Source organism: Odocoileus virginianus, chromosome 14 (assembly GCF_023699985.2).
Source record: "Odocoileus virginianus isolate 20LAN1187 ecotype Illinois chromosome 14, Ovbor_1.2, whole genome shotgun sequence".
Taxonomy (NCBI): domain Eukaryota; kingdom Metazoa; phylum Chordata; class Mammalia; order Artiodactyla; family Cervidae; genus Odocoileus; species Odocoileus virginianus.
Genome location: NC_069687.1, coordinates 8,449,494 through 8,505,926, shown reverse-complemented (window position 1 = coordinate 8,505,926; position 56,433 = coordinate 8,449,494). Strand labels below are relative to the sequence as shown.

Sequence of the window (56,433 nt, the reverse complement as noted above, 5' to 3'; positions counted from 1 at the left end):
AAGGGGACGACAGAGGATGAGATGGTTGGATGGTATCACCGACTCAATGGACATGAGTTTGAGTAAGCTCCGGGAGTTCGTGATGGACAGGGAGGCCTGGCGTGCTGTAGTCCATGGGGTTGCAAAGAGGCGGACACGACTGAACGACTGAACGGTAAAGAGAGTGATGAAGTCTCCCCCAGACACCATTAAACGGACCAGGAGCGGCTCAGGGCCTTCCTGATGTCAGGATGTGGTACGTGCCTGCTGCTCTGGGCCCCCTCTCCTCCAGGTCTCGTGGGGAGGAAGGGAAATCCTGTCAATTTCTGTTAGGAGGGAGCTCTCCCAGAACCCAGGCCCTCCTCCCCTCGGCTGTCTTCCCGCGAAGGAGGCTGAGTGAGCCTGAGTTGAGGGGGCCTGTGGTCAGGACTGATTGGCCCCTGGCGCACCCCAGGGCCGGGCCGGTGAAGGAGGCCTCCTGGTGGGTGGGCAGCAGAGGAGCCCCGCGTGGATGGCCGTGCCCCACGTGGGCAGAGGCGAGTGTGGAGCAGGATGAGAGTGAGGTGGGCGGGGAGGGGTCGCAGTGTCCAGGCCCCTGGCTGTCAAGCTCCCGTGTGGCTCTGGGACACTTGCTCGAATGCTCTGACCTCTGGTGGTGGTGGTATAGTTGCTCAGTCGTCTGACTCTCTGTGACTCCATGGACTGTAGCCCGCGAGGCTCCTCCATCCATGGGATTTCCCAGGCGAGACTACTGGAGTGGGTTGCCATTTCCTCCTCTCGGGGATCTTCCCAACCCAGGGATCAAACTCATGTCTGTCACATCTCCAGCACTGGCAGGCGGATTCTTGCCCACCCACACCCTCTAGTTTTTCTCAATGGAAATCTACAAAATGAAGAGAATGACCTTATTTTGCAGAATAAGCCCAGTCTCATGTGGGCGTGTCATCAGGCTGAGCTGTGGTTGCTCCTGACTGTGCGTCAGCCTGCCTTCAGGGGTGCTGCAAAGGAGAGGGGCGGCGGAGCCCGGGCTCAGGACCCAGAGGGGTTTGCTCTGTTCTGCTGTGTGAGGTGAAACAGTGACAGAGTTTATTTTTTGGGCACCATCTCCAGATAGTGACTGCAGCCATGAAATTAAAAGACACTTGCTCCTTGGAAGGAAAGCTATGACCAACCTAGACAGCATATTAAAAAGCAAAGACAATACTTTGCTAACAAAAGTCCACCTAGTCAAAGATGTTTTTTTCAGTAGTCATGTATGGATGTGAGAGTTGGACTATAAAGAAAGCTGAGTGCCAAAGAATTGATGCTTTTGAATTGTGGTGCTGAAGAAGAGTTCCTTGGACTGCAAGGAGATCCAACCAGTCCATCCTAAAGGAGATCAGTCCTGAATATTCATTGGAAGGAGTGATGCTGAGGCTGAAACTCCAATACTTTGGCCACCTGATGCGAAGAGCTGACTGATCTGAAAAAATCCTGAAGCTGGGAAAGATTGAAGGTGGGAGGAGAAGGGGGCGACAGAGGATGAGACGGTTGGATGGCATCACTGACTCCATGGACATGATTGACTAAACTCCAGGAGTTGGTGACAGACGGAAGCCTTGTGTGCTGCAGACCATGGGGTCAACAAGGAGTCGGACACGACTGAGCGACTGGACTGAAGGGGGCAGGTGAGGATGCAAAGCGGTTCTACCCCTGCCCTCGGGAGCTCGCTGCTGCTGCACCCGTGGCTGCTGGCAGGAACTCCTGTCACTGTTACCTCCAGGGGCCAGGCTGGAGGCCACCCCGGAGCAAGGCCCTGGCTGAGCCCAGAGGAAAGGGCCCCAGAAGGCCCTGCATGGCGACTCAGTGCTTTGACCTGGAAATGATGCTTCTTTCTGCTCATGGGCCCGAGCTGCTTACAAGGCCCTACCGGCCACAAGAGTCCAGAAGTGTGATCCTGACGGGCGCCCACAAGGTGCTGGCGTGACAGACGAGCACACTCTGTGGCTTCAGGACAAATGTGCGACCCCACGGTTCTGTGGAAGCCCAGGCTGGCTCAGCTGCTTTCTCCACTCGGGGTCTCATGAGGTCCAAGTGCAGGTGCTGGCTGGCCAGGCTCCGGGAAGGATCTGCTTCCAGATACAGCTGACTCTTGAACATCAGGCTTGAACTGCTTGGGTCCTCTTGCAGGTTTCTCAACAGTAAACCCAACAGTACCACGTTTGATGTTGGCTGAATGCTCAGATGCAGAACCAAGCCCATGGAGGACTGGCTGTAATTTTTTCTTGCATTTTCAACGGCATACATGGTCAGTGCCCCACCTGTGCTGTCCAAGGGCCAGCTGAACATCCCAGTGTCTGGAGAGTTGTTCCTTGCGGCTTAGGACCAAGCTCTCGTTTCCTTCCTCAGGGCTTGTACGTGGCCCCCGCATCTCAGGGCCAGCAGGTGGGCATCCAGTCCTTCACCCCTGCCCCTCCCTTCTGCTGTGGTTGCATGGGGCCCACCCACATCAGCTTTCTAAGGTCTGCCAGCTAGAGTTTCTCTCCACCTGCAGAGTCCCTTCATAGCAGCATCTGGATCAGTGTCTGATGGCACCACCAGGCTGAACCCGGGTGCAGAATCCTGCCTACCACACAGAGGGGGGTGGGCAGGTGAGACTCAAGGTGGGAGCATGGAAGCTGGAAGTTCTCACGGTCAGCTTTGATGGTCTTCAAAACAGGGGTCAAGATTATAGTGCAAATATTGATAAGGCTCTTCAGTGCTTATCTTCAAAACACGTGCTGTATGAACTGGAGTTTATTTCCAGTCGGTGCAAATTATGCAGCATCTCCTGGATTTGTCGATGACCAGGACTCCTCATGAAGATTAGAGGCACTAACAGAGCAGTTCTCAAACATTTTGATTTCAAGATCCCTGAATACTCGTCAAGACCTGCAAAATGCCCTACCTCCCGCTGCTTGTTTATGCCAGTCTACACTGACCGGCATTCGATGTGTTAATGTAATTTTATATTTTCCAAAATGAAGAGTGAGGAGTAGCATTACTTTCCACTTTTGCAAACCTCAATGTCTCTCTTCACAGAGGACAGACAGCAGCTCTCACATTGGCTTCTGACATGTGCTCAGTCCCTAGTCATGTCCAGTCACCCCTGGACTGGAGCCCCTCAGTCCACGGATTCTCCAGGCAAGACCACTGGAGTGGGAGGCCATTCCCTTCTCCAGGGGATCTTCCCGACCCAGGGATCAAAATCATGTCTTTGGCATTTGCAGGCCGTTTCTTTGCCACTGAGTCACCTGGGAAGCTCTATTTCTGTGTGATTGCTTGTAATTAAAGATCAAGCCATTTAACAAACATCAAATAGGGACTTCCTTGGTGGTCCAGTGGTTAGAACTCTGCTTTCACTGCCAGGGGCCCAGGTTCCATCCCTGGCCAGGGAACTAAGATCCCAGAAGCTGAGTGGCATGGCCAGAAAACAGAATAAAGAACTCACCTCCAACCCCTGAAACACTGAATGAAGCTGGAAGTGCAGGAACTGGGAACCAACAGGACAGTGTTGGGTCCTGTGTGGGGATGTGGCCTCGGGTCAAGGGCTTCACTGGCATGAGATGCTGCTGTTGCTAAGTCGCTTCAGTTGTATCCGACTCTATGCGACCCCATAGACTGCAGCCCACTAGGCTCCTCTGTCCCTGGGATTCTCCAGGCAAGACCACTGGAGTGGGTTGCCACTTCCTTCTCCTATGCATGCATGCATGCCAAGTCGTTTCAGTCATGTCTGACTCTGTGCGACTCCATGGACAACAGCCCACAAGGCTCCTCTGTCCACAGAATTCTCCAGGCAAGAATACTGGAGTGGGTTGCCACCTCCTTCTCCAAGCATGAGATGGGGGTCAGCCAAAGCACAAAGGATGTAAACAAGCCATTTAGAACTGGAAGATAAAAGGTAACGTGGTACCTAGAAGAGGTGCTTTTCCTGGAAAGAATCAAAAGCATGTGAAGAACACATCTACGTTTGTTTATCAACCACATAGTTTCTTTCAACCAAAACCCTCCAGGAATATCCATGGTTCCCTTTTGAGGAGTGGTTTAGTCTTCATTCAACCACAAACCACTTCACATGGGAGACTCTGGTTCAAAGCAAGATGTTGGATGTTCTTCACAGGCTGAAATCCACCCTTGTAAATCAACTCATCCAGGCGACTAGGTCAAGACAGTTATTTGAGTGGGTCTGTGTCTGCACTGAAACCAAACTTGAAATCGATGCATTCTGATGCTGCACCCAATAGGTAGTAAATTATAACTGAGCCACTTCAGAATCCATTTCACGATGAGATTCGTACTAGGTTTTATGTTCATCAGGAAGAACTATGTTAGTGCTCACTGCCAAGTTTCCTAGTGAAACCACCAACGCATTAACATGGAGCAAACACAACGACCTAACAGTTAAGACTGGCCAGCATCCAGGTTCCCAGGAGAAACTGATGGCTCCAAACCCTCTCCCCTGGTGGCACAAGAGTGCCCTTCTTCATCATATCCTCTAAGAAGCATGCTTTTAGAAAAGCAAACACAAGCCAGCAGGGGGCAGAATGGCACGGGGAGATGGGACCCCAGGGAAGTCGGCCAGGGTCTGACCCTATTCCACTGAATGCAGGCTGGAAGATGCTGGACAATGAGGCCATTTGTAAGATGTGAACAGTAAGAAGCCTTTCTCCATCACAGGGTGGTAACAGGTGAAGCACTTGGAACACAGCCTGGCCTCTGCCAAGGGCTATGCCCCTGTGAGCCAGTACTTTTTAGTTGCCAAGTCACGTCGATTTGCTTCTTGACTCCATGGACTGTGGCCTGCCAGGCTCCTCTGTCCATGGGGATTCTCCAGGCAAGAAGATTGGAGTGGGTTGCCATTTCCTCTTCCGGGGATCTCCCAGACCGAGGGATCAAACCCGCAATAAGTAGAACTAATTCAATACCAACCTATCTACACATGGTAACTGCAAGGTGCTTCCTTCCACTCAACCCATTTTTTCTGTTTCACTCTAACCTTCACTTGTTTTGCTCCTCTGAGAAAACCCCAACTGGCTTCTGAATGACCTTCTAAGCACCTGAGGGTGGTGCCAGTCTGTGCCCACCCTGGCCTTCTCTGCACGACGTTGGCCAGGGCTCTGGGTGGAGCCAGGCCAGGATAACACCAGGGGACTGTGTGAAGACCACACGGTTAAGGCTGGTCTACTCAGCACTGTGGGGCCACCCCAGTCAGCACAACCTAACAGCACAGAGACAGCCCAACGTGTGCTGGATACTCATCTCTGAGGGTCTCCACAATCAAAGACTCACCCATTTAGACAGATGCAGCACTTAAATAAATTTAATAGGACCAAGCCCATATTCCTCAATGTTAAAGTAAATCTTGAGAACAAACCGAACGTTTAAAACTGTTAAAAACAGGTCCTACATTTAAAAAAAAAAAATTCAACTAAAACCCTTTCAATTAAGGCATTTGATGAATGTTATAGTGAGTGTTTAACTTGAAGAGCAGAATATAAAGGCTGTTTAGAGTTCCCTTTAATATAACAAATACAAAACCTTGTGAGAGCATACCTCTACACTTTCATGTCTCTGAACAAGTGAAACTATGGTTACCAAACAGCTACTGTTGTCACAGCATCTACTACAGTGTCTGATACGGGACATAACAATAAATAGCTGTAGATGCAGCACAAGACACCCATTTATTTAGTCACAGTAGTGGATCTTACTCCTCATTTTACTCTAAATTCTCTCTTTACTCTTCAGATTCTCCAGGCTTACGGATGTCGTCAATCTTCAAAATCATTCTAACCATTTGTGTTGCAAGAGAGATCTGTTGCTTTTTGCCGATCAAGGTTTCTATGACATGTTGATGTTTCATATCTGAAAAACACAAATTCATTATTCTAAAACAGTACACAAACTTATCATTTTAAAATAGCATACTCCTAGCATTAATGAAAAGTGAAAGTCGCTCAGCTGTGTCTGACTCTTTGGGAACCCATGGACACGTAGCCCGCCAGGCTCCTCTGTCCCTGGTGATTCTTCAGGCAAGAATACTGGAGTGGGCAGCCATACCCTCCTCCAGGGACTCTCCCCAACCCAGGAATTGAACCCAGGTCTTCTGAATTGCAGGCCAATTCTCTTGTTTGAGCCACCAGGAAAACCTGTTATCATTAATACTTTGTCCCTATTTATCAACCAGAGTAAAACTTAAAAGACACAGAACTTTGAAAGCCACTAGTCCCAGTTATGTTTTCAGAAGAATACAATTTCATTAGTTCCCAGGACATTCTGGAATGCGGGCCTGGTCACTGGAGCACTTGGAGGACAGGGAGCCCTCGTCCATGACGGTGAGTTTCTCAGTGATGTGCCAGAGGGAACCACTTCAGTGATGTCTCACCCCACAACGTTCCCTACGCCGTCGGTCAGTAAGACCGAAGTGAGTGAGGTGAGACGGTGCCTGACAAGGGAAGTTGCTTCAGCAAAAACCCAGACGTTCAAGTTAAGGAATGTTAACTGTTTGACAAGGAGTTGCTGCTGTTACTAAATCCTCGGGTTGTTAACCTAAAATCCAGAACACACCTGCAGCTCTGAGTAAAAAAAAATAAGCCATCAAATTCTGTGGTCAGGACTGAGACAGAACCCCCGAGACAGCCCAATTAGTACAGAATCTGGGGATTCACCAGGACCACCATCCCTACATGCTAGGGCTGTGCTACCTTTTCAGCGATGAACGATGGAAGTGCTACAGAAGTCACAGCACACACTCTGTTTATAAAACACCCTATGATTTACGGGACACGCCCACAGAATCAGCAGTAAACTGAAAGTCAATTTCAGAGCTATTTTATATGACACACAGAACCAACACTGACATTCATGTAAAAGAAATGAGATGGGAATGATTTTCTACAATGGAAATCACCTTTGGAATAAATACTGCACTGCAGTTTTTTGTTGTAGCTTGTTAAGACCAGTATCCTAACAATTCCCCAGATAATTATATCAAACACTAGAATTCAGGACCTGGGTACCTGAAGTGTGTTCAAGAATTTAAAAAGCCAGGATGAGTTCACGGTACACATTAAGTACCAAGTAATCCCCCAGTTTAGGTCAGACCGCGGCCCAGCGCCTCACCATTGGTCCCCTTGTGCAGACAGTCGATCCCAAGGGCAGGGTTCACCTCCTTCACTTGTCTGGCCCGGACCTCAGTCATGGTCTGGATGGGGTTCATGCCGCTGTTCTCGGCAAGCGCCATGGGGATGACCTCCAGTGCATCGGCGAAGGCGCGCATGGCGTACTGCTCCAGGGTCGGACACTGCAAGGGCACAGGGTTACGTCAGCTTTCTTGACAGAACCCCCAGCAGCTATTTGGGGACATTACAGACCGATACCCTTGGAAAAGCTAACTCAGGACGAGTCTTCAGAACACGCCGTAACATGACTGCCGCTATTCATGAGGGCAAGGATGCAGAAGGTACACATCAGAAGTCAAGAAAGCCAGTCTTCCCACTGCACCTTTAGTTACAACGTCCAAGCAATTCTCAATTCCAGGTAACACTAAGAGTGCAGAGATCTGTGTCAAGGCTGCAGTCTGAAAAAGGCTGACACACACTGGCCTGTGGTAACCTGCGTCCACCTCCATAGGATCAGCTCAGATTAAAGGCCGGGTGTCCAGCCCCCGCCGCACACCATGCGGTTGGTCCCAGACCGCGGTCAGAGGCCCTCACCTTGTCGGCCTCCTGGCTGACCGCCAGGGCGCAGGAGATCTCCGCAGCGCCCCCGCCGTACACCACGCGGTTGTCCCGGATGAGGTTGCGGATGACACAGAGAGCGTCGTGAAGGGAACGCTTGGCCTCCTCGATGATCTGGGGAAGCAACGCTGCCTAAGTTAACGGTTCCTATCTTCATTCTACTTTTCCCCCCTATCATGTACTTAGGGGAAAAACTCCCAAAATACTGGGCAGCCTAGGCCTCACTCCAGGACGTATGACCAAGTGGTGAAGGGGGTCAAACAAAAATGACAAAGCAACACCCTTACGACGAGTCTTACTCACTGTGATCCACTAGGAACCCGTCCCTGGAGCGTGGAGAGCGCACCCACACTCTCCCAGGTCCCCATTTCTACCTGAGACCGAGGAAAGGCAAGCCCCGTAGTCCCAACAGTGGAACATGGTCTTCAGGGTTTTACACTGTGACCCCACTTTATTTTGGGGGGGGGGCGGGTAAGTGAGGGGCCCACACTGCATGGCTTGAGGGATCTTAGTTCCCTAACTAGGGATCGAGCCCAGGACCCAGCAGTCAAGAGCAGAGTCCTAATACTGGACTGCTAAGGAATTCCCGAGGTGTCCCTGCTTTTCCAAGAAAGATGACCCTGTCCTCTTCAAAGTGTCCCAGCTAAATACATTATGCGAAAAACCCAACCACATTCCAGATCAGAAAAAATGCAGGACAAGGAAGTGAGTCCTCACCATCTTATTTCCTCCTCTGATGAAAATGGTGACGGCTCTGGAGTTCTTACACTGCTCGATGACCAGCATCTTGTCTTTGGTGGTCCCAAACGAGATCTCTTTCACAAGACCTGCAAAGCCCAGCTTCTCAGCTGTGAGCTCTGAGAACCGAGGGACGATGCGGCCGCCGGTGGCGATGGCGATCAACTGCCGGAAGGCAAAGACCAGCATGGTGAGTGCGGCACTCTTAACACCAGACCACAGATGGGCCGAACATGACCCAAGACCAGCCGTGCTCCCTAGAACCACTGCCCAATCCAGCCCAAGTATCAAGGTCCAGCCCAATGCCTTGTTCAGGGAACAAGGTTCGGAAGGGCGGGCGACCTGCCACTATGACCCTGCACACTCTCTCTCAGCTCTCCCCCTTCCCCTCTCGCCCCCATGAGGACCAACTAGGCTGTGTCTGTGGAGTCACAGACCATGTCTGGGCAGCTCTGAATGTTTATGACCCTGCCACAGAAGTGAACAACCAGTCAGTCTCCCACCTCAGCGGGCCAACCAGACAGCAGTGAGAAAGGAAAGCACGTGAAAATGCCACACCAGAAACTCATGTACAAACAGGAAGAAACATTCTAGCATTTTCCCCTCTCGCAGCTCAGCCTTTGGTCTGTGGAGCCTCAGCACAGCGTGGGAACCACAGCAGGGTGTGGTCACAGTGGCTTCGAGCAGAGATGCTCCACGAGCTCAAGCCCTGCATGCAGTGTCCTTGCAGGGGGCTTCCTACCTCAATTTCAGGTCCTCCGACCCAGCGAACTGCTGGCAGGTCATTCTGGAGAAGTAAATGATTCGCTTCATCGTCAAAGCCCCACTGGCAAATAGCTAGGTTAGCACCAGTTTCTTTAATCTGGGAAAGAAATGCCACAATCATGTTAACAAAAGTATTCTTTGTGCTCTTCTATTGGAAAAAAGGTTGAAACCAAGGCGAGAAACACAGCTGGGTGTATAGGTGGGAACATTAGAGTACAGAAAAGAGAAAGAACCATACAAGTGGCTATGTCCTGTCAGCTCTCGTGAGTTTAAATCTCACTGGGAGCTGTGGTAAGGCGCACCTGCCGGATCATCTCTTCAAACTTCTCCTTTTCGTACTTCTGAAGGGCTTTAAAATCTTCCACAGATGTCACATCCAGCTTATGCTTCGTCTTTGGTTTTGGGGGCTCAAATGGACACGTGAGGATTGCAATCTTAGCATCTTCCACTTGCTGCAGGAAGAGACAGAAACATATGAACTACCTGGAGGGCTCAAGAGGGAAAAGCCTGATGCTACGGAGGCATGGCTCACCTTGGGCATCTGCGGGTGACTGAAGTCCTTGTCCACGATCACGCCCTTGATCAGCTTGGTGTCCTCCAGCCGCCCGCCCACCTTGCCTTCTACCTTGATGAGCTCGAAGTCAACATCCCTGCGCTGCATGTCAGCCACGGTGAGGACGGCGTTCACAGCAATCTCAGCCATTTGCCGGTGACAGCTGTTAACCCTGCGGGGACACACAACACTAACCTTTCATGTCCACTCAACCGCGACTGCAGCCAGAAAGAACACGTGCTGGGAAACTCAGATGACATGACATACTGAGACCCACAGGTATCATACAGAGCTAACTATGTTCAGGGTCCCCAGGGAAGAATGTCACCATGACCTGTACTTTCAACAGTCTGGGCAGGGACCCCAAAAGGAATCATAAACTGGGATAGGGAAAAAACTGTTAATAATAACTGAAATGTACTATTTTCTTCCATTATAAATGTACACTAAGAGACCACGAACATATGTCAAGAACCAAAAATTTACCAAGATCGCTGTTTTGTAATACGACTAACACTTTCAAGCCAAAACAGAACAGGAAAGAGATGAAACCACCAAGGAGAAGCCAATTTTATCTATGGGAAGTGCACCACTTAACATCTGAAGAGACTGCTTGATAATTTCACATCTGATTCTGAAAAAAAACCACAAGGCAACTGTAGTCCTCCAAATACAGTGCCTGGAATCCTAAGTCACCTGGAAAAGACAGCCAAGAAACTAAAAATACTAAGTAACTGACATACAATGTTAACAACCTTATGTTGAGTGTATCTGGCCCTTGTTGGTCCATCTGAACGTTTTCTATAGTAAAGATCTACAGTTACTGGAGTTTTCTAAAGACTTGCAAATAAAGCTGAGTCAACTTAGAAAGCAGTAACACAGAATGTGTGCATTTCAAGAAAGGGTAATGCCTTCCTTCCAGGAGAACCAGAGTGCTCTTCTTGAGATAGAGGCCACCCCGGACAGTCACCCCTGCCCAGAAGTGGTCTCCGCTCAGACTTGTGACAAGAGGACAGCTGGCACCATGAAGGACAGAAGGAAGTAGCCGTCTCTGCTGCACTTGCCCTGCCCTCTAAGTTGAGCCCATGTCATCCTTTAGGGCACAAATTTAAAACGTCCCGAACTGATGTGGATTAAGACAAACGGTGCAATAAGGTACCTTACATTAGGTTTTTACACTACATTTTAACAAGAGCCCCCAAGTCTCCACTGTTGTTCAAGTTGAGTGTGCCCTGTGGCTGAGTCTCTGGGGGCAAGAGCTGTCTTGTGTCCCCAAGGCTCAGCAGTAGGCCTGGCAAGTAATGAGTACCATGTAAATGTTAACAACAGCCAGTGGAAGACAATTTCAAGACTGCCCCTTCATACTAAGTAAAATTCTGGATCATTAAATTCCTTGTTGAATGAATAAAGAAGAACCTCTCCACTAAAGTGCTTCCTAGCAAAGAAATGGTAGAAAGTGTTACAAAAAATGAATACTTCCCACTAGTAGGACCCTGTCCTACCCTAGCCTATCCTGAGAAATAAAGAACTATATAGCTTACACAAACATCAAGAGGACTGAACCAAACCTGGAAATCCAGCCTCCAACAAAAACACAAAATGCCAATGTTTATATCGGCAGTAAAGAGAAAGTAAACCCAAATAACAAAAGCAGAAAGGCAGCTCATAAATCAGTATGAAGCCACCGTGGATAATCCTGAGCTGTCTGTAAGACACAGCACACGAGCACTGCCTCCTCCATGAACGCGCCCTGCAACCCCACACTGCACACGCACACTTTGGAGCCCAGCGTGGTCTTCGCTGTCTGGATCAGGGGCTCAGTGTTCCTCATGTCGACAAGGACACTGTCGCTGATCTTGTCCAGGTGCTCGATAGCGATGCGGGCGGCCTGCTCGTAGCCGTCGGCAATCCTGATGGGGTGAATGCCACGGTCCAGCAGCTGCTCGGCCTCTTCCAACAGGGCGCCAGCCAGGACTGCGGGCGAGACAGCACACCTGGTTCAGGAAACCGCTAGAACTCAAAACACATGAGATGCTGTCCTGGAAATACGAAGGTTCCAGATTTAAGCTCAAAGTGTCTCAGAGGTGAAGGCCATCCCTAAAAATGGAGCCTCGTGTTTTGGTTCTAACACAGTTCTAACAGGTACCCCTCATAGATGGATGCTCAACTCTCAGTGACATACAGGATGCAAAGAACGTAATATACAAACCATTTTTATAAGGGAAAAAACCTTCCTGTTTCCTAGGCCAAGGATTTCTATTCAGTGAAATTCATGCTGGCATCCTACAGTAATAAAATTTGTTTATTATCCTTCCCCGACCTGTTGCCTTCTCCTCTAATTTAGCATCACAAAAGTAAGTTTGAATATTGCTGCACTCCAAGTACATCCAGAACAGTGCTTGCTTCCCAACGAATGTATAAAATACTTGCTGAATAAATTCAAATTTCAAATGCAGAAAAAGTAACACTGAGGATATTCATCTCATCAATCCTTCCAAACTTAAAATTTCAAACATTCAAAAATATGTCGAGTAGTATCATGAATACAATTTACTTATTAATAATACTTTGCTGCATTTGTTTTCTTTTCATACGCATGCTTTTTCTGTTCAGTGATTTGAAAATTAGTTGCAGAAATCAGACATGTCACTCCTGAATATTTTAACATTCAGCTCCTAAGGACAGGCACAGTCTCCTGCATCGTTGTAACATAACTGTCACACTCAGGAAATCTTGACGTTGGTTAAGATACTAATACATGACCCACAAATGACCCCATGTGTCCCAAACATCCTTCAGAGCTTGGAAAAAGAAATCTGGCACCCAACCAGGTTTCACACGTTAGAGCTGCTGTCACTTCTCTTGAGCTCCCTGAATCTAGACGAGCTGCCTTACTCTACTCCCCACTCCCTTCCTGTTCTTTTACATTGACACTTTTGAAGAGCCTGGGCCATTTGTCTCATATCGTGTCCTTCCACATGGACTTGTCGGACTGTCTCCCTATGATGTGATTCAGGATAAACACTCAGCAAGCATGATAGGCCTGTAACACTCTTTGCGACCCCACAGACTGTAGCCCATCAGGCTCCTCTGCCCATGGAATTCTCCAGGCACGAATACTGGAGTGGGTAGCCATTCCCTTTCTCAGGGGATCTTCCTGATCCAAGGATCAAAGCTGGGTCTCCTGGACTGCAGGTGGATTCTTTAATGTCTGAGCCACCAGGAAAGCCCTTAATATTAAATAACTCTTCTCAAATGAGACAGGATATTTTGCCTTTTCTTACCAACCACTCCTGTGGTTCCATCTCCAATCTCATCATCCTGTGATTTGGACAGTTCAACCATCAGCTTGGCGATCTGGTGGTCAACATCCATCATGCTTAAGATGGTGGCGCCATCATTGGTCACAGTCACGTCACCATCTTTATCCACCATCATCTTATCAAGCCCTAAGAGACAATCGTGTTTAAAATGACTGAGGGGAAAAGAAAGAACCTACACTAAACCTATAAAACAGTTACCTTTACTTCTTGACCCAGTACCTTTCGAGCAGCTTATCACAAATAATTCAACATACATGAAGGAATATCTCCATGAAGACCTTTTTAGACTGGCTAATTTAAGCAAGACATTGGAACAATTTAATGATGGCTAAAACCAGAGAAATTGCAAAAAAAATAAAAAAATTATGGAGCATCACTAAATGTAATATCACAAAATATAATGTTGCAAAAGACAACAGCTATGATTTGGAAAATGCTAATGAAATGTCAAGTGGAAAAAACATACGACCTAAATTTGGATGTAGCATTATGACTTTAACTGTGTTGAAGGTCTGGGATACATCCTAAACATCTGACCATATTAGGGGGAGGATGCCCCCCCTCTGTCTCCTAACTTTCTGTAAACAGATTGAATTGACTACTTTATGTTATACAACTTTCATTAAAAAACACAGAATGTTAAGTCTCTTACCATTTGGTCCAAGTGACGTTTTCATTGTATTTGCTACAGCCTTTGCTGCCATTATATGAGACTAAATGAAACAAAAAAAGCCAATATTCAAGTTAGACGTAATTTTAAGAACATATCACTGTAAAACTCACTTATGACACAGCTTCTATTCTCTAGAAAAAGCAGCAAACAGGGCCACATCTACCTGTGAAAACTGCACAACTCCTAGTGTCAGAGAAGACAATTCTTGTGTAAAAGAACAGAACCAAGTGCTCTGTGTTCTCTCTATAACCCTCAACACATCTAACGAGGCAGGTTCTCCGGGCCCCTTTTACAGCCAAGAGCAGGGACAAGTTTGACCCGAGAGGCCGTACAGGACCACTGTGTACAAAGCTAACTCCATGGGAGGAGTCCAGCTGTCTACACACAACACCCTGAACTGTCACGCCATGGATCAATACACTCCTCTCCCCAAAGGTCCAGTCAGTACACAACCCACAACCAAGAACTGCCCACCAAGGGGGTCAATGCTGAAAATAACAGAAGCCCGAAGGCATCCTTTTTCCTTTCCATAAATTACGCACATATTCCCTCCAAATACCTTGTTTCCTGTCTTTCTGCTCCTGCCCTCACCAACCTAACTCTGACCCACCACACAATGCAGATTTCCAGGGTCTCTCATCACTGACCCTTCAGGTTCACCCCCCACCCAGCGGTCATCCATTTTCCCAAACCTGCTTTCCTCAGTCCCCACCCTTAAACGAGTCACCAGGACTCCGACAGGGCCAGAACTCCAACTCTCAAGTCTGTAAGCTCCAGGTGTTCTTCAAAGTCAGACCTCGCTCTGTTCCAGTGAGGGTGGCTAAGGCCTGCTCCCCAACATGCCCTCTGACCCCCGAAGTCTTGATGCACTGAAGGCCTCTGCTCATTAAATCCTGACCAGTTTACAAAGCAGTTTATTTTTATTTTCTTCCATTTATTTTTATTTGTTGGAGGCTAATTACTTTACAACATTGCAGTGGTTTTTGTCATACATTGAAATGAATTAGCCATGGATTTACATGTATTCCCCATCCCGGTCCCCCCTCCCACCTCCCTCTCCACCCCATCCCTCTGTACAAAGCAGTTTAATGCAATGTTCTGTGAGGCCTTCCCTTGCGACCCGAGCTCACAGGTTAACAAGACACAAAGTTCACTAGTTTGTAAAAATACTGGTTATTCTTAAAATACATCTTTGACTGATAGGTCTGCACAATGAAATATTTAAAGAATAATGACCACAGGCATGTGGTTCTTAACCAGGGGCGAATGTGCCCCCAGGAGATGTTTGGCAATGCCTAGAGACACACCTGAGTTGTCACAATCAGGGAGGGGACCATAGAGGGTGGAGGCCAGGGTGCTATTAAGCACCCCGTACAGGACAGACCCCACAACAAAGCAGGATCAGCCCCAAGGCCGCGGAGCAGGCTCTAGACTACTGGCTGCACTGTCAGACAGAGGTGGGTTTGAACCCTGGTCCTGTTCTTTACTAGCTCTGGGGCCACATTTCTCTCTAAGACCTGTCTCAAGAGACGGAGGATTACAAAGATGTGGCAGAGGCAAAATCACCTGTGGCTTCTGTTATCCTGGTATTTTGGGTGCATGTACTGGGTGTTACTTTCTCTGCTGGTTGCTTTCCATGAAACTCAAAACTGAACATAACGCAAGTGGTTTGAGTACCGACCATTGGTCAAAGGCTGGGTGGCCACTTCTCATGTTACCCCATTTAATTCTTGTCCCCCGACAGGGGTGTATTGGCCCCACTGGGAAAGGAGGTTGGGAAAGGATGTGTAACCTGCCCTAAGTGAAACAGCCTGGGGCAGAAATGTAGTGCTTAATTTAAGTAAAACCTCAAGACAAGGGACACCTCAGACCTGATGACACAGTCATACACACCAACTTCATGGATTCCATCCCAAACACCACCTCCTCAGGTACAGTTCTACTTAAATTGTGATTCTGTTCAAATACCTGTCAACGGCTCCCTCCCATCCCTGAGGATAATAACATGGTCATGTCAAGGCGCTCAAGAACTTCCACCTTTTCCACCCTGCAGCTTAGACGATGCTAAAACCAGATTACTGTCTCCTCCAAGGTGCCAGGCGTTCTCCTGCTCTTGCTTTCCCTCTTCCTGGCAGTTAGCTCTCCCCCATCCAGAACACTACTCCATCCCCGACCAAAAGCCAAAGCTCTACCCAAAGTACTAATGACCGCCTCTGACTTTTTACCTGCACACACGCCCTCCCATAGCTGGTGATTCCGGTCACACACTGCCTTGTACTACGGTTACTGGTGACCACTTTTCACTCTTGCAGCTGAATTTTCTTCCTTAAAAGTGTACGTTTTTAACTTTTAAGTGACCACACCCAGGAATACACCATGTATAAAGGGACTCAAAAATGAAATGGCTAAACCTTTAGGATGCCACGACGAAAATGACCCTCATTTCCTTTGAGGCCGTGGCAGGGACACCGACTGAAGGTTAAGAGCCAGCGTCCTAACCGCCCAGGTGACCTGAGAACACCTCTCCTGCATCCTACTGACGAAAACACTGTTCGGAATGCCTGCAGGTTGGAGAAACCAGCGAGGACGCGCCTTCACCGCCTGAGAATTCAAGCAGCCCCACCCAACTCTGAAGAGCACCCGCGGGCCACCCTAATCCACAAATGAGACTAAAGACTTATACGTAGATTTTTCCCAGGCGCGGGGTGGCGGACTGGAGACCAAAGGGGGCTCTCTCAAGCTTCCCCCGGAGCACATGGCAGAACCCCTCAGACATTGCGCAGGCGCAGAACCACCGGCTTCAGCCGCCTCCCCTCATCCCACCGCCAGTGCGTCCCGGGCCCGTTACCTTGAGGGCCTCAAGTCCCATAAGACGAGACTTGCGGTCCTGATCCTTGATGATGAGGAACGGACGGCCATATTCGTCGAAGGCGAGGGTCCCAACGGACGCCATGATGCAGCAGCAACAGTTACTCTCCCTCAACCGGCGGAGACCACGCCGGAACCCAGAGCCCGCCTTCCTCTCGCGGGAAGGCTCAAGAGCTCGCGCAGACGCAGTGCAGGCCGCCCGAGACCTATTTTTCACTTGAGACTAGTTTAACGCCAGACAGTACCTTCTGGAAGAAACGGCCTTCGGAAACTTCTATCATCCAGGAAGCTGTGGGGGGGGGGGTGTGGAAGTTGGAAGACACGGACGGGAACTTTAGAATCCAAAAGCCAGGAACAGATGTAAATTAGACATTCATTAAAGTTTTAAAATTGACTGTTTCTTGATAGTGTTTCCCAACGAGATGCTCATTTACTTAGAACATTATTTTCTCCCTCGTTCCTCTCCCGGTTCTGGGAAGGTGGTAGAGCTCACTTCCTGTTTTCTAACTGCTGGAAATCTCGCGATGGAGGGAAGAGGTGAGAGCAGCCGTGCGCGGCGGGCTCTTTGGGGTGCGGGCCCGTTGTGGGGCTTGCGTGGTCAGTCCCCGGAGCAGCCTGGCAGAGTTGGGCGCGGCGGGTCGAGGACCCGTGGGGCCGGTTCATGGGCTCGCAGCCTGGCGTTCAGTGCTCAGTGCTTGCGCTTGCGGTGTACTTGGCCCTGGTTTCTGACCGCCCGGAGCTGTTCTCAAGCGCTTTATGGCGTATAACTCATTCAGTCCGGCACGATATTCCGAGATGTGGGTACTGGAGGCCCGCCGTCCCGACTGGGGAATCGCAGCTCCGCTGCTTTTTCTAGCTGCGTCTTTGGGGAAGTGACCTGTCTGCAGCAATGGCGGTAGTGACACTAGCATCTCTCTTTACGGGTTCAGGGAGAACCGTGCCTGACCGTTGGCAAGCTATGTTTAAGAGATCACTTGTTTTGCACAAATACTTCGGTAACTAGTTCAGAGTTACTCAGCTCCTGAGAAGAAAATTGACCTGGCCTTACGCTGAATTTCCACACCTGAAGCCCGGGGTTGTGCTGCTTCTGAAAGGTTTTTCGTGGCAACCCTAGCGAAGTATCAGGTCCTCTTAATCCCTCCAGCTGCTTTTTCTTCTGAACGCTGATTACGAGCTAATCATTTGTAGGCCTAAATTGATTTGTTGTGGGTTTCCAGCTTCAGCTGGTAAAGAATTAGCCTGCAATGCGGGAGGCCTGGGTTCGATCCCTGGGTTGGGAGGATATCCTGGAGAAGGCAAAGGCTACCCACTCCAGTATTCTGGCTTGGAGAATTCCGTGTGCTGTATAGACCATGGGGTGGCAGAGTCGGACACGACTGAGCGACTTTCACTCTCCAGCCTCCCATCATTCCGGCTGCCACAGAACAGGGGCTTACCCTGTTGTATTATTCCTAGCCTTTTATTGTTTTGCTCAAATGTTGAAATGAATGCGTGGGGCTGTAACATGTAACCGTGGCGTGACAGTTAGGAACGGGTTTTGAAACCGGGGCCAGTGGTGATCATTTAACCTCTTGACCCACTTCAGTGATGCTCCAAGGACGTTTTGACTTGGAGTCAGGTCTCAGTTCACTTTAGCTTGGCCAGTTCATTGTCCTCGTTCACAATGCTGAATCCTGCATTCCATTTGGCTCCTTAGATTGTCGTGTAATGCAGGGAATGTCTACTGAGGTCTGCTATGTAGTTTATTTTCTGTCAAGACGTGGGGAAAAGGTTTTTCCCCCCCTAATATCAGTACATTCTGTATTTCAAAAAGATACAAGAGATATTAGAGCAGGACAGGAGAGACTTCTTCAGTGGACAAAATAATGCACGTTAAAGGGACATAAAATATATGGTGTAGTTTTTAAGCCTGTATGTAAATGAATGTACACAGTGGATAGCCCTAAAATACTGTGATGTGCAAATACAAACCCCACAAATGGCAGGTCATAATCCTAGAAGGGCCTCTCCTTTCTTCCTGGCCGTTTTCCTTTGACTTGGACTTGAATAAGAACCCTGTACCTTTTTGTGTCTCTGTCACTGCCTCTAGCTCTAGGTGACCCAAACCTGTCCCTGGAAATTGAAGTCTTCAACTATTATCAGAAGTCAGTATTTAAGCAAGCCTGGAGACAAAGGAAGTTCACTTTTTTGGGCCTTTACTCTCAAGGACTGGCTCCCTCCAACCTTGCAACAGAAGTAGCCAGTTGTCCTCCACAGCTCCCATCTAAAGGAATGTTCAAAAGAGCACATGTGACAGAAATCTTGCATGATTTATTTATATGACAGTGAATAGAGTGAATCTTAACACTGCATCAAAAAGATTTAGAGATTTGTAGAGGCCGTCTTTTTTTTTTTTTTTTAAATAGGTAAGAAGTGGATTTATTTAGAGAGAAACACTCCACAGAGAAGAATGTTGACTGTCTTAGCAGGCGAGAGTGGCCTTGAAATATGGCGGGGTTAGTTTTGGCTTTTTCTTTTTAGTTTTAAAACGATAACATGTCTACAGGAGACTTGGAAAATACAGAACAAGGTTACATGTAGTTCCACTATGTAGAAGCAGTCTTGATTTTAGTTTTTAATCTTCAGTGACTGGTTTTCACTGGTAAAAATCAGTATGTTTTTTATTGAACTGACAGCAATATTTTCGATTTACATAGTAACTTCTTCAAAAGCTCATACAAATTTTTGTGATGTTGAAAGACTTCTGGAGGTGTAGAAACTTGAGACAGAAAAGTGCATGATACGATTGAGGGACACTGCTTTTGGTGTTGCCTTTTTAAAAAACAGATAGTGTATTGCCTTTGCTCAAAAAGTTTCATCCCAGTGCAATGAATAAAGTACATGATTAGTCCGGTGGTCAAGGACTCCCACCCTGTACTCATCAAATGCTCTTCCGCTTGCCTTACCTTGATTCCCAAGGCATTCTTTTGAGAATGTCCCCTTTTCAATACAAGCAGCCCCTCCTTTTTAAAACTTGACACAACTTTGCTTTTATGAAAAACCGACATTAGTACTTGTTTTTCCCAAACTGAAGTCCAAGGAAGATTTTCAGTTTCATGATAAAAGGGGACAAGGGAAGCTGCTTTCTGAGTTTGGCAGCGAGCTGTCCCAGGGGCAAGAGCACCCCTGGGGGCTCTTTGCCGGGAGCCACACTCGGCGTCCAGCTGCCGCATCGCGAGCCCTTTGTGTTAGTACCTGTACTCTAGCTACATGTGTTCTGCGCATTCCTTAGCAAGATGTGCCCTAAGGTCATTGCTTCTTTGCTTTAATGCCATTTGGCTTAATGAAAGTTTTCACAGACACACTGCTTTTGGACAGGGCGGGAGACCCTGTACCCTTAGGTCCAGCTGAAATTGTTTCTACCCACACCTTCCTGGTTGCATGATTGGGATGAGCCTTTCTTCCACCTCCTCTCATGTTCCCACCGCGTTTGGTACACGTTAGAGCGTCTCTTTCCCCTTGCCTTGTAACTGTCTCAGTGTAACCCACCATTCACACAGGCTAAAGGGGTGCTCTGGAGACCAGGAGCGCTTTATTACATCTTTTTGCTGGTTAAGTTGAAGAACACGTGTCTACACAGGTGAAACAGTTGTTTGGGTTGTCTGACTTGAGTTTATCTAATCAGCTGCCTGTTGGCCTATGTTAACGGGGGAAACTGATCCTTTACCATCTGAGCTGCCAGGGAAGCCCAGCTAGAGAGACGATCCATCAGCAAATAGTTGGAAAACAAAATGTGGGCTGTCCATACAGTGGAATATTATTTGGCAGTCAGAAGGAATGAAACGCTGATATGTGGTACAACGTGGATGAATCATGGGAACACTCGCTAGGTCAAGAGGCAGTCACAAAAACCATGAACTGTGATTTCATTCATAAAGTCTTTCTTTTTTTAATTTATTTTTAATTGGAGAATAATTGCTTTATAGTATTGTGTTGGCATCTGCCATACGACAACATGAATCATACATATGTTCCCTCCCTCTTGAACTTCACCGTCCACCCCCCACCCCATCCCATCCCACCCTTCTAGGTTGTTTCCAGTACCACGTTGAGCTCCCTGTGTTATGCAGCAGGAAAGTCTGCTTTCTTTACAGACAGTAGATTTGTGTTTGCTTAGGACTAGAGGGGGCGGGGAGGATGGCTAAAGCATAAGGGTTCCTTTTGGAAGTAATGAAAAAGTTCTAAATTTAACTGGTGATGGTTACATGTATCTGAATCTACTGAAAGCCTTTGAAGTAAATGGGCAAATTGTATGATACATGAATTATGTCTCAATAAAGCTTTTACAAATTATTGACCCCCTCCACACCTCCTGTTGATAGTATTGCTCAGTCACTAAGTTGTGTCCGACTCTTTGTGATCCCATGAACTGCAGCATGCCAGGCTTCCTCGTCCTTCACTATCGCCTGAAATTTGCTCAAATTCTTGTCCATTGAGTCCGTGATGCCATCCAACCATCTCATCCTATGCCATCCCCTCCTCCATTAAAATAATAGTGGCTAAAAGTCATCACTTTCTCTGGCTATGCTAAGGGCTTTATAGGCATTGCTTATTTAACTGTCCTAGTAACTCAGGATAGTATTATTTTAAAATCTTGCAGGCGAGGAAACTTGGCCTTAGCAACAACTTATCTCTCTTTCTCTCCTTTTAACTCTCTTGTTAAGTTGTGTCCGACTCTTGCAACCCCATGGACTGTAGCCTGCCAGGGTCTTCTGTCCATGGGATTCTCCAGGCAAGAATACTGGAGTGGGTTGCCATTTCCTTCTACAGGGGATCTTCCTGACCCAGGAATCGAACTGTGGTCTCCTGTATTGCAGCCATATTCTTTACCAACTGAGCTATGAGGGAAGCCCCAACAGCTTGTCTTGTGCTACACAGCTCTGAGTTGAGACTCCAGAGCTGTGTGACTGATCTTTCTGATCACTGTCCTCTACAGTTGTTAACACCTGCAGAAGGACTTCTTCATGTGAGGCAAGGCAGATGTGCCTGCCTTTAAAAAAGAAAAAAATCAAATGCACTTCCATTAGCGTGTTAAGTTCCTCCATGCAGTGCTGAAAAGTATGAATGAGGATGTACTTAAAACTCTTGCTTTCTATCAAGCACCGTCACTTTTCCAAACTTTACTTTTATTTTACCTCCATCACCGGCACCACGAGTAGACTTCTGTTATTGTTTCTGAGTTGGTCGTCTGCCATGATACCAGGTGTGAAACTCACTCTAGGAGACCTCAGCCTTCAATAGCAAAGTCACACTGAGCAGCAGATGCTGAAGTGGTCAGCCACGGGCTTCCGGTGTGTCCTGTGTCCACGTTTGGGCCTCACCTCCGTGGCGACAAGTTACTACATCTCATGGGCTTCCCTGGTGGCTTGGGTAAAGAGCCCGCCTGCCAGTGCAGGAGATGCGGGTTCGATCTCTGGGTGGGGAAGATCCCCTCGAGGAGGAAATGGCACCTGCTCCAGTATTCTTGCCTGGAAGATTCCACGGATTGAGAAGCCTGGTTGACTACAGTCCGTGGGGTCACAAAGAGTCAGACACGACTGAGTGAGCAGGCACACACAGGGACGGTAAGCAGAAGTCAGTCCATGCCCTGATTCCCAGCACCTGTGAGGGCACTGCCTGAGCCGCTTGGCGGATGTGGTTGAGTGAAGGACGTCAAGACGGGAGGCTTGTCCTGGCCCATCTGGGTGGGCCAGTGTGTTCCCAAGGAGAGGATTCCTTTCCTAAGCAGGAAGGGAGAGCAGGGGTGTCAGAGGAGGTGTCTTGTGGAGCCGATGGCTGGATTGGTGTGGGGCCACTGGCCAAGGAGTGCGGGCAGCCCGTCCTACCCCAGGACTTCCAGAAGCACTCCCACCCTGTTTCAGAATCTGGCCTCCAGGACTGTACTTTAGTAAGTGTGTATCGTTTTTAACCTGCCTAGTGTATGGTAATTTCTTACCGCATCAGTAGGAGACTAAACACAGTGACCTTTAGAACAGCTTACTGTTGCCCAAACTGTGAACACTCATGTTTTAAATGATAAGACTCTTGTGCCCCTTCCTCTTACTCCATTTGTCTACAGATTCCCGTGGTTTTGGTTTTAGCGCCTCAGCTAGAGCGAGAGCTGGTTCAGGGCAGGGTGGTCTTGTTCCGGTGGGGTTCCAGTGCTGCGCACTTTTGTGCATGCTCTGCCTGTATCCCCTTGTCTCATTCTCACAATGATCCTGTGATCCCCACTTTACAGATGAGGAGACTGAGGTTCCGAGAGGTGAAGGGTCACAGCTGTTAGTAAGGGGTGGAGCCAGGGTCCGACCTCCACAGGCTCTGCTGCTGTGCCCTTACCCTCTGTGCTGTGCCCTTCATTAATCCATTTCAGAGTTAACTTCAAATAAATTTCAACATAAAAAATGTGAGATCCTATTACGAATACGTTCTAAAGCATAAAACTCAAGAGGAGGATGTTTAAGGTACCATTTATTCCCTCAGTAATCAGTGATTAGAGTTTGTTTTATTCTGTACTGTGATGGCACTGAAATGAGTATTTTTTGGTCCTTTATGGATCTGCTTTAAAATTCTTATTACCATGACTATTTAAGATTTTTAGTAAAACCAGGATTTTGTCTCCTCTGTTAACTTCAGAATTGAATTTGTACCACGGATTTTTGATGCCTGACCAATTTTGATGTAGAATGCTTTCGTCCTATTTGAAATAGGATAATGATTAGACATTTTTATGCTTATTATGGAGTTTTGTTCTGAACCACAAAAATAAGGAGTACATGATTAATATTTTTATTAATGGATTGTTGGTTAGTTGCTAAATTTAGCTGCTAAGTCCTGTCTGAGTCTTTGTGATCCCATGAACTGCAGAATGGCAGACTCCCCTGTCCTTCACTATCTCCCGGAGTTTGTTCAAGCTCATGTCCATTGATTGAGTCGGTGGTGTCATGTGTACTGAGTCATAACGATACTGATTCATAAATAGATTTGAACACATTATTTTCCGGGGATGACTCCTGGAGGAAAAATCAGTATGTTGGAAAGAAAAGATTTTCAGATTTCAAAAGATTTTCTGTTAAACACTCTAGTTGATGGACTGTAGAACTTATTGTGGAATTCTACATTTGTAATTCCAATTGTATTGAGCAAAATTAGCCTTTAAAAAGCATGAGTTTATTTGTTAATAAGAACTGTGGGGGAAAAAACACTACCTTGGATTTCTGATTTGATGTTTCGTATATCTTTTTCTGCTCTCAACCCAGGGACACACCCAGCAACACTTGAAAAAGAAAGGCTGTCAGAATTTGTTCCACCTACAAGTCTTGAAGCCAACAGATTGAAGAAAAGCAGTTGGGGGGTCTTATTTACTGGCATTGTTGGGGGCACGCTGGTGGCCGTGTATGCCGTGGCCACACCATTTATAACACCAGCCCTCCGAAGAATTTGTTTGCCTTTTGTACCTGCAACTACGAAACAGATAGAAAATGTTGTGAAAATGTTGCAATGCAGGAGAGGACCCCTGGTGGACATTGGTAGTGGTGACGGACGTATTGTGAGTTACTTGAAGATGTTTTAAGATTTATGTTTTTTTAGGTTTTATGCTTTAAAATTTCTGTTTCACTTTTCTTATGAGGCTTATGCAAAGCCTTGTTAAATTGATGGCCTAATAGTAATTTAATTTTGTGTTTGTTTGGCTGAACTACTTCAGTCCTTCAGCAGGACTTTGGAATTTATTTTTCTTAGATTTAATTGTTCTTAAAGGGGAAAGTGCTCTGGATGTCTGGTAAAAAGGAACAATTGATGATTATGAAATTGTTCATTAAAAAACTTAGGCCAACAGAAACATGTTAAGTCATGTAGTTTGACTGTTTTATATTTTTTTCCAAGGATGACTCCTAGGAAAAAAAAATCAGTGTTTTGGGGAGAAAAATTTCAGTCTTCCATTAGTATTGGATAATTTTCTGTAAAACCCTTTAGTTGGTATTGAATTAATTCTGCTTCTTGTGGGTTCAGTCCCTGGGTTGGGAAGGTCCCTTGGAGGAGGAAATGGTTACCCACTCCAGTATTCTTGCCTGGAAGATCCCATGGACAGAGAAGCCTGGCAGGCTATAGTCCATGGGGTTGCAAAAAGTTGGATATGATGTTAGGGACTCAACAACAGTAACAACATAAGTAGGGAGTTTTCATGTCTTTTTCTGATCTTGAACATGGCCTCTCCCCGCAGGTGATCGCAGCTGCAAAGGAAGGGTTCACAGCTGTGGGTTATGAATTGAATCCCTGGCTTGTCTGGTACTCCAGGTACCGCGCTTGGCGGGAAGGGGTGCAGGCGTCGGCCAGATTTTACATCTCAGACTTGTGGAAGGTACGTATGGCAGAGGACATGCTAACTTTATGGTTTTTGATTAGTATGACTGAAAACTGAATTAAAATAGAGTTAAAGTGTATATTTCAGCATTATGAAATGTGAACAGCTTTTAAATTGATAGATTTTACAAATCAGCCCTACCTTTAGAGTAGAAACTTAAGGTTTATAACTTTACAGGTCATGTGACTTCTAAGGCTTTATTTACTCAATTTAAAATGGTCTCTTTTCTCTTTATTATGCAGTGATAAGATTTTTTTAATCTCATTTGTAAGTCTTCTACGTTGTCATATAGGCATTAACTTGTCAATGTCATTCTTGGTAAATAGTTTTGTGTGTGTGTATTTATATGCACATATGAATATGTGTGTCTGAGTGTGTTTGAGACTGTGTGAGTTTGTGTATGTGTGTTTATGTGTGTGTGTATATGTGAGTGTGTGTCAATGTGTGTGGGTACATGTGTGTATGTGTATATATACCTAGGGAGAAACAGAAATAGTGCAGGAGAAAAGACCCACCAACCATGCTGTGATGCTCCTTTGTGTCTTCATAAAGTATAAGATACTTCCAAGTTTACTTGTTCTCTAAGAAGTGAACAAGTAATTTTGCTTTAGGAATGCTCCATAAAATGCTTTTTCTTAAATAAGAATTTTCCTTTGTAATAGTGTCATCAGTAGCTTATAAAAATTCACTTGAGTTTTGTTTGCATTGTTTTTTATTCCATATATACGTAAATGATCTCTCTATAGAGTAAATAAAACTTTTATTGGGTAATAAGCATTTTGACTGGCAAAGCACTTTTCCCCCCAGTTTTCCAACTAAAGACCATTTTATGGCCATTTTTACTTAGTGTTTTAGAGAAGAGGAGGGGGACCACAATTCTAAGGATGACTCTGCAGGAGAAACGTGGTTCTGAAAAATGAGTTCTCGATAAGCTTGTTTCCTGTAGGGCAGAGTAGAAAGCGGGCTGGGGTGCAGATGGCCCAGTCTACCAGGGTGACCACCAGTGGTCACTGGTGAGTCCCTGCCTTTCTGACCATCGATCTGGGTGGCCCTGTGAGGGGTGGCTGTGAGGATGAACTGGGATAGCTTCTGCGGAAACTTCTGGAAAACTGTAACAGATGAGCTAACATGGTGAAGTATTAACATGGGAAATCTTAAAAAGGGCCACTCTTTGTGAAAACCCACTGTTTTTTTGAACTTTCTATTTTGTATTGGGGTATACATGCTGGAAAAGATTGAAGGCCGGAAGAGAAGGGGGCAACACAGGATGAGATGGTTGGTTGGCATCACCAGCTCAATGGACATGAGTTTGAGCAAACTCCGGAAGGTAGTGAAGGACCGGGAAGCCTGGCGTGGTGCAGTCCATGGGGTCACAAAGAGTCAGACAGCTTAGCGACTGAGCAACAACAATAGCTAATTAACAATGTTGTGATAGTTTCAGGTGGACAGCAAAGGGCCTCAGTCATACATATACATGTATCCATTTCCCTCCACACTCCCCTCCCATCCAGGCTGCCACATAACGTTGAGCAGAGTTCTTGTGCAGTACGGTAGGTCCTTGTTGGATATCCATTTTAAATATAGCACTAGGTACACGTCCATCCCAGACTTCCTAACTGTCCCTCCCCGGTGGCAACCAGAAATTGTTTTCTAAGTCTTTGAGTCCCTTTCTGGAAAACCAACTATTTTTTGAAATGGGAAATTGCTACTTATTTTGAAATAGAGCTTAAGCTGATGTTTGACTTTGCAGAATTAATCTGTGAATTGTTTTCTCCCTTCCCTTCAGGTCACTTTTTCGCAGTACTCAAATGTTGTTATCTTTGGTGTGCCCCAGATGGTGAGTACGCCCTTCCTGCCACCAGAGTGTCTTTTCTAGGCTAGGAGGGGGCTCCTGGCCCAAACAGACCGTCTCTCTCTGGCCTGCTCTCCCGTGTGCAGAATGACAGATCATTGGTTTAACAAAGTACTTTAGGGTCTTAATAGTTTAATCATAAAAGATTCAGTCTTATAGTTTAAAACTTCTGCTTTAGATGAAGGTGTCAGTGATCTACCTAAGCCCTAACAATTCGAGTCTGAAAACTGCTTTATGAGCTCCTGGTGTCTAATGTGAGTAGGTTTTCACGGTTGCTTACTTACTATATCCGGCTGAAAACACTTGGGAAAGTTAATGGAAGGGGGCGTCCTTGATGGCTCAGTGGTAAGGAATATGTGTGCAATGCAGGAGACATGGGTTCAATCCCTGGGTTGGGAAGATCCCCTAGAGAAGAGAATGACTACCCACTCCATTATTCTTGCTCGGGGAATTCCATGGACAGAGGGGTGTGGCAGTTTATAGTCTATGGAGTCACAGAGAGTTGGACACAACTAAAGTGACTTACACGCACGCACATGAGTTGACTAGTTTCTGTTGACCTCATTTGGCTGATTTGTGTTGAATTCTGACTCTGTACTTTTGAAAGTGAAATGCTGCAGCATTGGACTGCAAATGGTCCTCAATTTAGCCTTTGGAAAGATGACGAGAATGGAGGCTTTCATTGTAATTGTTGGTTTACAGACTATAGAAAGAAATCCTTCACTTTTCAAGCTCTATAATTGTAGGCATAGTAATCCTGGCAAATACTGGTTTTTTGCTGAAATGCCACTAAATAAGTGATATGGTTTTTATTAAGAAAAAAAAAATGGGCTTTTTTTGTTGTTATGCTTTCTTATTCATATCTTAATTTTTCCTTAAGGTATCTCAGTGCTGGAGAAAATTTTTTCTTACTATTAGAATTTTCAGTGAAATATTTTTTTCCCTCTCTTTTTTTAAAAAAAGTATTTAGAAGTGCTTTTGTTAGATATTCTTGAAAGTGATAGGATTCTGTATGTTCATAATTCTCAGCAAGCCTAACATGAAGATGAAACCTGGTGTCTATACTTTTGTTACAGAAATGAAAAGAGGTAGAAAGGTATGATCTCTGATCATTTAAAAAAAAAACACCAAAAAACGTATTTGGTATCAGAATTGCTATGGAATTTAATGGTTTTTTTCCCTACTTTTTGTGAAGTTTGAGCATTCTTTTGGGATAATTGGCATTTTGAAGCAAAGAATCTTAATTTAAAATCCATGCTTTACACAAATGGAAAGCTGACATATGTTCCGCGCTGTCTTGAGAGGCCCTGAGGTGCTGTCCAAGCAGGGGGCAGCATTGGCCTCCCGGCTCCAGCTCCTCGGGCTTCTCACCACGTTTGAAGTGTAGTCAGTTTTGGGAACTGTTCACCCAAGGGAAGAATGTTATTTTGATAAATACTTTTGTGATTATGGGCCATTCTTCTGTACACAGAGAAGCCTTAAATAAGGCGCAGCATTTCACGGTTCCCAGGAAGAAGGGAGCAGCTGAAATGTACAAAGTGCCCACGTCTCCTGGCACGAGAGGGATTCAGCCAACTTGAGTCCTCCACGCAGGGGGACGGATCAGGGCACGGAGGCCGGTCTGGGAGGCTCGGTTTTCCGGGTGGACGTTCCTGCTTTCCGCCCTCCCCAGGCCTCGCCTGCGTGGGAACAGTGAGAGGAGGGAGGGGACTGCCGGCGGAGTCAGGGGGCCAGGTTGGCTCTTGGGCGTCCTTTGGGCCCTGGAAAGTTCTTTAGGCTGTCTGGGCCCATTATGCTGTCTTCTGTTAGAACGCATTTCCCTTCTCTGCTCACTGGCCAGTGTCCCGGCAGGGGCTTGGTGGACGGACAGAGCCAGCATGGCAGGAAGGGTTTCCTGTGGCCGGTTGGGCACACATGGGCCGTTAAGAAGCCGGAGCAGGTGTTGGGAGCATCAGAGGGTGAGATCCGGTGTTACGTGGTCTCCTTCTGCTTCCGGTGCGAGACTGGCGGTCCCTCGCAGCTCTGCCTCCGGTGCGGGACTGGCGGTCCCTCGCAGCTCTGCCTCCGGTGCGGGACTGGCGGTCCCTCGCAGCTCTGCCTCCGGTGCGGGACTGGCGGTCCCTCGCAGCTCTGTCCGGTGCGGGACTGGCGGTCCCTCGCAGCTCTGCTTCCGGTGCGGGACTGGCAGTGCCTCAGCTCTGCGCTTCCGGTGCGGGACTGGCCCTTCCTCACAGCTCTGCTTCCGGTGTGGGACTGGCGGTCCCCCGCAGCTCTGCTTTTGGTGCCATACTGGCGGTTCTTCATACCTCTGCGTAGCGGCGCTTGGCTTACAGCGGTCCGAGCCTGTATCACGCGTGTGTGTCCAGCGAAGCTGGAGTAAGAGTGCCATCGGACCTGGCAGGCCAGTGCCTGGATGGGAGATGTCCATGCTTACCATGAACTCATGCGCCAGGAGTGCCGGACAGATGGGTCCTGTTCTTCTTGAAAACTCTCCCATGACTTCGTCCTGCTTTAACGCAGCGATGATAAGGCCCAACCTTCCACCTGGCCTGGGCGCCCGGCCGCCCCCAGCTCTCTTATGTTTCTTTCTCCGAGAAGCCATCCTTGATTGCCCTTGATGACCCCTGAGACCACGATTCCCAGAGCTTGTTCCCTTCCCCGTGGACGTGCGCTGCACTTCTGCTTGTGTGATGGCGTTGGTGGCATTGGCCGTGTGCACTGCTGTGAGCTCAGGGACAGGGCGGACCTGTTGAGCTCTCTGCCAGACTCCCAGCTCCTGGCACAGAGTGATCACCTAGGGGATGTTTGTTAAAGGAATGGATGAATATCATATAAACATGGGCCTTAAGTACACTGTTTCCATGGGCAATTAAGTTTCATAACTTCAAAGGATGACTCATTTAATTTTAGTTACGAATTCTGTTATGAATCCATGAATGAAAATACTGTCTCAGTGTTCTGCTAAAGAAATAGGACTCATGGCCATGAATCCTACATTCAGTCATTCCTTAAACAAGTGTTTATTCAGGGCCCACTAAGCATCAGTCCCTGTTCAAGTACTTCAGTGAGTAAAGAGAAAAAAGAAAACATGCCTGCCCCAAGGTATTTACATGCTAGTTGGGAAAGCAGGTATTCAGTGAGATGGCAGTGTAGACTCTGTGGTACAGTAAGGGGGGTGGGTCAGTGCTGTGGGCTCACGAAAGCGGAAGGGAGACCATCCTTGAAGAGGGACATTGGAGGTGAGGGGGAGCCGTGCGGCCATGTCCAGAAGAGTGCTTCAGGTTGAGGAACAGCCACTGCTAAAGGAAAGGTGCTGAGGGGTGTGTTCCTGTGGGTCCAGAAGCAGTGAGGAGTTGGGGGTGGTGGGAGGGGGTGAGCAGAGGTGGCGGGGGAGAGATATGGGGGACCAGGTGGGAAGGACAGGGCCTGCATGGGGAGCAGAGGGTGGGGGAGATGCTGGGAGACGGGTCTGAGCTCTTGTGGGCATCCAGACCATCAGTGGGGGAAGCTAGTGCCAGGGTGGAGAAGCTGGTGACAGGTGGTCAGACTCTGGATGCTCCGTGAGGACAGAAACAACAGGATGAGCTGGCAGATCCAGTGGGGGGCACCCTGGTTTCAACTTATATTTAAAGTTTTGAAGAGGTAATTAGAATAGGATGAGTTTCATGTCACTTTGAAACGTATAATTGTATGAATAATTTTGAGTTTCATTAGGCAGACATGACACATCGTGGCTTCTCTTTGTGTAAGATATCAAGACCCAGGTTTGTTGCATATTTATGTGTAATTTAGTCCGTTAATTTCTTATGATTGAAATAGAGCCTTTCATTCATAGGTTTATCTCGACTTAGCATATGACAGTCACTTGGAAATAAAAGATCTGTAAAAGAGAAAAGAAGAATAGTAATCAATAAATTTACAGTTGTCCTTTTTATGAACAAAATTACCATATGAAACCCTTGACATTTTGGAAAAACACATATTGTCTTATTTGCTTATTTAATTTTTCCCTCAAGGAACAAAATTTTTGCTTTTTTTTTTTATGGAACAATCTTTTGCTAGCTGTTAAAAGAATAAAAAGATTCCATCCTTAGTGGAATTTATTCATTGTTATCTTGGTATTGATTCTAATAAAGAATCAGAATTTTGGCTCACTCCAGCCACAGGTCGTGTAGAGGAGTTTTTTTTCGAAACTGCTCTTTAAAGACACAGGTGAGGAATCAAACTCCTGCAGAAAACTTGTCCATATTAATTTAGTAGGTTAATTGATGAATCTCTGTCTGTGCCGGGTCTTGGCTGCTGTGCTCGGGCTTCCTCTGGCCGTGGCGAGCAGGGGCTCCCCTCCAGTTCAGCGCGCAGCGCCTCGCGGCAGTGACTTCCCTTTGTGTGAGCACAGGCTCTCGGCATGCAGGCTTCAGTCGTTAAAGCTCACGGGCTCAGTAGTTGTGGAGCATGGGCTTAGTTGCTCTGTGGCATGTGGAATCTTCCTGGACCAGGGATCAAAACCCGTGTCCCCTGCATGGGCAGGCAGAGTCCTATCTGGCACATAGGGTCTGGGACACGTGTGGGTTGACACATGTAGGCATGTCAGGTGGGCAGCGGCACATGCCTGGAGCTCTGGGCTCAAGGCAGGGGGCTCACTGGGGCATCAGCGCCCAGGAGCTGAAGCCAAGGGGGCTGAGATCACCTGGGAGGGGCCAAAGCCTTGCTGGACCTGAGCCATCAGGGGAAGTCCTGCTTGATTACTTTTAAAGAGTAGCTTTTGCACAGGTCTTGGTTTGTAAACATTACTTCTCACTCAGAGGAACCAGGAACGTTTGAAAAGTGGCTGATCCCAGGGCTGGGAAGGGAAGGTGTGAAAGCCTGGAACATTTAGTTGAGTCTGAATGTGGTGAGGAAGCGCTCAGAAGGTTTGGTCAGGGCACATGCACGGGAGAGAAGCCAGCTTGAGGGGCTCCCGATGACCAAACCAGGCAACTTGAGTGTTAGAAGAAATGAGGATGACAGCGGATCATAACCCATTGATGTACCCAGGAGTTCATGCTTACAATGGTGGAAAGAGCTCTTCCCTGAGATTCTGACTGTTGATCTGAAAGCAAGGATGGGCTTGGAAAGTTGCCACTTTCAACCTGTATAGTGAAATTGACTTGGGCACAGTTGTCAAGAATGCAGCACTCACTGGGGGACAGTTAGACACGTAACAAGACATTTGCATCTTCTCAAGGTGTCTGCCCACAGTATCTTGTTCATTTTAAAGGAGGAATAGTAACCATGCTCTGGAGACACCGAGATACCTCCTTAACTGAGGGGTGCATCACCCTCAAAGCAGAAGGACTCCATGGGCTCAGGACTGTGGAGTGTGCGAAGTTCACAATCCCTCTGCTGGGTCGTTGCCTTGGACGCACACACCGCTCATCACAAGACACCAGAGGGACCAGGCTGTGTCCTTTTTTTTGTTGTTGAGTTAAAATTTTATTTGGAGGCAAACTGAGGACTGTAGCCTGGGAGACAGCCCCTCAGATAGCTCTGAGAAACTGCTCCAAAGAGGCAGGGGGTTAGGTTAGCGTTTATGTGATTTTGGTGAAGGAGGAATACTTACAGTCAAGCACAAACATTTTTTTGCAGAAGCTTTCTGCTGGTCACGAGACACATTCATCACCATGAAGGATTTTAGTGCCTTTTAGATATGAGGAGATGCAAGAATTGGGCTCATGAAGTCAGCTCCTGAAGATATCTGTCTTTTTGAAGGCGTGCCCTGCCAGCTTTTCCCCCCGAGCACAGAGTGTCCGCCCAGAACTCCCTTCAGGGGGTGTTGGCGGTCAGCAACTGCAGCAGCATGTGATTTAACCCTCACAAAGGGAGATGGCAAATGCCAGTTTGTAGTTGACAGGGCCTCCTCGTGGTCCTAAATTCGACCATCCTTTGGGAGGCATTTCGTGACCATTTAACCTAACGATGCTGGGAAGGCTCATTCCAAGGGCAAGCAAAGGCTTTGCAGACGGGTCACTGAGTGTGCTCCTACTGGACTAGGTCTGTCGGCAGTAACCAGAGGGCTCTGGGCCAGCTGTCTCACTCAATCTGTCATGGTCCGGGTAAAAATTGCCTCTTGTATCTTCCCATGTTTAGAGTTACACCATTACAATCATTGATCATATACAGAACTATATGTTTGATCAACTGCTTCAAGTCGACTGGCCTGTGTTCTTAAAGGAGGTTATTGTTATGAGAGACAAGGAGAGGCAAGAAATTGTCCCAGATTCAAGGAATCATTACTTGTGAAGGACACTCTGGGGTGTTTGATCGGGTGCTGTGGGGATGATTGATGTTGGGATACGATGTTAAGTTTCCTGAATCTGATAACCGTGCTGAGGCTCTTTCTCAGAAAACACTGAGGTACCAGGGAGTAAAGGGCCATGTTGTGGGCACCCTGCTCTCAGATGGTTTAGGAAAGGGTTCTGAGAGGGAGGCAGAGAGCAAGTCAGATAAAGCAGCTGTGACAAACTGCTGAAGACTGGTGAGCCTGGGTAAGGGGCACAGCAGTTTTTTTGCTCTATTCTTGAATCCTTTTTGTAAATTTGAAATTATTTGAAAATAGTAAAAGAATAAAGAAAAATATATTTAAGAGGTGAAGGTGGTAATATATTTTTAGGACCTGAAGATAAAATATTAAGCGGCTGTTAATTTGCTAATGTAATCACAGTGCCAGTACTTTGAGTAAACAGTGAAACTCTTCCTTCACAGATTACTCGTAAAATAATGTTAAAGTGATACATAAGAGAGTTTTACTTTTCGTAAGTTATGTTGACTATAAAGACATTGATTATTGGTATATTATGGATATCTTTTTAAAAGAATTGTAAAATGTTTGATCATATTTCAAGTTGGTAGAAAGTGTATTTTTTCCATCGTCTAATTCTACCATATTTCGTTAGTTAAAGTGGAATTAGTTACCATATTTCATTAGGAAAGTGGGAATCTGTGATACACATTTGCTAAAAAGGGCACATTTTATATTTGATGATAGAAGATAGTCTTAAAACGGTGGTTCACGTGACGTCTGTATTTTGGTGGATTGTCGCCCAGGAGTGGTCTGTTTTACAGTCAGTAATCTGGCACAGATATTTTCAGGGACACTACAGAAGGACCCCGGGGAGCCCCTTCCTGTGACCCCCTGCTCCCTGAAATGACGGCTGTCGTTCTCCACAGATGGCGCAGCTGGAGGAGAAGCTCGAGCTTGAACTCAAGGACGACGCTTGGGTCATCGCTTGCCGGTTCCCCTTCCCGCACTGGACCCCGGCGCAGGTCACGGGGGAGGGGCTGGACACGGTGTGGGCCTACGACGCGCGCGCTTTCAGGGGAAGAGACGGGAGGCCCTGAAGACCCGTGCACTTCCCGTCGGTCATTCCCATACAGGCTCTACCCAGAGTTTTCTGAGGTGTTGGAGTCTTTGATCTTCTAGAGACTTAAGGCTGTGTCTTCAGCAAAGATTATGTTTTTCACCGCTGTGGAATGAGAAATGACAATTACTTTCCCTGACTTCTGGAGAAAATAAGCAGAAGTTGAGGCCAGCAGGTAGATGAAAAGCCCCTTTGCATGGTGTATGCTGACAGCGGTGCTCACCACTCTGTGCACTTGGACGTGCGAAGATTCGAGTCAGCTGTGCTCACCTTGATGGCTGGGAGAGACGTTAGCAGCTCTGCACATTGTGAAGGATAGGATTTGACGCCACAGATGACAAGAAATAATTTTTAAAGAGGGAATGTATTGTAAATGCTTGCTGTTTCCTATAACTTTATTCATACTTTAGATTTATCACTTTTTTTTTCTTTCTTTCTGTACTTCAGGACAAGATTAATTTTCTAAAGGTTTAGAGAAGTATTATATTTTATAACACTTTTTTTGGAATAACTTGTTCCAAGGCTATTGGATTACTATATTTTGTCAATCTTAGATGTATATGTGTGTGTAAATCTGTGTACATACATGCACATTTTAACATTTCTGAATTGTGACATACCTTCCAGTTGATGGTGTTTTGTAACCTAACTGGCAGTGTGGTATTGCATGGCACAGTTGTATGTCAGCCACTGTTGGCAGAGTCTCAGATTTGATGAACTGTGGTATTCAGAGAAGATACATGCTGTGGTGGAATAGTTGGTGTTGATTTGATAGTGAAATAAACCATCCTGAGCTTTGGTGCAAGGCAGACCTGGGTTCAGAGCCCCGCTTCAGCAGCAGCAGGGCCTTAAGATCACTGTCGTTGGGGTGGTGATGTGCTGATCATGGGGCTGGGGTCTGACCTGTGACTCTCAGCATGGAGTCTGAGGCCTGTAAGTGGTGTTGATTATTTCAGACACTAAAGAGAAGCTTGTTAACAGAAGCTGCGGATTATTTGTGCTAGTCACCTCTTTACTTTATGAAAGCAGCCATTTATTTAATATTCCTCATTTGTGAGAAGAGACTTAACTGATTCAGATAAACACACATCAAGGAAAACCTTTGAATGTTAGCAGATAGACTTCACATATCTGAAAAATGAATATTGACTGGTGGCTTGCACAAACCCTGTGTATCACAGAAAGGAATTAAACCCCCAGTAATCCATCTGAAACCTGAACACCAAACCATCTTGAGAGGTTTGATAAAATGAGATGGTTTGCATTTTTAACTAAACTGATAAAAATACGATCACTTTGATAATCTTCATTTTCATGAGCAGCAAGTGGAGACTCATTCATTCAACAAATGCTTATTGACTGTCTACTGCGTAATAAACTTTTCTGATTTCACTGGTGGGTGACGTGCAAGCTCCAGATCTTATGGGGTTTATGTTCTAGAAGAGAGACAAAGAGGTGAGTGAATGTTACTGTGTGTGAATTCTCCGTAAGACATAAGCAGTGTGATGGTATAACAAGATGTGAGTGTGTCTGGGGTGAGGGGGTGGGATATTGTGGACATTCATCAGAGCGTACGGCAGAGTATGCAGAACATACGGCAGGAGTCTCCTTAAGTCTTGGCAGGCGGACAGACAGACCAAAAGCATATCCCTTGGTTGTGTGGCGTGTCTTGTCCCCCACTGGGGCCGTAGCATGTTGTTTGTTGCTCAGTTGCTAAGTCCTGCCTGACTCTAGCCTGCCAGGCTCCTCTGTCTGCGGGATTTCCCAGGCAAGAATACTGGAGTGGACTGCCATTTCCTCCTCCGGGGGTCTTCCTGACCCAGGGATCAAACTGTGTCTCCTGCATTGGTAGGCAGATCCTTCACCAGGGGAGCCCTCAGGATACCTTGATAAGGGATAAACCCATGTTGTTCTTGAGCCGCTTTCCCTGGGTGCTGTGTTATTGCAACCTCAGCAGTCTGATGGAGTCAGGAGGGGTGAGGCTATGCTTAGAGGGGGAACGCCTGCTGGCAAGGTTGGAAGGTGTGTCTGGAATGTTCCAGAGGGATGGCGAGCCCCCAGGAACCCCCGCCCGTTCCCAGAGTGGTGTTTAGGAATCGGACCAAGTCACGGGGTCAGTGACCCTGGAGCCGGCCTTCACGGCCGACATCCCACGAGAGCGTCCCATTCTTGGGGATGTGGGCGGCAGAGCCTCTCTGGGATCCCTGCCACCGGGGAGTTCTGTTGGGCGAGAGAGGAGTTCTCAGGCTTGGAAAGGACTTGGGGAAAGGAGGGGAAGAACTCACCGTGGACTGCCCTTCTTGGCAGGTGGAGGAGCTATTTTATGGGCTGCACGTCTGTTTCCTGTGTTGAAATCCTAACCTCCCCAGGGTGTTGGTATCAGGAAGGGGGGCCTTGGCTTTAGGTCTTGAGGGTGGATTCGTGCCCTGATGAAAGAGACCCCAGAGTGCTCCCTCGCCCCGTCCACCACAGAAGGTCACAGTGGGAAGAGAGCCCCCCACCAGACCCCGCGTTAGCTAGCACCCCAGCCTCCGGGACAGTGAGGGGGTAGACGCTTGGTGTTCCAGCCCCTTTCTGTGGCATCCGTCAGAGCGGCCTGATCTGACTTGAGACCAGCTGGCGCTGAGAAGAGCCGTGCCAGCCGTACCTGGACCCATCTGGGCTCCATCCAACATTTCTTTAGTCCCGGAGAGGAAGGGAAGTGAGAGGGAGCCTGGCTTCAAGAGGACTCTCCTGGGAACCCGCCGGGAAAGGCGGGAAACCAGCCCACTGCGCTGAAGGGCAGGGCTGAGTAAGCTCCTGGTGGTTGGAAGCTGTGGGTGGACGCTCTGCGTGAAGGCGGCCTCCCTGGCTGGGGTCTTCTCTCTGAATCTCCCCTCCTGATGCTCACGGGGGAAGCTTTGAACACAGTTTGTCCCTGGACTAATGTGGGTGATAGAAAGAACTGGGAATAGAAAAAGGAACAGAAGAAACTGCTCTGATAAGAAGAGTGAATTCTGGATGGTAAAGAATTCTGTCTTGAAAACATCCGAAGAGGCATGGTTCTAGAGGTGGTGATGTGGGCTTCCTTGGTGGCTCAGTGATAAAGAATCTGCCTGCCAATGCAGGAGACACGGGTTTGATCTGTGGTCCGGGAGGATCCCACATGCCAAGGGGCAGCTAAGTCTGTGTCACAGCTGCGGAGTCCACATGCCAAGACTGTGAGCCTGTGTGCCTGGGGCCTGTGAGCCGCAGGAGAAACTACCTCTGAGAAAGCTGCGCATCGCAACTGGGGAGGAGCCCATGATGGCCATAACTGGAGAAAGCCCACATACAGCAACGAAGACCCAGTGCAGCCAAAAAATAAGTAGATTTATATTAAAAATATGAGGCTGTGGTATTTACCTTGGATGAGAGATGGTTCGGAGGAAAGATCTTTCAAAGTTTGCAGGGTTGCCAAGCAGCAGCAGAAAGGAAAGTGACAACACGCCTGTGCGGTTTCCATGCGCTGGAAGTGTCCTGCTCTTGTCTTCAGGGAGGTGGCGTTGTATTTATTTTTCCTTTTTAGCCACGGGTGTGTGTGTGTGTGTGTGTGTGTGTGTGTGTGTGTGTGTGTGTGATCATTAACCTGCTCAGTTACAAACTGCTCTGGTGTGTGTGTATGTGTGTTTATGTGTATGTGTGTGTGTTATCATTAACTTGCTCAGTTATAAACTGCTCCGGTGTGTGTATATGTATGTGTGCATGTGTGTGTGCGTATGTGTGTATGTGCATATGTGTGTATGTGTGCATACGTGTGTGTATGTATATGTGTGCGTGTATGTGTGTGTGTGATTGTTCATTAACTTGCTCAGTTACAAACTGCTCTGGTATGTGTGTATGTATATGTGTGTGATCATTAACTTGCTCAGTTACGACCCGCCTCGGGAGCCCAGGGTCTTACTACAGTTGACTGCTTCTCTGCAGTTCGACCTGTTCCGTGGCTCTGAGGTGTGAACTGGGGTCATCGGGTGGGAGCCGAACAGATGTGACGTTCACACTCGGGATGAAGTCCTTTCAGGACCTGGTGAGTCGCTGGTCCCTGGAGATGCTGGAGCCGAGGCAGGCCAGCCACCAGGTGGAGATGTTGCAGAAGAGATCCGTCCTCCAGCAGACTTGAGTGCTGAGACGGCCTGGGCTGATGATGAGTTCCCCAGTCCTGATGGGGCCGCCTGCGTCCTGTCTGCCAGCCTCCGGGGGTCTGGGAGGCATCGAGACAGGCTTCAGCCGTGAAGGCGAGTCGCACAACTCCACGGAACTCAGCACCCCAAACACAACTCCTTTGGGATGTACTGACACAGTAGTTGAAGGGTTGGGGTGCAGATGAGTGAAGTGAAACACACCGGGGTCTCCAGCTGGGAAGCGTGCAGGACCAGAGGAGGAGGTTGGAATCTACTACCCATCAAGGGCTCAACTGGATAACGTGGTTGAGTTCACTGGGCACTGCGTAACCCGGGGGACTGCTTCTGAAACCTCTGGTGGAAACGGGTCACTAACGACCCTTCAACCCCTTCTGATACTGCCTGACCTGGGACCTTGACCCAGGAGCAGCCTTCTGAAGACCAGGAACCCCCCTGACCCTTCCCCAGCTTGTCTGACCAGGGTTGGCATCTGGAATGGCTGGCTGGTAGACAGGAGCTGAGCTGTGCGGTTTTGTGTTGAGAATTTTAATTGGGGAACAGGAGGATTGGGGACCGCCAAGTGGGAGTTCAGGTCAGGAAGTTGAGGCCAGAGGACCTAGAGACGAGGCAGGTTTCTCTCTGGTCAAGGGCTCAGTGCAGGGCACTGGCCATGGTCCTGGAGGGTGGGGGGCGGTGGGAGCTCCTGCCAGATGCCTGCCCTCAACCACCGGCCGCCAGGCGGCTGGAGGAGCTGCCACTGTCCCTGGGATGTCCCAGCTCCCTCCTCATTGGATTCAGCTGAGTGTCGGTTCCTTGAAGAACTCCATTGAGGAACGGGGTTATTTTGTGATGATTGAAAATACCACTTGTCATAGTGGGTATTAAACACAAGGAAATAATCTTCCCCCAAGATGTTGCAAGTTGTATCATTGCTGTCATTTAGTCATTACCTCGTGTCCGACTCTTTTGCAACCCTGTGGACTGTAGCCCCCCAGGCTCCTCTGTCCATGGGATTCTCCAGGCAAGAATACTCGAGTGGGTTGCCATTTCCTTCTCCAGGGGGTCTTCCCGACCCAGGGATGGAACCAATGTGTTCTGCATTGGCGGGAGAGTTCTTTACTGTTGACCCACCAGGGAATCCCACAAACTATAAACTTAGATGGAAGAAGTAGATATTTGTATAAACATAAGAAAATTTCCATCTAGGTAACACAATATAGTTCAGGTGGAAAACTTTAGTGGCCTGGGATCCTTTTGGACAGGACTCTGTCTCCCTTTAGAGGGGAGTGTTCCTGTAAAAACACCAAGTTATGATTGTATTGGAATTATCCCACTTGTGACCCTGTGGACTGATGCAAACTGAACGTGAACAACAACAAATCACATCGCCTTTTCTAGGTGAGGGGGATTAGATGTCTTTTTCTAACTTAATATTATGGTGGTGAACGTTATCTGAGAAGGATGGATAAAACAGTAGCTTGTCAATCACTAGCTTTAATTCAAGGGTGCGAGGGAGGAATCAAGTGATTTTTCTTCTCTGTAATATTGTAGGATGAGCAATTGGGCAGCCGAATTACTTTTCCTAAGAATGAATGCAAATGTCAGATGATTTCCCCAAAAACTCCATCTGTATCCCATACTTGGTGGATGCATTCGCGTGGTGAGATCTCGTAGGGTTTGCTACAAACACAGCTTGGCTGTGTTGTCCATGCAGAGCCTGACAGCTGAAGAAGGGGCAGTGCGTCACAGGACATTAGGCGAAATGCCGACACCGAGCAGCTGACAGTCAGCAAAACCGTGAGGCGAGTGAGGCTGACGGCTCGCCGCCTTCCCTTTGCCTCCCCCTGTGCCGACCTCGTCCCAGGCTCTAATCCTTTACCCTTTAAAAGAAAATAATGTATTTAAAATTTTCATTTATTTTCAAGGGGACCATTTTAAAGTCTTTATTGAATTTGTTACAATATCGCTTCTGTTTTACATTTTGGTTTTTTGGCTGTGAGGTATGTGGGGTCTTAACTCGACAACCAGGGATTGAATCCTCACTCCTTGCATTGGATGGCGAAGTCGTCACCCCTGAACCTCCAGGCAAATCTCTGCCCCCCCTTTTTTTGCACATTTTTTCACACTTAAAATTTCTTCCTTTTTTTTAATAATTGAAGTATAGTTGGTTTACAATGTTTTAGTTTCATGTGTACAGCAAACTGATACAGTTGTACATGCATATATATATTTTCAGATTCTTTTCCTTTATAGGTTATTGCAAAATATTGAGTATAATTCCCTGTGTAACGCAGTAGGTTCTTGTTGTTTGTTTATTTTATATAAGATACTGTGTTAATCCCAAGCTCCTAACTTACCCTACCCCTCTTCGCTTAACCCCCTTTTTTTTTCTCGCATCTCTGCTTTTAAGTGTTATATTTTCAAAGATACTTGTATTTTGTTAAGGAGAGTGTTAATATAAATTTGAATTTTAGTAAGGCTGAAAGAGATGAATTTGTAATGGAGATGTGTCAGATTCCTTGCTTCCACCTGCCCTTACCCCAGTCTAACCTAAACTATTCAGTTGGTGCGTTCGTTCAACTTGGAAACCAGAGCATCCACAGAAAGAATCACTGCTACCTGGGGAGACTGCCGGGGCTGCCCAGACTGGCAGCTTGGTGGCACTGGAGACTGCCCGGGAGAGAGTAATTTATACAAACAGCCTGGGAATGCTGCTCTGGGGGAACCGTATAGCCACGATGAGCCCCCGAGGGCCTCCACTAACAAGTGGAGCCTGGGACAGTGCGAGCCCTGGGTCACTGCAGATGCTGCTGTTACAATTTCTTGAAATACAACAGGAAGGATTCCAGGTTGAGAGCCACGTCCCTTCCAGCTGAAGCTTCCAGTTCTACTCTGATCATTCAAAGCTAAGCTCCCCTTGCAGGAAAATCTGATACCCTCTGCACCCGTGGTCGGCCAGCCGACTGGTGTTAGAGCAACAGGTATTGCTGCAGCGCAGAGTGTTGCCAGGTGTAACGAACAAGAGGCGGACGGCACGGTATGCTTCTATTTATGTCGTCATGGGGCATTCACGTGCTCACATGTGCCTTCTTGCTCCAACACACACTCAGACACACATGCATATCCTGAAGTAAACTATGAATACATGAGAAACTGGTAGTAGCTTTTGAGTCTCAGGAGGGTGGGTGGCGTTTGGAACTTGATGTATGAGGAAGAAATCTTTCGTTACATATTTTAAAATACATATATATGTTTGCATTTTACCATACATATAACTTTTTAATGAAAAGTTAAATTTTACAAGTTCGTACACATAGATTAGCTATGATTCACATGCCAGACACCACTTTTTAGAGCTCATTGGAGAGAGAACGGCTCAGCAGTGTGGGACTTAAGTGTGCTGGGCTGTTGCAAGACGCCTGTCTCCACGGGATTCTCCAGGCAAGAATACTGGAGTGGGTTGCCATTTTCTTCTCCAGGGGATCTTCCCAACCCAGGGATCGAACCCATGGTCTCCTTCATCTCCTGCGTTGGCAGGCATATTCTTTGCCACTGAGCCAGCTGGGAAGCCCACGCTGGTAAATAAGAGCAGAAAATTGGAGAACTGGACCTCCCAGGGCAAATCTACTGGTTGTCAGAGTCAAGCTTTTGTGAAGATGGAGAACTCACTCTCAGTGGTTTGTGTTGGTTGCATACTATTTCTGAGTTCTTTTTTTTCATCTTCAGGTTTTTCCTTCTTTCCTCCCTGTTATATGTCTTTATCATAAAATTGAAAGCGAGAAACATACAATTTGTGAGATTTTAGGTCAGCAGTCCCCAAAATTAGACACGAAGACCGGAGGCGGGTGGGCGAGGCGGTGGACTCAGTGGGAGAGGCGGAAGGCGGGCAGCTCCGGGCAGAGCCTCCCTTTGCTGAACCAGCCCTCCCCTTCCTCCCCGCCCCTCCTGGCCACTGTAGGTCACGTCCAGCCCCTCCTCTCCCCTTCATTCTCGTTGTCCTTTCCCGCTGCCTCTGGGAGATGGCTGCTAGCCCCTAGAACAGGTCATGCCCAACTGGCCCTGTAGCTTTCTCTTTTGTACCATCTGAAAAAGGGACATCCTGGGTAGATTAGCAAGTGTCACACACGAACCGTGCTGAATGGAACATTTAGGTTATTGATTCTAAGTGACCGTAAGTCCTGTCTGAAGCGTTTCCTCTGTGTCTAGGGAGCCCTGAGGGCATGATGCCCAGGGCTGGAGGTTCGCTCCCAGCCCTTCAGGGAGCCCCATTTACCATGGACACCCCTGTTAGAAACGCCTTCCGTAAGCCTGGCTGAAACCTGGCTCCCAGGCATGTCCCATGCACTGGTCTAATTTTACGCCCTGGGGACCACCCTGATCATATCTAGGGCTTCCTGTGTGGGCTGGAGCTTCAAAGATTTGAAGGATTGTCTCCCGTCCCCAGTTTATCCTCTATTCTCATAGGTCTTGGTAAAAAATTAACTTCCCTGGGCTGGTTACTGCCCTCTTAAGAAGCTAGATTCGGTGTGATCTTTCTGAAGTGTGGCTACTGGACCCAGACATGGCCCCCGGCATGGCCGGATCAGTGCAGAAAACAGGCTCCTTCCTTATCTTCAAATTAGCTGGACACGTGACACTGTCACTCATGTGGATTTTTTAGTTTTGCTCCTTAAGTCATGATCTGTCCCCAGTTATACAAACCACATTCATGGAATGTAAAAAAATTTTTTTTTAAATTTATTTTAATTAGAGAATACCTTACTTCATGACTTAGGGAACCCAAAGTCAGTGCTCTGTGACAACTTGGAGGGATGCTGTGGGGAGGGAGGTGGGAGGAGGCTTCAGGAGGGAGGGGACACATGCATACCTATGGCTGATTTACGTTGATGTATGGGATTTTTTTTTTTTTTTTTGTGACCCAAGTGGGTTTTCGTTTGTGAAGCCAATGAATAACCTTAGATACGTTCTGAAATCTTTTATCAAGCTCGATTTGCCTGCCTGCCAGGGGTTTGAAGGGACCGCTGGACCCTCATTTCCGCATCCATCCTCTGGTCGCCCCTGCGCCACCCGAAGCTGCGACAGCCACGCCATCAGCATTCGCATCCGCCCGGGGTGAAGGGCGCGGGCAGAGCCGCCCAGCGAGGCAGAACCCTGAAGCCTCCCCTCCCGGAACCCGCGGCCCCTCCACCTGGGCTCCGTCGCTGTGCCCCAGCTGGGAGGGCAGTCCGGGCATATCTTTGGTGGTTGGTCCATATGTATTTGTTGAATAAATGGGCAAATGAAGAGTGTCAGGGGAGGCTGGGCCCCTGGCCCCCTTGTCTTACTGAAGTGCTCTGCTTTCCTTTATCCCAGTGGTGTTGGCTTCCTGGTTAAAAATGAAAACTCGATACCCTGCCAGGGTTCATTCCTAGCTATCCACACTGTCTCCTGTAGTCTCTATTGTGTGTTTTTTTTTTTTTTTACATTTTTTTTTATTATGTACTATCTTGTATTTTTCTTTAAGTAAAAACAGGTTTACCGAGGTCTAGTTGATATTCAACCCTCTCCCCCCACAACAAAGCGCAGGACATACTTGACGTACACAGTTTGATGAGTTTGGACATGTGCACATACCTGTGGAAGCATCACCACAGTCAAGGTAGTAAACACATCCATCACCTCCAGAGCTTGTCTCCGGTTCTGTAGTTGTTGTGTTGGTGGGAAGAGCGCTTACCGTGACGTCTGCCCTCCTAACGGACTGTGATGCGTGCAGTACTGAATTGTTCACCCTAAGCACTGTTTTGGACAGTAGACTTCTAGAATTTACTCGTCCTGTACAACTGAGACTTTATACCCATTGAAGGTGAAGGTCTCCCCTTCACCTCTCCATCAAGCTCTTGGCAACCCCCACTCTACTCTCTGCTTCTGGGAGTCTGCCTCTTTTAAATTTCCTACGAAAGTGGAATCATGAAATATCTGTCTTTCTGCGCTACAACAGTGTCCTCCAGATTCATCCATGCACTCTACACACGGCAGGATCTCTGCTTCCTTTCTGCTGGGGTGCATAAACCTCCATCCAACTCTTTTCTGGGGTCTAGCTCTTGTCAGTCTACAGTTTCCAGAATCGACCTTCCTCCCCTTTTCAGGACTAATATCTGCTACTGCCAGGAGATCGCCATCTCTCTCCTGTCGTACACAATTTCTCCAACATTCCCAGGGATAAAGTCATTTCTGGACAATATTTTATTCTAACATGGATCCATTAAGAGCCGTTAACTCACCCGGCTGTCTCTCTGTATAGTAAAAAAGCCCAAGTGTTGGATTACATTTTGCTATCCGTTCTGATTTTTAAAACTTTTTCTTTTTGCGTTTACATAAAAACTATATATAGTTTGATGACTATAGAATTCGCACAGTACTGGTTTCTTCCTGAGTAAATGAGTCTAAATTTGAAATTTCTAATGAAAAAATTTTCTTATTATAATTGCTAATTGAAATAAGCTTTACCCCTATGAACATTTTTTCATTTGTAGTGTCTCAGTGCAGAAATCTTAAGTATTTGGGGAGTGGTGGATTCCAAAATAAAACAATGGATTTCACATTTACCACATGATTCTGCTTGTATTTACAATTTACAAATCTACTTTCTGTGTAGTGGACTTCCCAGGTGGTGCTATTCCAGGTTGTTTTTTTTTTTTTTTTTTTAATCTCTTTTCTGTCTTCCCTTGGACCCTCACCTTCATCTTACTTTTTGTCTTGTCTCTTGCATCTTGGAACCTGGCATTTGCTGTGTCCTCTTTCTGTTCTTGAAGGGATCTTTTCCTTCCACATTTTAATGTTTCCACATATAGTTTTTGATCTTAAAATTTACGCTGTAACGAAGCCTCTTGTTGTTTTGTTTTGTTCGCATTTAACTAGGTGTCATCTTGTTTCTTCCCTGTTTTATTTTGTAGCCTGTCTGCTGACGCAGCATCACTTTTGTTTCCAGTAAATGAAAGGAAAACATTTCCACCCACTTAGTAGTTAGGCAGAGAGAAGGAAAAAAGCCTGAGTGCTCAGCAATTCTCTGAGATAAGTACACGGTGGATTTACATTTTATTCTGTTTCACTCTTTGGTTCACAGGTCAGTGTTTTTTGTCTTCAGTAGTTTGGTGATTGTCTGTTAAGGTTTTTACCTGATGCTTTTTAAGACATCGATTTTGATCCTATTTAAAAAGAGTTTCCATTAAAACAGAAAGTTCTGATTTTTTTTTTCAAGAATAAAGAATTACTTTGCCACAGAATGCAATGGATTATGTTTAGAGCAATAGGAACAAACAAATATTTCAAATTATCCATATGACTATTGGTCAGATCCTACAAACTGCTAAGCAAACGTGCAAATAATTCAGATGGACTGTGATGAATTCTGCCCCAGAAGAAATGAACTATTGCTAGAATTAAGACAAGGAAGAGGATTTTACTGCTTGATTTGTATGTGAAGGGAAATGATGAAGGATGGTGGTTTGCTATTTACAATTTTTCCCCCACAGCAGGAGAAAGTTTCAAAGTGGGTTTGATTTTTTTTTTTACTTTCAGTTTTCAATCCTTTGTTCAGAAAAACCAATATTCTGGCCTAAGAAAATAGAAATAACTTCCAAGGGTAGGCCAATAATGATACCATGTAAAGAACCATTTAGAATGTCTTGACCTAATGTTTTAAGGTGTTAATGGTAAAATATTAAAGCTATACACATAAAAATTTGCAGTATAATTCACAGAAGAAGAAAAGCCTTTTTAGTTTACAGGGCTGTTAGTTTTGACAAATACATGAGGGTCACATAATTACCACACAATGAGATATAGAATAATCCCACTATCCACAAAATTCCCTTGTGCCTCTCTGTGGTCAGACCCTCTCCCAACCCCCGCTTCCTGGCAGCCACTCATCTACTTCCTGTCCCTCTATTTTCCATAATATCCTGTAGATGGAGTCTTACAGGACGTAAGGGCTTCCCAGTTGGTGCTAGTGGTGAAGAGTCCGCCTGCCAATGCCGGAGACACAAAAGACGTGGGTTCGATCTCTGGGTTTGATCCCTGGGTTGGGAAGATCCCCTGGAGCAGGAAGTGGCAACCCACTCCAGTCTTCTTGCCTGGAGAATCCCATGGACAGAGAAGCCTGGTAGGCTACAATCCTTAGGGCCATAAAGAGTGGGATACAACTGAGTGACTGAACACATACAGAATGTAAACCTTTGAGTCTGGCTACTTTAACTTAGCATTATGCATTTGAGATTCATCTGTGTCACATGTTTATTAATCTTTATTGCTGAGTAGGGATCTGTTGTATGGGATGCATCTGATTTTATCATTCACCAGTAGAAAAACATTTGGATTTTTTTTGCAGTTCTTGATGATTATGAATAAAGTCACTGTAAACATTTGCATAGTGTTTTCTTTCTTTTTTTTTTTTTGAACACAACTGTTTTTTGAAGTTGGGTAAATACCTAGAAATAGAATTGCTGGGTGTATGTTATGTTTTAAGAAACTGCCAGGCTGTGCATATATTAATATTGTCCATGTTCCCACCGGCAGCTTTGGAGAGTTCTGGTATCTTGTCGCCCTCATCAGCACGTGGTTATCTGAGTTTTCTCCCCTTGTTCAAATGAGTTTGTACTGGTTTCTTATTAGAGCATCATTTTGCATTTTTTTTAATGATGTCATGGTGAGCATCTTTTCATAATCTTATCTGCTATCCATAACACATCAGTTCTTTAACCAAGTGTCTATTCTGGTCTTTTGCTGTTTTTAAGTTGGGTTGTTTGTTTACTTATTACTGAGTTTTGATAGTTCTTTATATATTTAGGATACAAATACATATGAGACGTGTTTCATGAGACATGTGTTTTGCCAATATTTTCTTCTAGTCTGTGGTCTTTTTTCCTTCACTTAGCAGTATATTTTGCAAAGCAGTTTTAATTTTGATGAAGTCCAACTTAATCTTTTATGAGTTGTACTTTCATGTCACATTTAAGAAATCTTTCCTGAAGTCATAAAGATTTTCTCCTGTGTTTACTTCTAGATGTATTAGAGTTTTAGGTTTTATATTAAGGCCTGTGATTTATTTTGGGTTAAATATTGTGGAGTAAGGTATAGATTAAGGCTTATTTCTTTGCATGTGAAAGTGTGAAAGTGTTAGTAGCTCAGTCATGTCCAACTCTTTGTGACCCCGGGGACTGTAGCCCGCCAGGCTCCTCTGTGCATGGAATTCTCCAGAAAGAATACTAGAATGGGTAGCCATTCCCTTCTCCAGGGTATCTTCTCGACCCAGGGATTGAACCTAAGTCTCCTGCATTGCAGGCAGATTCTTTACCATCTGAGCTACCAGGGAAGCCCATTTCTTTGCGTGTGTGTGTGTGTGTGTGTGTGTGTGTGTGTGTGTGACTGGCTCAATCCTGTCTGATTCTTTGTGACCCTGTGGATTGTAGCTCGCCAGGCTCCTCTGTCCATGGAATTCTCCAGGTAAGAATACTGGAATGGGTTGCCATGCCCTCCTTCAACGGATCTTCCAAAGCAGGGACTGAACCCAGATCTTCCGCATTGCAGGCAGATTCTTTACTCTCTGAGCCACCAGGGAAGCCCTTCTTTGCATTAGGCCATTCAGTTATTCCAGCAGCATTTGTTGAAAAAATTGTTCTTTCTCTTTTGAATTGTCATTGCATTTGGGTTGAAAATAAATTGACAAAATATATGTGAGTCTCTTCTGGACTGGGTATTTTCTTCCACTGATTTATGTATCTGTTCTTTCTTTAATTTCATACAATCCTGAGGACTACAGCTTTATGATAAGGTTCAACTTTGTTCTTTATAAAAATTGCTTTGGCCATATGGGTCCTTTGGCTTTTCATGTAAATTTTAGAATAAGCTTGTCAATTTCTACAAAAAGGTCTACTGGGATTTTGAAGGGATTTTCATTAAACATACAGGTTAATTTGGGAGAATTGATGTCTTAACAATATTGAATCTTCCAGTTCATGAACACAGTACGTCTCACATTTGCTTAAGTGTTTACAGTTTTCATCAGTATTTTATAGTTTCCGGTGTACTGATCTTGTGCAGATTTTGTTGGATTTGTACCTAAGTATTTCATGTTTTGGAGTACTATCGTAAATAATGCTTTAAAGATGTCAATTTCCAATTTTTTTTATTGGTAGTACAAAAAAGTACAACTCATTTTGACCATGACCTTGCTAAACCCACCTATTAGTTGTTAGAGCTCCTCTGTAGATTCTTTGGGATTTTTAATGTACAGAATCTTTTTTATTTTGGTTATTTCTTTTTTTAACACTAAAGAAAACCTTTTTATTTTGTCGTGGGGTATAGCTGATTCCATGGTGGCTCAGACAGTAAAGAATCTGCCTACAATGTGGGAGACCCGGGTTCAGTCCCTGGATTGGGAAGATCTCAGGAGAAGCGAATGGCTACTCACTCCAGTGTTCCGCCTGGAGAATCCCAAGGACAGAGGAGCCTGGTTGGGTACAGTCCAGGCTTTCAGACCCCATGGGGTCACAAAGAGTCAGACACGACTGAGTGACTAAGCGCGCCCTAGACTTTTATCAGATGTATAATTTGTAACTATTTTCTCCCATTCTGTGGGTTGCCTTTTCACTTTTTTTTTGAGGACTCTTCTGTAGGAGGCCGCCTGCTCATTGGGTGCTTACATGATTGCCTTTTCTTTTTCCAGGTGCGTAGGGGCAAAAAGAGAGGGAGGGAGCCTGAGAACTGACTCTCCTTTTTAAACAAACTATTTGTTTGACTGTGTCGGATCTTAGTTGCGGCTCGTGGGATCTTCCATTGCGGTGGGGATCTTCCATTGCGGTGAGCCAGCTCTTCCTCGCGGCCCCCACCCTTTTCTCTAGTTGCGGCTTGGGGGGGCTCTGGAACCCGTGGGCTCAGTAATGGTTTAGATCTTAACATCTTTCAACAGTGTTTTATAGTTTTTCATGTTCAAATCTTGCACTTTTTTCTTAGGAGTATTCCTCTGTATTTCTTTTCTGTGCTATTGTAAATGGAATTGTTTCCTTAATTTCCTTTTCAGATTGTTCATTGTTAGTGTATAGAAATGCAGTTGATCTTGTACTTTGCAACCTTTCTAAACTTGTCTGTTAGCTCTGATAGTGTGCTTGTGAATACCTTAGGATTTTCTGTGTACAAGGTCATATCATCTAATCTGCATATTTCAATTTCTTTTTCTTGTCTAATTGCCCTGGTTAGAATGTTCAGTACAGTGTTGAAGAGAAGTGGTGAGAGTGGATGTCCTTGTGTTTTCCTGGTCTTAGGGGGAAAAGCTTTCAATCTTTCAGCATTAACTATAGTAATCTGTGGGCTTTTTGTATAGACATCACTTGTCAGAATGAGAAAGCTTCCTTCTATTCCCAGTTTAATGAGTATTATGATGAAAGGTGTTAGCTTTTGTCACATGGTTTTTCTTTATCTATTCAGGTGGTCTTGTGATCTTTGTTTTTAGTTCCTGGATTCAGTTTCCTAGTATTCTGTTGAGGAGTTTTATGCCTATAGCCATAAGGAATGATTTGTGGTTTTCTTTTCTCACGATGTCTTTATCTGGTTTTGGTACCAGGGAAATGCTAGACTCATAGAATGAGTTTGGAAAATGTTCCCTTCTCTTCTATTGTTTTGTAGATTTTGTGAAGGACTGACACTAATTCTTCTTTAAACATTTGATAGAATTCACCAGTGAAGCCATATGGTTACCTGATGCTTTAGAAGAAAATAAAATCTGTTTTATTTTTACATACATACTATATTTAGGCTTAGGGCTTCCCTGGTGGTTTAGCAGTAAGGAATCTGCCTACAAAGCAGGAGACCTGGGTTCAATCCCTGGGTTGGGAAGATCCTCTGGAGAGGGGAAAGGCTACCCAGTCCAGTATTCTGGCCTGGAGAATTCCAGGATTGTATAGTCCATGGGGTCACAAAGAGTCAGACATGACTTTCACTTCACTTCACTTCAAGATAAAGCAATTTAAAATTTCTGCTGTTTCCAAGCCTTTTATAGCTGACATTTTGTTCTTTAAGTAATTAATTGTGATTTAACAAGGGTGATTTCACCTTAAGACTTTAAGTAACATTTGTGTTTAAGAGATTTGGTACCATCATGAATCAAGGATGATGAATATGTAAATATGATCCTAAGAAAATTTGCTAACTGCTAATTTGATGATTTTTTGTAATTCATCTTATCATTGTCTCTCCTTTAAAAAAAAACAGTTACAAAGAAAATATTCTTAGGTGAATAAAAACGTTTCCTTTCCCATGTTTAAAAAATCAACAAAAAATTTAACTGTATTACCCCCTAGTTCAGAGAATTCTAAAGTACTCTTCAGTCTGAAGGATATTCTTAGAGGTAGAAAAAAAAGGAGATCGTGCAACATATAGCAAAGCAAATGAGAGTCTCAAAGTGAAAAATCTGTAGTGAGATGAATCGTCCATCACTCTGCAAGGTCTAATTCTTCCTGTTGTATTTTCTTATTTTGGCCCAGTGACACATTCAGTGAAGGATCATGATTTTATGCAATTAATTCCATGACTATAAGTACTGAAAAGGAGAGGTTATTAAAACTCAGGAGACTTCTGAGTTCTAGTAAAACCATTAAAAAGGAACTAATGTGATAATAAAATGAAAAGCAATTCAAAACTTATCAGCCTAATAAAGAATATTACCAAATATCTTACAGTAATAAAGATCTTTGAAAATGAAACAAAGAAAAAAATAAAAGCTCACCAGCTCAGATTAACAATCTCTTATGATGGGTTTGGCCCTCATTAAATCAGCCATGATATCTTGAAGAGGGTATTTAATTACCAAGTGATTTGTAACCAGATTCACTGGAGAATTATAGGAGGAATTGTAAGCATGTTGACATCAACACAACACACAAAGTCTAGCGACACTGTCTATGTTTGGTACTCACTGCTTTTTCTGTGATGCAGACAGAAGCAGTTTTTGCCTCTGCAAGGCAGTGAATTACATGTACGATGCATTGAAACAACACCATCGTGCTAAGAAGGACAAGGTATTTCATCTCCATGAAGGGAGTTTGATGTCAAGAAATGCACTGCAGCAGATGGCAGTACATACAGGTCTCTTCCCTCCCCCACTGTAAAAGTGGAGGGGAGGAGACGATTGAGTGTCCACCCTTGGACTCTAATCCCTGACCGCAGAAGAAAGGCTGCCTTCCCTGGAGGAGATTTGTGCCCATTTCATCTTGTTGCCACACAGGACTATAGAGCACACATGATTACATTTCAAAATCACCAGAAAGCCTGAGAGAAGCCACTGAGCAAATGCAGGTAATCAGAATCACAGAGATGTCGGGTGCCCTCCTGCTCCAACAATATTCAACCCTGAATATTCATGGGAACGACTGATGCTGAAGCTGAAGCGCCAATACTTTGGCCACCTGATGCAAAGAGTCGACTTATTGGAAAAGACCCTGATGCTGGGAAAGGTTGAAGGCAGGAGGAGAAGGGGATGACAGAGGATGAGATGGTTGGATGGCATCATTCATTCAATGCATTTAAGCTCCGGGAGATAGTGAAGGACAGGGAAGCCTGGCGTGCTGTAGTCCGTGGGGTCGCAAAGATTCGGACATGCCTTAGTGACTGAACAACAACTCCTGCTCTGTCTGCTCTGCCCTCAACATCCTTACGGATTTCTCTTCATCACTCTTTCATTCCTGTTTCATGTCCTTCTCCCTCATCTCCTTTTTTCAAAGTTCTCCTCCTCCCAGGACCCCTAAGTTACTTCTGGGTGCTATCGACTGAAAACAAATGCACAGCCTAAAAGCTGTCAGTTAGGTTTTATCTGGGGAAATTACTGAGGAAGGTGGCCAGGAATGTGGCGTCTCAGGTAGCTCTGAGGATGGCTCCAAAGAGGAAAGGGAGGAGCCAGGATACATAGTTTTGGTAGAAAAAAATAAAAACAACTCACAAAGAACATCAAAAGATAGCTGCTAATCACAAAACCCGGATATCTCAAGTTAACAATTTTAGTGCTTTTCTACGTAAGGGAAGATGCAAGAGCCCGGCTCATTGAGATAACTCCTCTGATGTGCTCCTTCACTATCTGTGGTCAGTATCCTGTTTATTTCCATCCTGAATCCCCCTCAGGGCACACTGTCAGGCGGCTGTAGTGACTAATGGCTTGATGACCGCAACATCCTTTGTTTACTGAAACGGCTGGTGACACTCTTTGTCCACAGGATCTCAAAATCTCACTGTTTTTGACTCTGCTCTCACAAAAACCATGCTTATGAGCTTTTCCATAGCAATCTCCAGTAATTATAAAACTGGAACAGACTTTAAGAAAATTTAATCAACCCCCCTCTGGTTAGATGAGACAGAACCAAGAAAGTGTGCCCCCGGTCACAGAGAAGTGGCTGGACTGGAGTGGGAACACAGGGTCCTTGGACTTTCCTAAATGCCTGATGACTTAATTCACACCAGGCTGGTCAGAGCAATGCTGGTGGGTTGTCCAGGCTCTCAGATGTTTTTTTCAGAAGTGTATGTGCTTAGTCGCTCAGTTGTGTCCCATTCAGCGACCTTGGGCTGCAGCCCACCAGGCTTCTCTGTCCGTGGGGATTCTCCGGGCAAGAATACTGAAGTGAGTTGCCATGCCCTCCTCCAGGGGATCTTCCCAACTCAGGGATGAACCCAGGTCTTCTGCATTGCAGGCAGATTCTTTACCCTCTGAGTCACCAGGGAAGCCCCTGGTGTTTCTCAGAACTGTTTTAGGAGATGTTTTTTCAGAAGTGTGTAGAGCCATGAAATTAAAAGACTCTTGAGAGTCCCTTGAACTACAAGGAGATCAAACCAGTCAGTCCTTAAGAAAATCAACCCTGAATATGCATTGGAAGGACTGATGCTGAAGCTGAAGCTCCAATACTTTGGCTTCCTGATTCAAAGAGCCAACTCATTGGAACAAACCCTGGTGCTGGGAAAGACTGAAGGCAGGAGGAGAAGGGGACGACAGAGGATGAGGTGGTTGGTTGACATCACCGGTTCAATAGACATGAGTTTGAGCAAACTCTGGAGATGGTGAAGGACGGGGAAGCTTGGCGTGCTGCAGTCCATGGGGTTGCAGATTTAGACACGACTGAGTGACTGAACAATGTAGATCCATTGGATGAATCCATATGGTACATCTTCTTGGAGCATCAATTCAACTAGAACTGACACTGGAGAAAAAAAAATTAAGGACTGTGTTGATTCAGCTGCTGTCTCTCAGCTCCCCCAACCTTTCTGTGCTCAGTGTGTTGGTGCTGGGCTGAGTGTCTGCAAACTTGGTTCTGTTTCTGAGCTGCTCCTTTTAAGGCACTGCCCAAAGGGGGTGCCAGAGGGCTGCTGCTAGGCTGGAGGAGGAAGAAGGGTCCTTGCTGCTTTTTCCTGTTAGTGACCACCCCGTGACTGACTGCCTGCTGACGGTTCCTTACCCCGCAACATGCGATGTTGCAGTGATAGTGATTGCAGTTTTTCCTATGTGCACACCACCCGTTTCACTGATCCCCTTAGAAACACCCACACTGCTGTTCATGTCTCTGCCCCAGAGACCTTCATCCCCTCTGGGACTCGCTTCTCTGCTTCTAGGGTTTAATGATCCCAACCGCTTCCTTTTGTTTCCCAGCCCTGGGGTGTTTAGTTGCTTTCTGCATTACAACCTCTGGGAACCTCAGTTCAGTTCAGCTCAGTCGTGGCCGACTCTTTGCAGCCCCATGGACTGCAGCACGCCAGGCCTCCCTGTCCATCACCAACTCTTGGAGTTTGCTCAAACTCATGTCCATTGAGTTGGTGATGCCATCCAACCATCTCATCCTCTGTTGCCCCCTTCTCCTCCCGCCTTCAATCTTTCCCAGCATCAGGGTCTTTTCAAATGAGTCGGGTCTTTTCAAATGAGTCAGTTCTTTGCATCAGCTGGCCAAAGGATTGGAGTTTCAGCTTCAACATCAGTCCTTCCAATGAATATTCAGGACTGATTTCCTTTGGAATGGACTGGTTGGATCTCCTTGCAGTCCAAGGGACTCTCAAGAGTCTTCTCCAACATCACAGTTCAAAAGCATTAATTCTTTGGTGCTCAGCTTTCTTTACAGTCCAACTCTCACGTCCACACATGAATACTGGAAATACCATAGCTTTGACTAGACTGGGAATCTCACTGTCCCCTGTTTGCATTTTTTGGGTCACACCAGTGCTTGGTTATCAAGCTTTTATGTTAAATTCTCAGTTAAAATAATGGGCGGAGTTTGTTTCCCCATCAGACTCTGAGTGATACAAGTACTTCAATCTGTATTTACGATTATATTAAGCATAAGTATCTGTGGAGTAGAGCACAGAAGTTATTTACATTTAAAAGACAAAACAGGGACTTCTTCAATGGGATTTGGCACCCTTTCAGAAATGCCTCCCACATTTCCTTCCAGATACCTTCCTTATCTTCTATTAGGGGTACTCTAGTGAGGAAGTCTGGGAAACATTTTAATGAGTTATTCCTGAGGGCTTTTTAATGCCAGAAGGGGGAACTTCCAGAGACTAAGACTTCTTTAAGGAGATGAATCAGGCAGTTCGAGTGGGAGGATGACTTTTAGTATCGCTTTACAAATTTTACCTCTGAGCAAGTCATACTGTCTTCAGTCTTTCCCCTGCCTTCCATCTTTCCCAGCATCAGGGTCTTGAAGGCAGGAGGAGAAGGGGACAACAGAGGATGAGATGGTTGGATGGCATCACTGACTCAATGGACATGAGTTTGAGCAAACTCTGGGAGTTGGTGAAGGACCGGGAAACCTGGCATGCTGCAGTCTGTGGGGTTGCAAAGAGTCGGACACGGAAGCAATTGAACTGAGCTGAAGTCGTACTGCGATGATGAAAAGAGTATGGCTTTAAATGGCATTATTCAGGTAATGATCAGAGAACAGCAATGTGTTGCTATCAGAGGCAGTTTTCCTGAACTCTGCATAAGTGCTCAGTCACTTCAGTATCACTCTTTGTGACCCAGTCTTCGTGGACTGTTGCCCACCAGGCTCCTTAGTCCATGGGGTTTTCCAGGCAAGAGTCCAAGGGATCTTCCTGACCCAGGGACTGAACCCTCGTCTTCTGCATTACAGGTGGATTCTTTATCACTGAGCCACCGAGGAAGACTTCCTGAACTCTATAAAATTCTAAGAAAGTTTTAGCTCGAGCTGAGTGGCCCATCCCATATGGGCTGGGTAGTTCATGCGTGAATCAGAGGTTTAACCAGCTCTTGGAGGTGGGATAAGTTGTATCTTCTGATCCAAGCCAGAGCTAAACTAGCATCTGTGGTTTGTTCTGTTCACTGATCAGCGAAGCTTCTCTTTCACGTTGGAACACCCCTGCATATGCTTGGCAGGCTGATGGTGTCTCGTTTGAAGCTCCCAGGGAAGACATCACCACGGAGCATCATCCTTCTCTAGCAGACTCCCAGTGTTCTTCTTGAAGTAAATAAGGCAAGAGAAGAGCAAGAGAGCAGACTCATTTTTGAGAGTGTATCACACATAAAATTGCTCATAATGCAGTTTAGTGTCTGGAGATAATGATCAGTCTTGCATTTCTAAAGTTGTAACCACGTGGGATGGGAGTGAGTGGGAGGGAGGTCTCAAGGGGAGGGTGTACATGTGTGCATATGGCTGCTTCATATCCTTGTATAGCAGAAACGAACACCACATTGTAAAGCAGTTCTGTTCCAAGAAACAGTTGTGCACACAATGGTAATGATGCAAATGGGTACCCAGCCTCCTTGTCCTCCAAACAGAAAACCAGGGCTTGGAAATTACACTGTGGTCAAAAGCAAAGAAAAGTCTAGCAACAGTTGGGTAAGATGTGTGGAACAGGTTGGAATCAGTGAAGCTGCACAAGTGAGTCTGGGTCGGGTCCATGGACCTTATGGAATCTAGATGAAGCTTTCTTCTGCTGTTGAGTGAGTAAATGGCATGAATATGAATGACAAGATAGTCTTTATGGGAA

General features: G+C 46.1%; 2 protein-coding genes across 2 annotated transcripts; one reads left to right on the top strand and one right to left on the bottom strand.

The window, feature by feature from the left end:
• Window positions 1-5,301: 5,301 nt before the first annotated feature.
• CCT5 (chaperonin containing TCP1 subunit 5) lies at window positions 5,302-16,839 on the bottom strand. The gene is made up of 11 exons (XM_070476479.1): window positions 16,637-16,839; window positions 13,768-13,828; window positions 13,077-13,241; window positions 11,568-11,766; window positions 9,772-9,964; window positions 9,542-9,691; window positions 9,217-9,336; window positions 8,454-8,639; window positions 7,713-7,850; window positions 7,120-7,300; window positions 5,302-5,862 (listed from the first exon to the last, which is right to left on the bottom strand). The coding sequence occupies exons 1-11, from the start codon at window positions 16,739-16,741 to the stop codon at window positions 5,735-5,737; spliced, it is 1,626 nt and encodes a 541-aa protein (XP_070332580.1). The 5' UTR covers window positions 16,742-16,839; the 3' UTR covers window positions 5,302-5,734.
• Window positions 16,840-17,250: 411 nt separating this feature from the next.
• On the top strand, window positions 17,251-35,677 carry ATPSCKMT (ATP synthase c subunit lysine N-methyltransferase). The gene is made up of 5 exons (XM_020910034.2): window positions 17,251-17,453; window positions 23,934-24,223; window positions 24,896-25,033; window positions 26,823-26,873; window positions 34,095-35,677. Exons 1-5 carry the CDS (start codon window positions 17,318-17,320, stop codon window positions 34,263-34,265), a joined length of 786 nt encoding a protein of 261 aa, XP_020765693.2. The 5' UTR covers window positions 17,251-17,317; the 3' UTR covers window positions 34,266-35,677.
• The last annotated feature ends 20,756 nt before the right edge of the window (window positions 35,678-56,433 follow it).

Excerpts from the sequence above, each read along its gene's own strand:
- CCT5 (XM_070476479.1), bottom strand. The coding sequence starts at position 16,741 with ATGGCGTCCGTTGGGACCCTCGCCTTCGACGAATATGGCCGTCCGTTC. Across the intron at positions 11,767-13,076 it reads TGGAACCACAGGAGTGGTTG|TCCTGGCTGGCGCCCTGTTG; the intron begins GTAAGAAAAGGC and ends TCTCGCCCGCAG. Across the intron at positions 7,851-8,453 it reads TCAGAGGAGGAAATAAGATG|ATCATCGAGGAGGCCAAGCG; the intron begins GTGAGGACTCAC and ends TTGCTTCCCCAG.
- ATPSCKMT (XM_020910034.2), top strand. The coding sequence starts at position 17,318 with ATGGGCTCGCAGCCTGGCGTTCAGTGCTCAGTGCTTGCGCTTGCGGTG. Across the intron at positions 17,454-23,933 it reads CCGGCACGATATTCCGAGAT|GGACACACCCAGCAACACTT; the intron begins GTGGGTACTGGA and ends CTCTCAACCCAG. Across the intron at positions 26,874-34,094 it reads TCTTTGGTGTGCCCCAGATG|ATGGCGCAGCTGGAGGAGAA; the intron begins GTGAGTACGCCC and ends CGTTCTCCACAG.